Here is a 72,089-nt window from a genome sequence, read left to right on the forward strand (position 1 = left end):
GACCACCAACCAGGCAGCATACACCAGCTGATATGAGGCTTCCAACACACATAGAGCAGAGGGTCTGGGTTCAATCAGGGATGATGCACCTAACCCTCAAGAGACTAGAGGCCCCAGGAAGTTTAGAGGTCAGGGGGGTAGGGGGATTGGGGGGCTGGAAGTAAGTTATTTAATTTTTGTCTCAGTTTATCAGGCTATATTTTAAAGCCCAAATTCAAATAATTTGTTAAATACCTGTCCTGTTCATTTGTCACTGTAGCCATTCTTGAATGACGTTTATCTATTTTTAGCTACTTTATGACATGTCTTTTCATCTTGTGTCACAAACAAAAATCTATCATCCCAATAACAACATGATCTTTGTTCTTCAGAATCTCAGTTTTGGGACAAAAGTCTCATGAGTTAAATGCTGGTCCCACTGGTAAGAAAAGAATAAAAAAGGAGTGAGATAAAACCAAAATAAGTAATAACTGAAAAGATAGTGATAATGTGGGGCTGGGCAGATTGCTCAGTAGGTAAAGTGCTTGCCATGCAAGCATAAGATTTGAGCTGACATTCTCAGCATTCATGTAAAATTCTAGGCATGCCTGTAAACTCAGTGCTGGAGCAGGGTAAGAAAGGCAGATCCCAGGGGCTAGCTGCTCTGCCAGTCTAGCTAGCCTGTGAACTCTAGGTTTAGTGAAATACCTTATATTAGAATTAATAAGGCAGAGTAAGACACTTGATGGTCTCCTATGGCCTCTAAAAGTTCATTCATGAGTGTGTGCAGTAGACAGGCACATACTGACACACAGACACAGACACAGATACACACACACACACACACACACAGACGGGAAGAGGGAAGGAGGGAGGGAGAGAGAGGGGGATATTAATGTAGAATATTTCATGTCTAAACACATATGTTTGCTATGAGGGCTCTGTCCTTGAAGGAATATATGGAAGCTTAACCTTATAACACTGAGCATTTCAATATAGAAAGAATCTGAGCATCTTGGAATTTTAAAAGGTTATACATTTCTATTATGAATAAAACATTATATTTATGAAAATACATTTTTTTTCTGTGAAAGTTCAGTTGACTTTTCAATATCCTTCCAAACTTGCTTTTTTACTTCCTTATCTTGTGTGGGCATCCTTGTGTGGTCTTTTCCAGGACATATTTTCTTCACATATGTACTTGTCTCTAACCCCTCTGAACTTAGTAGAGTAACCTACTTTACAACCTGATTCTAACCTCCATATTGTGATATTTTTCCATTTGCTTGAGAGAAGAATTAGCCCTGTGGGGGAAAATGACTGGAAAAAGCTTTTCAACACTTGCTTCCTAAAATATGCTCAGAAAAAGTTCCAATTTTGTGACTGGTGGCTTTTCATCCATGAACTCCAGCAGAGAGCTAAACACAGGGGGAGTCAGTAAGATAGGATGATGCTCTACCATCAACCCTCAAATACGTCTTGATATTGAGGCAGGATGATTTGCCAATATACTAAATGGGACATGCAAGAGCTGTCTGTTCAGGGGGTTTGCTTAACAGCCATCAGTTTGCTGCAAAAGCATTGGTCACCTAAGACACTAACCTCTACACTTGAGGAAAGCTGTACTCCAATTAAGAGAAATATGCCTAGATTTACTTGTTCCAATGTCACATTATTTATCTTTTTAAATCACCAAACACTATGTTTATTAAGCTAAAGCCCTGACTTCATTATTTCTCAAAATTTACATTGGTACATAATATAAAGTTGTCTGTAATTTTCTGAAGCTTCCTTATGGACCATAGGTCAAATGCTTCTTTTGTTGTATGGATAGCATTCATCATCTTTTGAATTTTCAAGAGCTCTTACATTAGAACAGAAAACATGTGTGCCTGTGTGCTGGCTTCTGGTATATATTCCTGTAAAATTAGTTTGTACTGTTAAAAATAAAACCAAGAGACATAAAAGTAGAATTTATTGCCCTACTTTAATTGAAAAATTAAAAGCTATAGCATTGTTCTTTATGAAATGAGGGCTCTCTGCCTTTCGTCTTCATGATATTCATTTCTTATGAGTATTCCATGGTTAATAAAATTCCAATAAAATTAAGGGTCTGTATCTGCAAGTTTTCCCAATTGCTAACCTTGTTACAGAACCGAAGTCATCCATCATCATTGAGCAGTGCAACAGAATCTTCCCCTTTTCTGTATGAATCTCAGAATTGAAGATTAGCTGAATCCTAGTATTGACTGTTGTAGATCAGATGGTAGCTCAATTATTTAAGACATGTGTGTGCCTTCTTTCTAAGGTCAACATTAACTCCATCCTTGCTGGGAATCCTGTGGATTCTTCTTTTCATAGATAGTACATGAATCCTCTAGGTCATGGTACACATTCGAAAGTTTTCTTTGTAACAATTTCCTGGAGCCATTCTAAATGCAGAACTTCTGAGTGTTCATTGGAATCACTCCTGGAGAACTTGGAAGAAATGAATGTTTGAGAAGTTCTTGATTCTAGGTCTTGAGTCTTCTGAATATGGCCCCGGTGTTGGAGTTTCTGAAGTATTCTTTTAAATAGCTTTATCAAGGATCAAAGAAAGAACATTTTCTTAGTTCATTTTTTATCTGTCTTGTTCTCTTGCTAAAAATGGACAGGTAATTTATAAAGAATAGAGATTATATTTAATTTATAGTTCAAGATACTAGAAAATCTAAGATCATGGTGCCATCATCTGGCGAGGGCAATGTTGTAACATGTAACATGATGGAAGGTATCACATGGCAAGACAAAAAGATAAGGAAACTTGAGTTTCTCTTCCTTCTCTTAGTAAGACCTTAATGATGTCATTAGTCTCTAGTGAAGCAGAATTTTCTATTTCATACACACACACACACACACACACACACACACACAGAGAGAGAGAGAGAGAGAGAGAGAGAGAGAGAAGACAGACAGACAGACAGACAGACACAGATATATATATGGTGAGGGTGAATGGAGTTGGAGGCACATCCCAATCATGATTGCCGTGGAAATGAAATTTGGTTGGAAGAGTATGTAGCATGCAGGTGACCAATAGGTAGATCTTAAGAAAACATGCTTCATTAAATAGAAATCTGTCTGTTGGGGTCTGACTGGCTGGGTTAGATTGAAGATGTAGAAAAGAAACACTTGATTCTTGATACAAGAAACCAAGACTATGGCATTAAAAACAAACATCCAACTCTATCTTAGTGAGGACATATACTTGCTTGCTGTGTCATGGATTTTCTTTCAACAGCCACTAGATAAATTAAAAAAAAAATTTTTATTGTGATGAGTTCCTCAGATGTCCCACAGGGGGGAAATGGATTCAATCTAAGGAAATAAGCATCACAAACTTAAAAAAATCCCATTAGAACAAAATATAATCCTAGTTTTGATCTGCAATACAGAGAAAGAAAGAAATCTTAAAAGCGTTTTATAATGATCATATCAGCAAACAATTGTACTATGGCAGGTGAATGGCATAGCAGGGGTTTTATTTATTCATTCACAGGAATTTGGCTTCATTGCTTTGTATTTAAAGAATGCCGATCAAGAGGAACCAATTTCTCATCAGTTCTCCTGCTAATAAAGAATAATTAGGGACTGATTGCATAGAGGTATTTTCTCTTGTTTCTGACCTTTTTGTTCCAATACAGTGGCCATTTTCTGCCAATGACTAGAACGGGGCATATTTACATAGGGAGTACTTCTTTATACAGATGAAGTACTTTCCAGGACTCTTGAAATGCTTTTCCCATTTGCCAAACAAAATGGCTTTATGAGAGAAGCATTTGGAAATGAGAAACAGTATTTCTTTTCTTTCTTTCTTTTCTTTCTTTCTTTTTTTTTTTTTTAGAAGGAAAGGCTTTATTTTAGCTTATAGTTCCATGGCACAGTTCATCACTGAAGAAAGTCAAAGCAGGAACCTGGATGCAGGAGCTGATGAAGAGGTCATGGGAGATGCTTTCTGGCTTACTCCTCATGGTTTGCTCAGCTGGTCTTCTTATAGCACATGAAACCATTGGTCCCTGATAGAGAGCTGTGCTCTCCCACATGTATCAAGAAAATGCACCATAGACTTTGCCCACAGGTCAATCTGGTGGAAATACTTTCTCAATTGAGACTCCTGCTTGCCAAATAACTTTAGCCCCTATTGACTTAACATAAAAAAAAAATAGTAGATCCAGTGAGTATGGGGATCCACTTGTCTTCCATTCCCCAAAATTGGGATCATAAACACTCACCACCCTATTTGCCTTAAAGAAAAATAACAATAAAATACAAACAAAATATATGGATTCTGGGTACTAAGCTCATGTTGGCATGCTTGCAAGGCAAGTGTCTTTCTTTCGTTCGTTCGTTCTCTCTCTCTCTCTCTCTCTTTCTTTCTTTCTTTCTTTCTTTCTTTCTTTCTTTCTTTCTTTCTTTCTTAATTAGGTATTTTCCTCATTTACATTTCCAATGTTATCCCAAAAGTCCCCCATACCCCCCCCACTCCCCTACCTACCCACTCCCACTTTTTGGCCCTGGCATTCCCCTGTACTGGGGCATATAGTTTGCAAGTCCAATGGGCCTCTCTTTCCAGTGATGGCCGACTAGGCAGCTTTTAATAACATAATCAAACTGTCAATTGGCTGGAGTAATCACCACCTACACATGAATTTCTTTGGTCTCTAATTTACTTTCCTGTTGTAGCAATATTTAATACCAAATACGCTTTGAATGTCAGAACTGAAGTTTATGCTAAATCTGATCTGGCCAGCCTTTAGGCAGAAGATGATAATGATTGTGTGGTTTACCTGAAATCTGTACTGTTGGGCTTTTACTTTCATTGCAAGTTTTTGCTAGTTTTGAAAGTATATAATGAGATTTTGAAGAAGAGTGAATTTCCATTATACCAACACTAGATCTTATTTTAGATTGTTTTGCTAGGCTTAAGGATGAAAGGTCACAGTGTCATTGGGTGTTTAATGCTTTCCAGAAAGGATGTGTCTAGAAGGGGAAGACAGTAATGAGGACACAATTTGAAATGGAAGAGAAGAAATGTCTTGAGGCATAGTTTGACTTCACTCTTGACAGTTCTGCTTCCTAATTGCAATCAGTAGTTAACAGGCTAATTCTGACTTGTTGAAGATTTCCAGTATCCTTGCTGTAGTCTTGTGTTTACCCAATAAATAGTGCATGTGCTTCCTGTATGTATAGAGAGCTTAAAACTTTCATCCCAATGCTTTTAGTCAATTGTATGGATCTAAATGGATATTTGAAATTTAAGTGCCGTTTTGCTGTAATTTTCTTGCCAATTAAAGACATGTAATAATTGTATTTATTATTTAAAATTACAAATGTTTCATCTGAATATACTAAATAATACCAATAGTACAAACATATATAAAAGAAAAGTAAGTAACTTTGTAATGGGGAATCTGAGAAATGAGATTCATCTAGGAATTTTTATCCTAGGAATAAAGATGGACTACCTGCAAGAGCCTTGCTGGAAGAAGCAAGGGCTATCATCTAGAAGAAAGCTTGCCCACATGTGCATGTTTCCTGAATTTAAACGCATGCACACACACACACACACACACACACACACACACACACACACACACACACACACAAATATATGTTATGACACTATAATGACACTAGATGAGAGCAAACTGAGAAATTTATTTTCCTAGTTTTGGCCAACATTGGAATAAATCTAATTTTCCACTACTCTCTACATTATGCCATTTCTGTAATCACAGGCAAGAATTCAAACCCAGACCCATGCCATATGGTAAGGGCTTCAGTTGATAACTTCTCTACTCCTATCCCTATTCCCCTGCTTTGAAAGTAATCCATGTGGATGGTATGATGTGTGTATTTTTATACCCTTCTTAAAAGGGCCCAGAAGGGTACATATAGAGCAGAAATTGTTAATCACCTAACCACCATACAGTTTTTAAGGTCATTCTATAATATATTTTAGTAAATACCTGCATGTACATTAAGCCACTCAATATTTACCCAAAAGCACCAGGCTTTCTCAACTTTTACTATATCAGACTTGAAGCCTGGAAACACTAAATTATGGACAATCTTTTCAGTTCCAGAGCCCTGTGTTTATATGTTATGAAAAATATCTTTTGCATTGTAAGAGACTGGAACTTTGGCTGTACCTCACAAAGTTAATAATATACCTTAAGACCACCATCCAAGACTCCTGTTCTACTGTGTACATAGTCAGTTTGTTTAACTTGTCCTTAAAATAACAATGTATACAACTTTACTTGGTTTAGATTTTCCATGTAATCAACTCTTAGAACCTAAGGAGATTCACAGCTATAATTCTGCATTGTGTACTTTTCCATAGCCTTGACCCAGGAGTAATGAATGTGTGCGTGTATGTTATGATGATAAATGCTGGAAACAGCAAATATTGTGTAAGCAACTTTGTAAAATAAACATCCACCACAAATGTTTGCTAAACCATAGGTATGTGTTGATAAGTCTATAGTAATGTAACCAAGTTTCAGAAAGCCAGTCAGGCGTTTTAAGTGGGCTTGTAATTGGCTTGAGTGAGCAAGGGAAGGAGAACTTCTGATTTTATTATGGTATAGCGTTAAGTCTCCTTCAAACGAAGGAGTTTGGACTTCCTATCAGCTTGACCTTCTATGAAACAGGAGAGAGGTGAGGCATAAGACTCAGAGAAGCATTTATAGGAAACCATCAAAACATGGGCCTGGACTGTTACAAATATTTTCGTAAGTTTTGAAATTAAAACAGGAAAGAGTTTCTAAATTTAGTTTTTTTCAAAATTGTTTTGAAAATTGTTCTAGTCTTTTTATGCTAAATAAATGGATGTGGGGGGAGGGAAGAGAAGGGCATCAGTGAGTGTGATGGAGAATTTTTTTTTTGTGGGGGGCTCAGATGAACATAGCTAAGTGGGCTAGAATCCCAGACAGTAGGTAGCTACAAAAGTCACCCTGGACCAGTGGCTCATTGTTTCCCTGTTTTGTGAACATAAAGATGAATCTCCTGGGCTGTGAGTGGGAGGGTAGGTTTAAGAAAGGAACTGTATTGTACATAAGAGATAATTTAAGAGAAACAAAGGAAGCCAAGCTCCTTTAGAGTAGAAGTGGCTTTAACAAGAGGGCCCCATGAAACACCCAGTGGTAGGGGTTAATAAAGCTGCTTTGGTTGAGGCATGGGGGTGAGTAAAGTTAGTTGGTCCACCGAAGAGATGTCCTAGCGCCTCTCCACAGCAGGGCCAATGAAGTTCATGATTACTCATAGCTTCTGGGTTGTTCTGCTCATTCAAGTTGCTATGTAAGAGAAGAAGAAAGATACCAATGAGAAACCAGAACACAAACCAGAGTTCCCCACCAGGTTTCTGGCTTCTGGCCAAGACACAACTGCTGATAGGACCAATGATGGTTCCCACTTCTGGCCAAGATGGATCTGGTTGTCAGGTGTGTGCGCAAAGTAGGATTGCTGGCTTTCAAGGTCTCCATCTCTAACCTTCCCTGCTAGTTTTAATCTCCCATGATTTGATTGTGATATAAGAGTTTGCTTCCTAAATAAAGGCAGAAAATTGTACTGTACAATATAGTAGTAGAGATACTGTCCTTTCTTTAAGAACTAGGCAATTGATTTGTAAAACTGTCAGTGTTTAATATTTTTGCAAATTATCTTTATTAAATTTTTATTAATTGCCTTCCCAGTTTCTCCAGTGGCTTTTTTATTAATATTTTGTTCATGAATCATTATTGGAAAATTATGATTATATTAGATATTATCATTTATGTTTTAAAATTTATTATATAAATACATTGTATAACATTATTTCAGTTTTGAAAAATATGTCAAAGTATATTCATTTTGATGTTAAATTAGTGGTATACAGTAAGGGCTTAAGGCAATAAATATATAAGTATAAAATATTAAACATATTACTGTTACATGTTACTGAATACAGATCTCAAGATTTGCTTATAATATTCTTTTTTTAATTAGTTATTTTCTTCATTTACATTTCCAATGCTATCACAAAAGTCCCCCATACCCTCCCCGGACTCCCCTACCCACCCACTCCCACTTCTTGGCCCTGGGGTTCCCCTGTACTGAAGCATATAAAGTTTGCAAGACCAATGGGCCTCTCTTTCCAATGATGGCCGACTAGGCCATCTTCTGATACATATGCAGCTAGAAACACAAGCTCTGGGGGGGTACTGGTTAGTTCATATTGTTGTTCAACCTATAGGGTTGCAGACCCTCTAGCTCCTTAGGTACTTTCTCTAGCTCCTCCATTGGGGGCCCTGTGATCCATCCAATAGCTGATTGTGAGCATCCACTTCTGTATTTGCTAGGCCCCGGCACAGCCTCACAAGAGACAGCTATATCTGGGTCCTTTCAGCAAAATCTTGCTAGTGTATGCAATGATGTCAGCGTTTGGAGGCTGATTATGGGATGTATCCCCAAGTATAGCAGTCTCTAGATGGTCCATCCTTTCATCTCAGCTCCAAATTTTGTCTCTGTAACTCCTTCCATGGAGTTACATGTTTAACCCCATTAAAAAACAAAGAATTCTCACCTGAGGGATTGTAAATGGCTGAGAAGCACCTGAAAAAATGTTCAGCATCCTTAATCATCAGGGAAATACAAATCAAAGCAACCCTGAGATTCCTTCTCACACCAGTGAGAATGGCCAAGATCAAAAATTCTGGTCACAGCAGATGCTGGCAAGGATGTGGAGAAAGAGGAACACTCCTCCATGGTTGGTGGGATTGCAAGGTTGTACAACCACTCTGGAAATCAGTCTGGCAGTTCCTCAGAAAATTGGACATAGTACTACCAGAAGATCCAGCAATACCTCTCCTGGACATATATCCAGAAGATGTTCCAACTGGTAAGAAGGACACATGCTCCACTATGTTCATAGCAGCCTTATTTATAATAGCCAGAAGCTGAAAAGAACCCAGATGCCCCTCAACAGAGGAATGGATACAGAAAATGTGGTACATTTACACAATGGAGTACTACTCAGCTATTACAAAGAATGAATTTATGAAATTCCTATGCAAATGGATGGATCTGGAGGGCATCATCCTGAGTGAGGTAACCCAATCACAAAAGAACTCACACAATATGTACTCACTGATAAGTGGATATTAGCCCAGAAAGTTAGAATACCCGAGATACAAGATACAATTTGCAAAGCACATGAAACTCAAGAAGAATGAAGACCAAAATGTGCTTAAAATATTCTAACTTGGTCCTTTCAGCGAAATCTTGCTAGTGTATGCAATGGTGTCAGCATTTGGAAGCTGATTATGGGATGGATCCCTGCATATGGCAGTCACCAGATGGTCCATCCTTTCGTCACAGCTCCAAATTTTGTCTCTGTAACTCCTTCTATGCCGGGGCCTAGCAAACACAGAAGTGGATGATCACAGTCAGCTATTGGATGGGTCACACGGCCCCTAATGGAGGAGCTAGAGAAATTACCCAAGGAGCTAAAGGGAACTGCAACCCTATAGGTGGAACAACAATATGAACTAACCAGTACCCGGGAGCTCTTGTCTTTAGCTGCATATGTATCAAAAGATGGCCTAGTCGGCCATCACTGCAAAGAGAGGCCCATTGGACTTGCAAACTTTATATGCCCCAGTACAGGGGAATGCCAGGGCCAAAAAGGGGGAGTGGGTGGGTAGGGGATTGGGGGGTGGGTATGGGGGACCTTTGGGATAGTATTGAAAATGTAAATGAGGAAAATACCTAATTAAAAAAAACTGAAAAAAATATTCTAACTTACTTATTTATAGAATATTTTCTTAAGGATGGAACTTTGTTATCTTTCTTTGTTTCTTAATTTTCTTTCTACTAATCATCCCCAGTATTGTGTTGTAGAATAATTTAATCCCAATCCAGGGTTTCAACCCTGCCTTTGATCATTTAGTTCCCAGATGAAAGACACATACACAACCTTTATATTTACAATAAGCCTTAATCAGCACAAGAGAGGGTATTTATCTACCCTCTATGCTATCAAAATCTATTTCCTATCCATAACCCTTAGTTATTACTTACTGTGTTTTATCTGGGCTGCTCTTAATTCCAATTGACCAACCCTAAGGGCCATGCTTTCCTAACTCCTAACTCATGGCATCTTTCTACTCCTCCTTCAATTCCCTCTCCCTCTCCTTGTAGTCTTCTCTTAGCTTCAGGCTAGGAAGACCCAGCCTTGCCTATCTCAACTATAGGCATCTTTATTTAACAATCAGAAATAACTTGTGGACAAGGTCACATATTATAACTTGGGTCTACTTGTGGACTCTCTGGTCTCTGGGGCACCTAAGTCTTGGGACTGCACTTAGCATTACAGTACATGGCAACAGAACAAACTTCAACAGTATTGGTCTTTCATGAGACTCTCTTATATTTTAACTCATAGTGTAACTCATAACGTCAAGTTTTACTAATTTGAGCTATTATTTTCTCTACTTGCCTTTTATGGATTTTGTGCTTTGTTTTCTAATTTTTCAAATACTTATTTTCAAATATTTATTAAGTGATAGAAAAGCATTTATCTTGGTATCTCTGTCCCTGTCTAGAACGCTCTGTTTTTACCTGTTTCCTGGATGATTCACACTCTGTTTTGGCTGTCAGTTTGTTTAAGGGGAGTGTTAAGGGAAGTAAAAGGAAGCTTTCATGTTCTTCCTTCTGGCATTTCTTGATTGTCATGATTTTCTCTTTATATAATGGAAAATTGAATATTAAAAAATATTAAAAATATTGCATTTTGATCCTAGAAGCAGAAAACAAATGGAAAGTTTAAAAGATAAATTTCAGAAGAATTCATAGTAGGAAAAAAGCAGAATAAAGCAAGAACTTAAAACACAGACGATCTTTGTTAACACCATTGTGCTATAATCAGGACCAAATAGTAAACCAATAGTACAATTTGTGGAGAGAAATATGCTTTTTTTTTAATTAGTTGCGTACTTTTATATTTCTTGATCAGGAATGCAGCATTTACATCTAAAATTATGAAGATATAGTACTCCTTCTTGTAAATACCAAGTACAAGATAAATTTTGTAAGTGTTTTATTAACATGGATAATTACATTATTGAATACAGAATTCCCCATATATATATATATATGTATATACACATACATACATATATATACATACATACATATATATACATACATACATATATATACATACATACACATATATACATATATATGCATATATATATACATACACACACACACATGCCTCTTTCCCTACTTTCTTAGAACCACATATAAAAGTTTACCAAATTTGTCATTGTAAATTTGTTCTTGGAACCTTTGAGAGCTCAATCTTATGCCAATATTTTTCTAGTTTTCCAATGTAGAAATATTTTTCTCCAGAGTCTGGTAGTCACTCCTTTGAAATGTACCCATTGATGATCTCAGCACAGGTGTCTTCTGGTCTTTGTGCAGGGTACAATGCTAAACTAGATAAGTGTCAGTTAGCACACATGAAAGGCTCAATCACCTTAACTAGCTGCCTTGTCTTCAGAATTTTCTTCTGTCCAGTCACCACCTTGGTACTTTTCTTTTTTAGAATTAGATTTCACTCCACTATTCCAGCAAGTTTGAGTAATGACCTTATTGCCATCATAACAAGTGTCATGAGACTAATGAGTTTAAAATTCAGCTAGAAAGGTAGCTTTTTGCTGTACTCGGGAATTTGAAGGTAGAGGATAAAGAGATGATTGAACAACACTCGATATGAGGCTGTGGAAAATTACAAGAGTAATCAGTATTCTCATATTTGTAGGAAGCATGTTTTGGAGCACAGGATAAAGTATATACATAGACAATATGTATGAGTGTTGCTGTTATGGACAGTAAAAAATAATCTGTTCCTCATATAATGATACAAAAACTTTACATCCCATGATAATAACCCCATGAAATCTTTTTTGGCTATAAAGGTTGGCAATTTAGCTTATGGCTTCTGCTCACCATAATAGGCTAGCAGGAGACAGTAGGATTTGGGATTTGGAAAGGAGATGAAGTCTTTATCTTCTATAGGAAGCTAGAGGGGGCTCATAAAATAATTGCTTTGTGAACTTCAGTCATTGTACAGCAGATATCAATATATGTATAAGCGTTTGTGTTTTTGTATTTTCTTAACTCTGCTGTAACAGGATCACATGTTTTATGCTCTTAATATTTTGAACCTCACTTTGAGAGTTAACTGCACCATCAAGCACATGCTACAAAGATTAGACTGCGGAATTTAAATACATACTGTGCGTGGATAGTGAATAAGTGAGCATCCTTATATAACTATTGCAAGCCCCAGTAACCTTCTCCCTGGTCCACTTGTCTCTGCTCCTAAGCTTTTCCTCTAAACCAGAAGCCCGGGACATTTTATTGAAATACAAATTCAACCTTTACTTTTCAGAAGTGTACATGGTTTCAGAAGTGAAAATGATTATTTTCAATTTATGTATATGTGTGCTTTGCCTATATGAATTTCTCTGCAACATATGCACGCAGTGCTTTTGGAAGTCAGAAGAGAACATGGGATAGCCTAGAACTGGAGATACAGGAAATTGCTAGTAGTTATGTGGATGCAGGGTACTAAATCTGGGTTACCTTAAAGAGTAACAAGTGCTCCTTACCGCCAAACCATCTCTTTAGCCACGAACAAACTTTCCCCTACTCTTCTATGCCTTGCTCTTTGATGTTCTGTATTTCTATTTTTAGCTCATATGAGGTTTTCTTTAATTACAACTCACTTTGTGCTTGGAAACATATTTCTCATTAGTCTTTGCTGCATCACTGTACTTAATGAACTAAAGCATTCATAACTCGCCCTGATCTTTGGGGTTGGAATGTTCTTTCTTTCCTATTTTTATTTTCCTTGAGTGTTTTTCTTATAAATGTGATATGGGTAAACCTCTGTTTTAGGTTCAATCAAAAGGATTGCATTGAGGAGAACTCCCTTGAACCACAGCCCACTGAAATTTCAATGTCGTTGCCATTGCAGCGTCAACGTCACTGCCATTGCAGCGTCAACGTCACTGCTATCACAGGGTTTACATCTCTCTTCTAGACTTGTTTTCCTCCTCAGCACTTACTTATCACCAATATTTATTAACTATTGATTTTTTCTCTTGTTTTTCTTTTTCAGTACAAACTATTCGAAAGTATAATTGTTCTGGTCCAATACTGTTTTCTGAGTACCTGGAAACAATGCATATTGTACATTGGATATCAATACATGTTTGACGAATGAATGAATGAATGAATGTTCTGATAAGTGGTGTGGCAGCCAAATCTATAATAATGACAGTACCTGAAAACTTGGTAGACACATAAATGGTTAGCTTTTATGTATTCTTACTGAGTCGGAAATCACAGGGTGATACCCAGAAATCTGTCTTAACAAGACCTTCACGTGACTTGATTGTGTATTCAAATTTAAGAACCACTACTCTAAACTCCTACCTTATTTACACTTCCTTTGGTACTAATAGCAGTGTTACTTTTCTATATGAACTGTGCTAATGGTTTTCTGCAGCTAAATATTTAATCTGCCTTTTAGAATTTTTTTTTGTATCTGTGTTTGAGTATGTATATAGTTGCACATGTGGTGTATGCACAATGTACATGTGTATGTGTGTTTGTGTGTCTGCCTGTGTGTGCATAGAGGCAAGGAGAGGATTCTGAGTATTCGGCTATATCACTCTGCGTCTTACTTCCTTGATGTAGTCTCTCACTGAACTTTAAAATAGGCAGGTAGCACAAGCCACAGTGGTCCTCCTATCTCCATCCCCTGTCCACCAGTAATAAGGTTACAAGTGCATTTGTGGCCACACCTCCTTTGGATTTTGAACACAAGCCCTCATACTTGGCAACAAACACTCTTACTTATTAAGCCATTCTGTAAACTGGTTTTGAAATGTGAATGTTTGTTTCTTGGCTAAATCATTTATCAAATTTTGATAAGCAATTTAGAATCTAATCATTATTTATTGTTGGGCCAACTCAATAAATGCATTATATCTAGAAAGGAAACAGAAGAAATTAAATAATGGTGAGAGGGATGATAGCTGCTATTATTAGGAAACTCTCAGTTTGGATAAACATGTCCAGAAAAGACATTTTTCAAATTTATCTCTTTTCAACTAAATAGTTTTAAAAACAAAGGGATTGTTATAATAAAATGAAAATGAATTTTAAAAAATTGACTGACATCTTAAACGCCTATGTTATCTCACAAATAGGATGTTATATTATTTTATTGTGATTTAGAACTGCTAAGCAGTGGTTTCTTTGCTATTTGGTTTTTAGATAGGATATACATTATTGAACAATAAGTTGGCAAAACAAACCCAGATTTAGAGCAGCAGAGACTTTTTTCAAAAGGATTATTACAACAGGGAGAAGGAGCATTGCACAGGGGTAGATGGGGCGATTCTGACTGAGAGAGTTACAGCAGCCTAAGGTTTGGGCAGAAGGGATCTTCCTTAATAAGAAGGAGTAAGCAAAGCTAGAAAAAAGAGGTTTCCAGTGTGGGATGTCGATGATGGGAGATAGCAATGACTTGATAAGACAGGAGGTCAGAGAATGTGCTGTGAGGACACCATACTCTGAAGGGGTCAGACTTCCAGGAACCAAGGGAGTAGAGAAGCAAATTTTAGTTAAAAAGCATTTGTTTTGACTGATCAGTAGAAACAAAACTAGTAAATCATTTATGAGAAAAAGCATGAAAATCTGCAGGGCTTTTCTGCAGGCAAACAAAAGGGACATAGATAAGCCTTAGCTAAATTTTATGATGGGAAGTCATTGTTTGTAATAATCTATTTTCTGGGACACAAAAGAATCTAGGGATTTCTTAATCATTGCCCTTTCCTAGAACACAAAAGAGCATTCAGAATTCAGCATGTTACTTTAATAGCAAAGTATGACTTTTTTGGTATTAGCAATTAGTAGATGATGATGCAATATAAGAAATGTAATCCTGAAGTATTTTTCCATCTCATACAATGAACTTAAGATATCTTAAAACTATATTTTAAAACATCAGTGAAATGACATATAATTTACATGGATTGAGAAATTTATTTAAAACTCATCCTGCCAATCCAGAAAACCTTTCCACGTAGATTGAAGAAAAACAAAATCATTTTTCTTTAGAAAACAAAATCATTTTTTTAGAATACATTCAATTAAGCTAGAATGTGATGGTAACTCTTTCACAAAATACTACACTAAGACAAGCTGGGTGGTGGTGGTGCACATCTTTTAATTCCAGCACTCTAGAGGGAGAGGAAGGCACATGTCTGTGAGTTCAATGCCAGCCTAGTCTTAAAATGAGTTCTAGGACAACTAGGGTCACACACACACACACACACACACACACACACAGAGAGAGAGAGAGAGAGAGAGAGAGAGAGAGAGAGAGAGAGAGAGAGAATACAACTAAAATATTGCTAAGCAAACCCATACTTCTATATAGTCAAAACAAGTAGAATACACTACATAAATATTCATCTTTCCCATTTTTATTAGGTATTTAGCTTATTTACATTTTCAATGCTATACCAAAAGTCCCCCATACCCACCTCCCACTCCCCTACCTACCCACTCCCCCTTTTTGGCCCTGGCGTTCCCCTGTACTGGGGCATATAAAGTTTGCAAGTCCAATGGGCCTCTCTTTGCAGTGATGGCCGACTAGGCCATCTTTTGATACATATGCAGCTAGAGACAAGAGCTCCGGGGTACTGCTTAGTTCATATTGTTCTTCCACCTATAGGGTTGCAGTTCCCTTTAGTTCCGTGGGTGCTTTCTCTAGTTCCTCCATTGGGAGCCCTGTGGTCCATTCAATAGCTGACTGTGAGCATTCACTTCTGTGTTTGCTAGGCCCTGGTATAGTCTCACAAGAGACAGCTATATCTGGGTCCTTTCAGCAAAATCTTGCTAGTATATGCAATGGTGTCAGCGTTTGGAAGCTGATCATGGGATGGATCTCTGGATATGGCAATCACTATATGGTCCATCCTTTTGTCACACTTACAAATTTTGTCTCTATAAATCCTTCCATGGGTGTTTTGTTTCCTATTCTACGAAGGTCCACACGTTGGTCTTCGTTCTCTTGAGTTTCATGTGTTTAGAAAATTGTATCTTATATCTTGGGTATCCTAAGTTTCTGGGCTAATATCCACTTATCAGTGAGTACATATTGTGAGAGTTCCTTTGTGATTGGGTTACCTCACTCAGGATGATGCCCTCCAGGTCCATCCATTTGCCTAGGAATTTCATAAATTCATTCTTTTTAATAGCTGAGTAGTACTCCATTGTGTAAATGTACCACATTTTCTGTATCCATTCCTCTGTTGAGGGGCATCTGGGTTCTTTCCAGCTTCTGGCTATTATAAATCAGGCTGCTATGAACATAGTGGAGCATGTGTCTTTCTTACCATTTGGGGCATCTTCTGGATATATGCCCAGAAGAGGTATTGCTGGATCTTCCAGTAGTACTATGTCTAATTTTCTGAGGAACAATTAAAGCATTTCTAAGAGGAAAACTCATAGCTCTGGGTGCCTCCAAAAAGAAACTAGAGAGAGCATACATTAGCAGCTTGACAACACACCTAAAAGCTCTAAAACAAAAGGAAGCAAATGCACCCAAGAGTAGTAGATGGCAGGAAATAATCAAACTCAGGGGCGAAATCAACCAAGTGGAAACAAGAAGAACTATTCAGAGAATCAACCAATCGAGGAGCTGGTTCTTTGAGAAAATCAACAAGATAGACAAACCCTTAGCCAGACTCACTAGAGGGCACAGGGAAAGCATTCTAATTAACAAAATCAGAAATGAAAAGGGAGACATAACAACAGATCCTGAAGAAATACAAAACACCATCAGATCCTTTTACAAAAGGCTATACTCAATAAAACTGGAGAACCTGGATGAAATGGAGAAGTTTCTAGACAGATACCAGGTAAAAAAGTTGAATCAAGATCAGGTTAATGATCTAAACAGCCCGATATCCTCCAAAGAAATAGAAGCAGTCATTAATAGTCTCCCAACCAATAAAAGCCCAGGACCAGATGGGTTTAGTGCAGAGTTCTATCAGACCTTCAAAGAAGATCTAATCCCAGTTCTTCACAAACTATTCCACAAAATAGAAACAGAAGGTACTCTACCCAACTCATTCTATGAATCCACAATTACTGATTCCTCAACCACAAAAAGACCCTACAAAGATAGAGAACTTCAGACCAATATTCCTTATGAATATTGATGCAAAAATCCTCAATAAAGTTCTTGCTAACCGAATCCAAGAACACATCAAAACAATCATCCATCCTGACCAAGTAGGTTTCATCCCAGGGATGCAGGGATGGTTCAATATACGGAAATCCATCAACGTAATCCAGTATATAAACAAACTCAAAGACAAAAACCACATGATCATCTTGTTAGATGCTGAGAAAGCATTTGACACAATCCAACACCCATTCATGATAAAAGTCTTGGAAAGATCAGGAATTCAAGGCCCATACCTAAACATGATAAAAGCAATCTACAGCAAATCAGTAGCCAGCATCAAAGTACATGGTGAGAAGCTTGAAGCAATCCCACTAAAATCAGGGACTAGACAAGGCTGTCCACTCTCTCCCTACCTATTCAACATTGTACTTGAAGTCCTAGCCAGAGCAATTAGACAACAAAAGGAGATCAAGGGGATACAAATTGGAAAGGAAGAAGTCAAAATATCACTTTTTGCAGATGACATGATAGTATATATACGTGATCCTAAAAATTCCACCAGAGAACTCCTAAGCCTGATAAACAGCTTCAGTGAAGTAGCTGGATATAAAATTAACTCAAATAAGTCAATGGCCTTTCTCAACACAAAGGACAAACAGGCTGAGAAAGAAATTAGGGAAACAACACCCTTCTCAATAGCCACAAATAATATAAAATACCTAGGTGTGACTCTAACTAAGGAAGTGAAAGATCTGTATGACAAGAACTTCAAGTCTCTGAAGAAAGAAATTAAAGAAGATCTCAGAAGATGGAAACATCTCCCATGCTCATGGATTGTCAGGATCAATATAGTAAAAGTGGCTGTCTTGCCAAAAGCAATCTACAGATTCAATGCAATCCCCATCAAAATTCCAACTCAATTCTTCAACGAATTAGAAAGGGCAATCGGCAGATTCATCTGGAATAACAAAAAACCTAGGATAGCAAAAACTCTTCTCAAGGATAAAAGAACCTCTGGTGGAATCACCATGCCCGACCTAAAGATGGACTACAGAGCAATTGTGATAAAAACTGCATGGTACTGGTATAGCGACAGACAAGTAGACCAATGGAACAGAATTGAAGACCCAGAGATGAACCCACACACCTATGGTCACTTGATCTTTGACAAGGGAGCTAAAACCATCCAGTGGAAAAAAGACAGCATTTTCAACAAATGGTGCTGGCACAACTGGCTGTTATCATGTAGAAGATTTCGAATTGATCCATTACTATCTCCTTGTACTAAGGTCAAATCTAAGTGGATTAAGGAACTCCACAGAAAACCAGAGACACTGAAACTTATAGAGGAGAAAGTAGGGAAAAGCCTCGAAGATATGGGTACAGGGGAAAATTCCTGAATAGAACAGCAATGGTTTGTGCTGTAAGATCGAGAATCGATAAATTGGACCTCATAAAATTGCAAAGCTTCTGCAAGGCAAAAGACACCGTCAATAAGACAAAAAGACCACCAACAGATTGGAAAAGGATCTTTACCTATCCAAAATCGGACAGGGAACTAATATCCAATATATATAAAGAACTCAAGAAGGTAGACTCCATAAAATCAAATAACCCCATTAAAAAATGGGGCTCAGAACTGAACAAAGATTTCTCACTCGAGGAATACCGAATGGCAGAGAAGCACTGAAAAAATGTTCAACATCCTTAATCATCAGGGAAATGCAAATAAATGTTCATTTTTAAAAATTAATTTATTCTTTCATATAATACATCCTGAGTGCAGTTTCTCCTTCCTCCCTCTATGTCTCAACTTCATCAGTATCCTCAACTTCTTTTTCCCCATCCATTCCTCTTCTGTTTACCTTCAGAAAAGTGTAGGTTTCCTAGAAATCTCAATGAAACATGGCATATCAAGTTGCAATAATATTAGGCATTTCCCTTCATATTAATGTTGAGCAAGGTAACCCAGTAGGAAGACCAGGGTCCCAAAGGCAGGCAAGCTCCCTTACCCTCTGTTAGGAGTTCCACAAAATCACAAACTAAACAACTATAACATATATGCAGAGGACCCAAGTTAGACTCATGCAGGACTCCTAATTGTCAGTCCAGTTTCAGTGAGCCCCTATGAGTCAAGGGTAGTTGGTTATGTGGGTTTTCTTGATGTTTCCTTGACCCCTCTGGCTACTACAATCCTTCCTTCCCTTCTTCTGTGATCAGGTGGGAAGAGGATAGAGGGAGAAAGTACTGGGAGAGATAACTTGAGTTAGGGGGGCAATTCAGGGCAAAGTACATAAATGTTCTTAATAACTAGCCCCTGGGTGAAAAGACTTGACAGCATCATTGTTCAAAAACAGTCCAGTGGAGTCCATGTTTTGGGGGAGGGAGGTCATCTTTACTTGCAAAACAGAATAACCAATGGAAAGAGTAACTTTTCATGTCATGATAACAGGTAGTAGATTTGCAAGTTAGAGATGATTTCTCTGCAGAACTAAGGTCACATTCTCCTACAGAAACAGGAGACAAGAACCGTCTAGTCTTTCATGAATGTGATATACAGACACATTTACTGTCCCACAGTTCTCAGTATTTCACGTCTGAGACTGCACATGTGGGGATTTCCCCTATGGCAGGAAATGCTGTCCTCTACAGACACCAGCTATAATTAATTCTGATCATAATAGAGTTGGAACTTGTGCAGGACACATAGGTAGAGACACTATCTGCTTAGAGGTAGCACATACCCTGCAAGTCTATGGTTCTACTGTAGATGGCATTTGCAAATGAGGAGCTGTCAGGCTATCTATAACATTTTTTAGACATTTTATAACATTTTTATAACATTTATTGGTTACCAATAGAAGTTACCATGATCCTCTTCAGATTTGATAACTTGTTGGAAAAGCTCACAGATCTCAGGGAAACTTATCTTTCTCTCTTCTTCCTCCTTCTTCTTTACTGATGGTTTGAATATTGACCTATAAACCCAGCCATTTTATAAAAAATATTTTGAGGTGGTATTTTGAGCTCTAGGCTGTTATCTAGGCTGATCTTGAGCTTACTTTATAATCCTCCTGCTTCAACTTCCCAAATACCTGGGATTTTAGGCTTGTGCCACCAAGACTGGCTGAGAAACATTTTTATTTATTTCATGAATAATCACTAACACTTATTTTATAATATTCTGGTAAAGAATTTTTAGAAAAGTTATATAGAGTAAATTCTGGGATGATTGTTAAGTCCAGGAGCGCCTGCTACTGTAGACTTGAAGAGTGTCTCCTCCTAGCACATTGATGTGTTCACTAATCCAGAAATGCACGGAACTCCATCTGTTTCAGTCTTTGTAGAAGATTCATTATATTGTATGGTTGATTACCTCACTCGTCATTAGTGACCAACCCTGCTTTCATCCCTCTCTCATTTCTGGAGGTCACCAAATAGGACTGAAAGCTCCAACCTCTAATCACTGGGTTGGTTGTCCTGGCAACCAGTCCAAATTTGGAAGCACTCAGGCATCAGACAGCTCATTGATGGGCAGTAAGACTTCATTATGGAGGTTCCACGAGTTTTAGGAGCTTTGTGCCAGGAAACATGGACAGAAGCTCAAATATATATTATTTATTATACATCTATAGCACAATTACACTTTGAAGAAATATTTCTCATGTCTCTTAGAAAGATATTTCCCAGTCCTAAGGATATTAAACATTTAATTAACTTTTAAAAGAGAAGGGGGATACTAGAGAGGTGAGGTGGGAGTGAGTGAGTGGGTGGGGCAGCACCCTCTTGAAGGCAAAAGGGAGGCAGATGGGGGGGGGGAGATTCATGGAGGGGAGTCTGACCAGAAAAGGGGATAATCTTTGAAATGTAGACAACATGATCAATAGTAAAAAAAAAAAAAAAATACCTATCTTTTCACATAAACAGAGAAGAATTTAATGGTTATCTAAAGTAAATTATTTTGGGTGGAGGAAAAATTTTCTGCCCTCATTTTCAACAGAGTTGAAATTCATATTCTAAGTTTGTATTTGTCCCTGTATATGAGATTATCCCTGTAGTTATATCAACAAACTCATATTTTGAACATTTCTAAAATATTCTGCAGGGAATTTGCTGTACAAAATAAGCCTACAAACTTGTAGGGAGTTCTTAAGAATTACATCCTCAGTAAATTATAATATTATAAATAATAGTAACAATGACAAGTAAATAAAATAATCCTACCTCTAGAATTACTAACAAAGATAGTGGTGATTATTGCTGTCATTTTTGCTTACTTTATGAGGTGGCAAGTATTGAGTGAAATTCTTTACAGAATTCTTCGATAAGGGAGGAACTACTATTACACTTATCCAGTAGCTGTACAATAGGAATAGGTGAGCAGGAAACAATGACTAAGTGTGAAAGCAAGGTCAAGGCCTTCTGAACCCTGGAGTTAACTTTCATAACAGTGACTTGTTCTGGGTCTTAGAGATAGCATGTGCTCGAAAGGTAAAAGTAACCATGAAGGTTGTAGATTTATTTTTTACCTTGTGTGTATGTATGTGACTTGTATATGCTTTTTTGCATGTGTGTGTGTATACATGTGTGTGTTTGACAACATGGAAGTGGAGGCCACAAAATAACTTTGGTGTCAGTTTCCCTCTTCCATCTTGTTTGAGTCAGGGTCTCTTTTGTGTCAGGCATTTATATGGGTCTCCGAGAGTCAACTTTAGGTCCACATGTTTGCTCAGCGCTTGCTTTATCTGCTGAACCATCTCCTCAGGCCAGGTCATTGGATTTTGATAAAAGCTCATGAACCTAGGACAGCCAGAAGCATCAGTGGATGAAGGTTCTTGTCACCAAGTCTAATGTCTTGAGTCCAATTACCTGCTCTTTGCTTTATGTGTGCATACTCATATGATTGCACACACACACACACACACACACACACACACACACACACAAATAAATGAATAAAAGTATTGAAAATTTCAATAACTATAGATCTCACAAATACATTTTGGCTGCTGTAGTGGTTTCAATAAAAATGGCTTCCATAGGTTCATGGACTTGAATGCTTTTTCGTTAGGGAGTTGACAAGGATTAGGAGGTGTGGCTTGTTGGGGTAGGTGTGGCCTTGTTAGGGAAAGGGTGGAGCTAGGGGGGTGAGCTTCATGGTTTTAAATGTTCAAGCCAGGCCACGTCTCACTTTCCTTCAGTTGCCTGCAGATGTAGACCTCTCAGCTGCTTCAGAAGTACCTCATCTGCCTGTGTGTCACCAAGCTTCCTGCCATGATGACAATGGACACATCTGAACTGTAAGCAAGCTCTAATTAAATGCTTTCATTATAAGAGTTTATGTAGTTATGATGTCTCCTCACAACAATAGAACACTAATACAGTTGCCCATGGATGATAACAGTGGAATTTGATGCCTTGGATTAGTAAGTGGCCAAGTTCTAAGCCAAGATATAGTCTTTGTGGCAATAGTAAAGGGTCAAGGATATCATGGTCTGAAAAGCATTAGGAATACTTGCTTCCGACAGTTTAAATCTATGAATATCAAAGGTCAGAGTCTGTATAACAAAACTCTGTCTCAGAAAACAGACAAAGAACAACAAACATAAAATCAAACAAACAGCAACTATGTGTATATGTTTTATGAATTTAAGTAACATTTTTTAGCTGACTCTTAATGCTACACAGCTTTTTCTTAGATGCCTAGGCTAGAAAATGGACTATGGAATAGATGTCTTGGGATTTACTAATAAGATTGCTGTGCTTGCCTCTAGTCCTGTGGGTTAAAGCTCCCAGTTAAATCAAATTGGAAAAGAAAGGCAGAAATAAAGATCCTTATTGCTGGTGACCAAATGCCTACTGATAGTGACAAACTGCTGGGGAGGGTAGCTCATGGCTCCTTCTTCTGGCAATATGCTAAGTTCCTAATAAATAATATTAAAGACAGCATTTTTAACCAAGTGCTATCCTACAAGAGTGTTCTAGGTTTCTGAGTAAGTTTCTTTCCTCCCTTAGCAGCAATGTGTTTATGGGCCCAGAGACTAAAGAGATTCATTAGCATTTCCTACCGCAATCCTGACAAAGGATGCCATATTTAGGAAGTTCACACTCTTAAGTTTCTACTGGAGAAATAGGCATTTACAAGTTTAGCAGAGATAAAAAAAAAGTTCTCTGCTCTTTTGAGAAATCATCTGATCGTTATTTAAAATTTTAAATATTGAGAAGCATTTAGGAAGAAGTTCCCTAGGGTTTCAACTGAATTCTTACACTCATCTCAAATACCCAGCAATCATTCCCAAATTTTCCATTCTTCCTTTAGAACCTTATAGACTTTCTTTTAAATATGAATTGATTTGGAGAAAGAGTCACACATTTTTCCTGCCTAGAACATGTCAGACCTTACTCCATGGTGGGATTAAAAATGGTAGAGCAGATTGCTGGGCTTTGGGGCATCATTCTCTTCTACTGTAGGGGAATATCCCTTCATACTAGTATTGCTTCAAGTTGACTAGTAGGACCCTTTTGAGCACATGCCAAGTCCACAGTAAAACAGCATATATATGTGTACATGGATAATGTATATTCATTTTTTAAATTTCATTTTCATTGCTTTATATGAGTTCAGTGGGACCTTGGGTTCAGTAATATCATTATTATCTATGCTTCTTTGAAAGTGGAGTTTCTACGTGACTTAGACTGACTTGGATACTTAGTAGCAATGTTGATAGATGACTGTACCCAATGTTGATATGTAGATGACTGCGTTCACTGACTCCTTGGATCCTTTCTTTCTTTCTTTCCTCTCTTCTTCAGAGTCCCTTAGGCCAATGGAGCTTTGAATGGTTCTCTTACCCATGGCTATAAACTTTTTCTAACTTCTCCTAGGACTGAGGACATACAATGCCTTTAATTCCCACTCAGCCATAGCAATGCACATCCCTAGATTTGATGACAACAGACCAAAACAGGAGATAGAGCCTCAGCAATACATACATAGTACATTTCAGCCTCTTCTGTTTTTACCGTTGCCATCCCATTAATGGATTTGCAGGCCTGGCTTAATGTTCCATCCTTCACTGGTAGAGTTACTTGCTGTGTCTTAACTGGAGTCTCTTGAATTCTCTCTGGTATTTTGGTAGGTGCATGTGGGTAGAGGGTTCATTGTTATCTGTTCTTTTTTTCTTCCTGCCCTGCCCTTCACACATGTCTCTTAAAGAGCCCTTCCAGCTCTACTGAGTCACTTGAGCAGTGATGATGCCTGTGTGGTCTTCTGATTACCACTTTCCAGCAGTGGGTACTCACATCCAGACCAAGGGCAAGTTCTCCTGTACAGCTAAAGCCACTGCTTCTGACTCAACTTGCTCTAAAACCTGTTTTCTTAGAGTCTGTATATTTAAGTCCAGTCTTTAAATCTAAACGACTTGGAGAATGAAAGATACTAAAAATGTCAATGGTTGTTATGTTCTATGCCTAGGCACATACTCATTGCACGATTAGACGTTAAATTGTATCTTTAGATAATTATAATTATCATACTCTTAACTCTGGAAAAGAGAATTGGTGACCTTTTGTTGTGATATTGGCACAAAAACATCATGTGACACTATAGCTGAAGAGGAGAGCTCAAATATTCCCACTACAAAAAAAAAGATAAATATTTGAGCTGAAAGATATATTAACTGACCTGATTTAGTCAACTCTACAACACAAACATGTTTACTGGTATCCCATATTGTTTCATAAAATTTTAAATGACTTTCCAACAATAATAAAATTTAGAAAAATTCTATTGACATGAAATGTTTCAAAAAGCACAGTTGACTCAGTTAAGCATCAGCAAATAATTTGTTAACACAAAGATAACCTGTTTTGTTTTATAACAATAATACTATATATGATGAACGATGAAATATTTAATCACAGTAATTGTGATTAAAACCAGCACTCATACATCCTGGATAAGTGTATCATCAACTGAACGACGTTACTGACTACTCTATAGTCACTAAAGTATGATTTTTATACAGTAGTATGAATGATCTCACAAACCTTGGTATATGAGAATTCAGTTTGCCATTACTTAGAATTTATTGTAACTTTGAAATCTTATCTTGACAGGCAATATGGGCAATTTAATCTTAACATTTTAGGGGAAACTTGTGGATTGTGCCTTCCCAGCAGTTTATGTGGTAATTAGAGCAAATGTCTCCAGTTTCTTGCTCTCTAAAGATACTGCTGCCATTATTCTACAAACCCATCTAATCACTGACAAGAAGATGAATCTGTTATTTTGATGCAAGATAGGAATATTAAGCCTTTATAAGCTTTGGTCCCTCAAAGCTGATCCCTATGGATGCTTCCTACATTCTTCCTGTTAGGGTCTGGTCACTTCTCTAAAGATTCACCCTGCAATAGCAACGGACTTCCTCTGCTCTTACACCCCTAAGTCATCCATATTTCAAATCTGACACAGACCCCTCTGTAGCACTTCTATTTCCAAGCCTTTGTTCCATCAAAGCTATATTTCCTCTGTTCTCTTTCTGAATCCTATCACTGAGATCAGACACACACAGATCCAAGTCAGAATGGGAGGTAGATTTTTATAGCTCTGAGAAGAAGGTAAGGCTCATTCTAGTCCTGAAATGTGAATATGGACAGAACAAAACTAAGGCTGAGAGATAGTCCAATAGTAAAATTCTTGCTTCAGAAGTATGAGGCTATGAGTTTTTAGTACCCATGTTAGAAAGTCAAACATGATAGTGCTCAGCCTCGGGGAAGTAGAACCAGAGAATCCCTGGACTCACTGGCCAGTTAGTGTTGTTGAATTGGTGAGTTCCAGGTTCACTGAGTGATCCCATCTCAAACAGAAAGCAAGGAGTAAATGAGAAAAACACTCAGTGTTGATCCGTGGCCTCCACGTGCAAGAATGCACATAAACAAATTATCATGCATACACATGCATATAGCTCCTTTTCTATGTATCTGTCACACATACAAACACTGATTTTTATTGTGGTCTTCCTTAAGACATGGTCTTCATTAACACAGAAAAGATACCCACATACATAATATCATAAATGACTTCTTCAGATAAAATATATTTGTATCATAGAAATGGCCTGTGATGTTTCTCTGCTGATTTTTCATGGATGCTCTAACCAAGAAAGAAAATAAAATGTATCTGTGTTGGTTTTGCTGATGAGCCAAAACTTTCTCTGTTAGCTTTCCATTTCCCAAATCCTGGCTACAGAGAGGATCTGTGGTTCAGTCAGTTAGAAGAATCAGTTAAAAGAAGAAAGTATGGTAGCACTAATCCATTCAATATATCCTCTCTTTCTGGGCTCTGGCGCTTTAAGTTGGTTCTCTTCCAGAAAATACTAGCAAAAAAGGAGACCAGACTCCTTGTGACTCCTTCATATACTGTAGAAAAATAATCTGGATCTTGCTAGGGTTGCCAGCAAAATAAATACTTGAAATGGCCTGGTACATGGCCTCTAAATATTAACAGGATAAGTAAGGACAATCAGGTGTCTTTAACTGACTTCATCAAAAATGAAAATCAGATCTTGTTAACCAAGATAGATGAGGGCAAATGTGGGAACAGCTTTGTAACTGCTTCAAGTTTTGGGCCAAGTCAGTACTGAAACCATCCAGGCATTGGCAGAATAATCACACAATGAGTTGTGAAGCCTTTTATTTGAAAATTATTTCAAAAATGCAACCCAGCATATAGAACTGGGGGTGCCCTTCCTGTAGTTACCACATTGTCCGAATTTCTGTGCCTTTGTTGCTTGACCAAGATCCTGTTTCCTTTTTCTCTGTATATAACTTTTCTCAAACATAAGACTGAGGTGCAGACATTGCATCCTTTATTCTTACTGCTTCAGCATTCATGTTTATGAACAAGGACACTAGCCTACATAATTACAATGCAAATGGCAGCAGCAAGACATTTAATGCTGATAGATGGTTAATATTTGCAGCCTTTATTTGGTTGTAGGTCATTGGATATGTTACTGAAATCAGGACAATTTTTAAAATTGAAGGACTGCTACTGACTGATAGTTAAGCAAGGACAACAGCTAGGAGCTGAGTGGGTGCCCAAAAGGAAAAGGCGGACTGATGGTCATTTGGGGATTGATTGAATTGGCTAGAGAACTCAGAGTTGGTTCTTAGTAGAGGGAAATTAGCAGAAAGGGGCTATAGGAATGTATTTTGGAAAACATTGAGGCTGGCATAACTCACAGTGGTCAGACAGGTTCAGTGTCAAGTCTGGCTATAAAGAGTTCCTTCTGAGAGTGCAATAAGCATTTGGAATGATAGAGCAGCATTCAGCATCCTGCTCTAGCAGAGTGAATGACACCCAGAGAGAAGAGAGTGAGTGAGGTCTAGGCAAACAGCCTCAAGCAGTTTTGCATTTTGCATCTCAGCCCTCTTTGCCTCTAGACAAAGGGAGGTCTCTTAGGGGATGGGGGGGAGGTAGTGAGAGAAAGGGATTAAGTGAGAGTTTGAGCTTCTTCTGTTCCTCAAGTAAGAATGTGAAATTAGGCTAGGGAAGGAAAAAGCTTTATTAAGAGGGGGATTCAAGTTTTGAATTATATTATAGAAAAACTTTGAGAAAATTGAAAACAAAATCGTTCAAATACTTTAGGGTGGGTGTTGGGTAAAATGCTAAGATATGCCCTAAATATTACTAAAGTCCAGAAAGGAAAATCCAGTGAGTCATATCTAAAGGTATCGTTAGAAGGGAAATGTTATAATTTGCTTTTATTACATATCAACCCCAGAGTGTTCAGTAAGCTGGCTGCACAAATTAAGAAACAACTAACCTTTAACATAATCCAAGTTCTACTTCTCTTGCTCAGTGCTCTGGAAAGCTGTGGGTTACTGGGTAAGAATGCTCACTGTACAGGCACAAGGAGCCCAGACCCATGTAGAACGCTGGGTGTAATCACATACATATTTGTAACACCAGCGCTTCAGGAACAGAAACAGGAAGGTTGCTAGTACTTGTGATCCACCAGCCAAGCTGAGTTCTCCAGGATCATTGAGAGGCCTTGAAAGGATTAAGACAGAGATGGATAAAGCAGGGCCTCTGATGTCTTTCTCTGGCTTCTGCATATATCCCTCTACACACTGGGCATTCACCATGTAGGTACACCATTCACAAAAATTGAAAATATATTTTATTGCTATAGTTTTACTTTTTATGTTTTTAGGAAAAATAGCTTATTACAAAGATCGCAAGAGGGCAGAAACTGCCTAAGTCCATAACTTTTCTCTTGTAAAATATCATTTTTGCACATATTCATTAAAGTACATACACATCCATAGTGATTTTTTTACCCTTTTTTTTGCATCTATGAATTCAATCAAACATGGGTAGACAATAATTGAGAAAAAATGAAAGAAACATTTGATCTATATTAATATGTAATTTTCTGACTATTATTTCCAGAATAATATATAGTGTAACAACCATTTTCCTAGAATTTACATTATGCTAGATATTTTAAGTGTTTGGGAGCTCATGAAACTCATGAGCTTAAATGCACCTCATCTGCCATATTATGTAAGAGCAATGGGCATTAATGGCTTTCAGTGTTTGGTTTCATACATCAGTAAGCAATTGGGGTATATATTTCACTCAAAGCAGACCTGGCCTCCAGGTTCTCCCAGCTTCCCTACCTGGCATACTCTGTCCCTAACTTTCCAGACCAGGGACTGGGCTCTCCTTCCCCCAGAGGCTCCTCCCTATATAACCCAGACAATTTTAGTCTTCTCCCTCTCTTCTCCTTCTCTTCTCTCTCTGCATATGCACACTTTATCGTCTTCCCTTTCCCCTGCCCTCCTTCTCTCTCCCCATGGTGCTTCACTGGCCTTGGTCCTTGGAGCCAATAAACTTGCCTGAGAGCAGCTTCCCAATAAACCTGCATTTAATATATTCAAATCTGGCTTGAGTTGGCTCAACTGGTGGAGTTATAACCTATCACTTGGTATCTACAATAGACTTAGAACCCCATGCCCCATGGAAAAGTATTAACTGTATATATATATGATGTGTGTATGTGAATGCACATATCCAGTTTTAAATGATGCTTCATTTATAACCTTAAATTATAAAGTAGGCATCTTATAATCTATCATAAAATATACCTTATGGTAAGTAAACCCAATGGGTTGTGGTTTACTTAACTAATTTACGACTAATGATAATGTTTCAACTGTTAGGAACAATAAATGATGTAGAAAGTAATTATTTCAAGACAAACTATTAAAAACAGAATCATGTTCAGAGCACACAGATATATCTGATCACACTTATCATTCCAATGGAATTAGAAATAAAACTGCATCATAATTCCATAGCCCAGAGTGGACTTGTGATGATTCTAATTCTCATTTTTCAACTCTCAGTAGGAATTCAAATTTAAAATCTGGGAATTAATGAGAGAAGCAAATAAAATAATTTGAAAGTACTATCAGTGTTGAATATATGTGAAACTTTCTGAAATTTAATAGCTGGATCAGAAATTGTTTTTTCATGAGCACAGTTTCATTTCTGATAGATCATGTGAATTCCTGCAGAACCCACCTCCACTGTTGACTGGTTACTGTCAGAGACATCTGTCTGAGTGGGATGCGTAAACTGCCGAGTTATGCTCCATAGAACTATTAGGTTTATGCTTCATTAGATATTACCCCAATTCTCCCATTTTTTATGTCACCTCTAAAGACAGAACATTAATAACAATAGGGTTAGGATAGTAAAAATATGGTCCTTCACGTGGTTGAGCCTTTCATAATATCTGAGATATCCACTTTGCTTACGTGGGAATCACCTTCACTCATTAGACTATGTAGTCTACAAATAGCACTTTTCTTATTTAATCCTAAAAAAAAAAAAAAACCCAACCATCTGTAAGTTCGCAAGAAGTGCCTAGAGTAGCAAGGAAACAGGTGGCTGTGTAGGACAACAAAGAGTGACCTCCTGCCTTCAAATGGCCCCAGTGAATCTTATTTATAGCCCCAAAGAAGCCAAATGATCAGGTTTTGATTTGCTTTAAATCTATGTACTTATGATCATCCATTTAGCGCATCAAAGACATTACTCTCACTAAATAAAATAGTGCTTTTCTGCAATTTAACTTTTGGTAAAGAGTAATAATTCTTTATCCTCAGGCCATGATTTCTCAAAGCTATATTTATGTGCCTTCTTGACCATCTCTAGGAAGTTTAAACAAATCTGTACAAGAGTGAGTTTTGTGGCAAATCTTTTATGACAGAAGCAATGTATGAAGTACAACACATGGGCTCTCACCTTTTGATAAATTTTAGGTATTCTAAGTCTAAAGTGAAAATTTAAAGGTTGTAACCGGTAGCCAGAAGACTCACACGGCCATGTGGTGTTTCACTTGCCTACCACAGGAGTCATAGACTAAATGTTTGTGCCTGCTAACCTTCCTGTTTATCTGCTCAAATTCTAAGTTTTCAATGTCATAGTAAAAGATGGAGCCTTTGTGAAACAATTTAGGTCAAGAAGATAGGGATCTGGGGAAAGGGGTGAGTATTATTTTGAAATGGTCCCCAGAAGCTCTCCCATCCTCTTTCCAACACAATAGGAATTCAGCCACCAGCAAATGGAAAAATCCTCATGAAAATTTTCCCATGCTGACACTTTGAACTGATAAGCATCTTCCAGAACAGGAAAAAAATACATTTTTATTAATGGTAGACCCATCGGACAGGGCCCAGTTGTTACAGTAGCCCAAAGAAAGAAAATGTAGGGGTTTTGATAATATTGATAGTTGGCATTTTAAAATCTGGATTTAAAGTTTTATAAAACTTTAGAGATTATGTGCTACTAGTGTGAAATCTCTACACAGTAATAATTCACAGAGCAGAGAGTTATGGGCCCTTTGGACAGAACAGGGCTCCATTCAATTATGTCATTATTTTACCTCCTGTACATCCTAAGATTTGGTATACTGTAGGAAAGGCATAATATCATTTATAGAGTATAGAAAAAAGAATTCTATAATCTAAATCAATCTATTGCCTTTTGTTTGAAGGTGTGCATTTCCATTGAGTAAATGGTTATATACTCCACATCTCTACACTCTCCAACTTTTTTTGAAAGTTTGTTTTAGTCCCCACAATCTCCTTTGTCTTATAGAAGATTTGGGTTAAAACTGTCCTCTGAATGGTACTGTGATTTCATTGCATGTTGGTCCTTGGAGACTTGTTTTATGAATGAATGAATACTTCAATAGGTGGTCCATTTGGACTATTCAGGAGGAAACACTTTTCTTAGCTAAAGAGGATAAAGATGGCAGAGATAGATTTTTTTTTCTGTCATCATTTGGTAGTTTGTAGGGTATTCACTTTGCATCATACAGAATTGTAGGACAATTTAGTTTAAGCCTATGCTATATATTAGAACAATACTGGAGTAGCCTTATTTTTCTCTGAGTACTGAAAATAACAATTCTTATTTGAGCATCCTATTAAAATTACAACAAAGCCCAACAAAAGCTCATTGTTCCCGTCAGGTTTTTAATCATTACCTGACAGAAAAAAAGAAGCCGAACTCATCCAAAAATATAATTCCTTTCTTCCTTTGGAGAAATAGCATGCTTGGTTTTTCTATCATAATTTCGGTTCTTTTTTTAGTTAGCACGCTACAAAAAGGATAGCAAAATCTTCCTAATCTCACCTTTGTCAAGAATTGAAATTCAAAATGTTTAATGTTTTAGAATAGCTTTGATATGTTTCTCATTTAAATTAGGATCATACAAGCTGGAAGATGCTATAGTCACTTAATCATACAGTAAATATTTTAGTGGTTATGATGAAAGGGAAGCTGTTGAACAAATGGTGTCCAAGGATGGTTACTCTAATTGGAAGTGTTGCGTAAGAAAAGCAAAAGCAATTCCCTCTATTGGAGAAGGCAAAGCTGATTTAATTCAGGCTTATTAAGGGCAAGTCTATTGTGAATGAGCTTTTAATCTTTTATCACAAACCAGAAGTTACTTTTAGATTTGTTTCTCTCCCAGAGACTATGAGATTGCAACCATTCTTATCACACATAGTTATCAGTTATTTTGCATTGAAATATTTCAGGAGAGGTACGTTTAAATCACAGAATTACATAGATTGCATTTAATTTTGTATGTGTTTTCATTTTAAAAATAAGAAGCAGATTAACTTCTACTGGGAAAAATCATTCCCAAATCAATTAGACCTTTCTTTATTTTACAGAGGAAATGTTTAATAAAATATCTAGAAATGAGAAACTCTGAGATTTAATCTGATAGTAGTACCTATCTTAAGCATATCAATGTGCTCATCAAACAGGACTGTGCCTGGAGGGATAGCAATGTCTGACTGTAACTCATTTTTAATTGCATATAAAATACAGTAACAACATATTTTATGCAGTATATTAAATAATAAAAAGGCTGCAAATTTGCTATTTAATTGTATTTACAAATCCATTTCAATTCAATATCCTTAAACTAAAATAAGTGTATTTAAACACAGAACTTATTTAATGTTTTCTGAACATGGACAGCTACATTTTCCCTACAGATGTAGTCCCTGATAAGGAATTATCTTCTCTCCAGATGTCTGAAATTTCTTCTTCCAGATATCTGAAATTTCTTGTTCCTTTCAGAATAGGAGCATCTCCACATATAACAAAATGACGTTTCCTTGTGGAACTGTGTAGCAATTACTGAATCTACAGAATAGCAGTTTTTTTCAATAAAAATACAGTTTTATGTTTATTTAACGAAGACTTCAAAAATACTGAACAAAGAGAAAGCCTGCCAAGGTAATCTTCTTAGGCAAATTTGTGTTTGATGCACAACAAAAGATAAGAAAAAAAACCTAATGTGCAACATAACCCTGCTGGGATGCTCTGCCCAGGATTGGAGTTCTCCTCAAAGACATTCTGCCTATGTCTGGTTATTCTACTCTAAGATTTACAGTGAGAGAGAAAGTGTGTGGGGTCCATCTGGTAGGTTGGGGTTATGACATCTTGTGGGACCATGAAAGGCCGCCCGTCTTCTGGTTGAGCTAGGTTTAAACCCTGGAAACACAGCAGGTGTTCCTACAGGACAGGGAAGGCATTTTCCACACCCCCCAGACACTAGGCCCCTCATATGAGGCCTCTGCTCTCCATAATTCTGTGGCCCTCAGTCAGGTAGGGCAATGCCCCAAGCCCCCCTCCACAGGTAGAGGATGTAACTACAGATCACTTAGCCTCAAGACAGATCTCCATTTTAATGAGGCACCTAAAGGCCTGAAGGGCTTAGCTAATTGAGCTCCCCTTCCCAGAAACTCCTCCCTGCAAAAGGTATTTAACCTCAGGCCCACCCTGAGAAAGTCAGGTACAGTTTTACTCATCATAACACTCTGCCGTGACAACAAACACCTTAAAACCATGGGCTGCCTCTTCTCATCGGGATCTGCAGTGCTGGAGCAATGGTCTTCCTCTAAAGAGCAGCCTAATCTCCTGCATGAGGCGTCCCTGCACTCTCACTACCAAGCCAAGCTGCCTGCCTGAACAAGTCAAGGACACTCTTGTCCCCACAAGAACCAGCCAGAGCTCTTCTTCTACCCCTTTTCCTTTGGCCCCGGGCTAGAGCCAGATCGTGGGCCTACTCTCCATTCTCAGCTCTTCTGTAGCATCCAGAGGTACCAAGCCCGACTCTGGCAGTTCCACGTGGGAACCTCAGACTGTGCTACCCCACCCTCGGAGCAGGGTCCTGCGGCTTCTCATAGCCCATTGTCTGCCAGTGGCTGCATGGGGTGCACACAGTCGAACTTCCTGCATCCCACCTTGCCCAGTGGCCCAAGCCCTGGCCAGACAAGGTACACTTTTTTTAGCCCACAACATCTGACCCATGACTATGAGGTCAAGTAAAAGAAACTGTAGAGGGGGTTGTCTAAGAATCTTGGATCCTCTTCTATCTCCCATGGGAGATACTTCTCCCATATCAGAAGACTGAACTTGAAAAAATTTCTCTTCCTCTTGAGATTTTCATGTGTTCCCCTTGGATAAGGGTGGTAGAACTTAGTATTGGGCAGTACTAAGGGATAAAAGGCCACTCCTGTGCAGGTTTCAGGGCACTGTCCTGGAACCTGGTTTTTCATTCATTAAGCTTTACCTGGGAAGTTCAATGTGTTTGTTATATACAGTTGAACAGGAAGGCAGTCTTATTGCATACAGATAAATAAAAAATCTCTGTGGGAGCAGTCTACGTAGAGGAAAAGGCTTTCGCCTATAAACATGTTGGGAAAGAAATCTACAGTGGACATTCTCCTGCACGATCTCTCAATATTAATGCATTGCTATCCCTCTATGCTTCACATGGGGACAGCTTTGCCACTTCCATGGGTTTGAAGCACAAGGGTCTTTGATGTATCTGTGCTCAGTCAATAACACACATTCTCTGAGGACTTCATTAGCTCCCTACAGTAGACCCTGCTCCCATGTTTCATATCTTGACCACACATGATCTGACTGGGCTGCACACATCTTCAACTGCATCATCACTCTTTCTTTCCTTCAAGCTTCATTCTCTCCCTTTCTCTTCCTCTTTATACCTCTAGTCAGCTGTGACTTCTTCAAGATAGGTTTCTCTGATTCTTCAGACCCCATCAAGCATTTTTCTATGCTTTCTTGCATTATATAAATCTTCATGGCACATGTTACAACAACTCATTTATACTTATTCTGAATATATGTCTAAATGTCTCTTCTACAGTGCTCCATGTTTCACTAGAATGTATTTGTTTATTAATTTTGTGATCTTTATCATATATATATAGAATTAAAAAGTATTTGTTCAAAAATAGGTAAGCCTAATAAATATTTTTAGAATAAATTTCTAATGAAAGACCAAAACCATGGTTTAAGCCTATTTCAAAGCTTGTTATTTCTCCTACAATCCACATTACATAGGCTGTTCTATTGATATTGGTCTTCTCCAGACTCTTAAACTTTTCTTTTCCTAAAAGAAAAGACTGAAAAAAAAAAAGAGGCAGAGTCTCTCATGCTTTACCATCTTAACCATTTTGAAGTAACTGGCTTTTTTCATTTGCTTTCTTTCCCTACAGGTTTCATGTTAGCAAGTATTTCTGTGACAGGACTTTCCTCCTTTCCCCCCTGAAATGTTGCAAGCCACAAAAATAGGAGCACTGTCAAACAAATAGCTGGGAGAGGAAGGGGAAGGTTGCCAAGAGACAGATGAAGGTGTTTGTGGGTATTCAAACTACTCTGCCACAAGTAGGTTGATAAAGAATGATATTTCAAATGGATTCTGCTTGCTTGTATTAGCCAGTATTAGTACTGAGGCTCTATAATCTTAAATCTTATTTTAGATCCTAAATTGCCCTCAGGGACCTTTCCCAGAATGTTTCTCAGTATGCTATCTCTGCCCTGGATCCTTACATGCTGACTTTGCCACATAGGCTTCAGATCAAGAGGAAAATAGCTTTTCCTAAGGACTGCTGCTTTCGGTCACACCCTTACGCTCCTCCTTATGAACAGAATTCTTGCTTACTATGCATATATATATATATATATATATATATATATATATATATATTAGGTCTGTCAGCTGGCTGATGGTGGAACATGTCTGATTTTCATTTCTGTTGCATTATCAAGAGTGATGAGCAGGATATAAAATCTAGTGCATTGGTCTCACTTGAATAAATAAACAACTGCTGTCTCAGGGCAACTTGGACCTCACACTAACTGAGTCAGAGTTTATGCTCTATTTATGTGACATTAAATTTCCTTAAAGTAGAAATGTGCATACATTGTGCATTTTGTTATAAGTCTCCACTTTCAACATGGCCCATCCAAAATAAATGTCATATGCTCCCTGCAATTTGTGTTTCCTCATGAATAATGGCCCTTCTTTACTTTGCTCTTAAAATAGTTTGCCAAAATTCCTAAGGGAGTCATAGACATCTTGTGTTACAGTACTTTGTGAAAGAATCATATATATTCAATTTGATCTTAAACTCTTTAAGATCACAGGCCATTGTGTACCTGTCTATCCTGTAATTTCCTCCATAGCATTTTGCATATAATACTCTTTCAAATAATATTTGATCATTATTCTTAAAATAGCTGAATACTAGTTAACAAGTTTTTTTTTCTGGTCATATAAGTTTGTTAATCTATATATTTAGCTCTCTTTATTTTAAAATATTATTTTATTTTAGAATTATTTTTAAAATTTTACATTATTTATGTTTATTTTGTGTATGTTTTGCTTGCATGTGTGCCTGTGTAACATATGCATGCAGCAGTCGTGGAGCATCCAGAGAGGCAGTGGATGCTCTTAGGGCTGGAGCTACAGACACTTGCTAGCTGCCATGCGGGCGCTAGGTATTGAGCCTGGCTCCTCTTTAAGAGCAGCCTGTACTCTTAACCACTAAGCCATCTCTCTACCATCTATTTTGGAGTTTTAATAATACTTTTTATTTTTTATATACTTTGTCATGTGATTTTTAAGAAATATCTTGAATTTAGTTCATTAAGAATTTCTAAGTAAATAAAAACATTCCAAGACTTAGTTATGAATATCCTAAATCATAGACTAATAATAGAGCTGCTTTTCCTTTATAAAAATAGGACTGAATCAAAACACTAATCCTAAAGCCAGCATGATTGGACTTTATTCAAGAATTATTAGAATTTAGCTGCACACACACAGTAAGCAAATTAAAAAGTCAACATGGTCTCAAGCCTTTTCAATTTCCAAATTACACAGAGCAAGCCATATTTAAAGATGAACAATATGAGTTGAAAAAGAAGCTGAAGAACATAGCTATTAAAATATCATTGGAGAAGTCTTTAGGCTAAAAACTGAAGGATTCCTATTTATTATTGAATAAATAGGCATTATTTATTCCATACAATGTCTTAATGGTCTCTATAGATATATTAGCATGGAAAAACGTATGTAAAATTCTAGAAATACGTTTATTTTTCCCTAGTTATATTTTCAACAAAAGCTAGTCCTTGATTTAGAGCCACTATTCAGTTAAGAAAAAAAATAACAACCCAATAAAAGTTTGTGTCAGCCGGGTGTGGTGGTGCACGCCTTTAATCCCAGCACTTGGGAGGCAGAGGCAGGCAGATTTCTGAGTTCGAGGCCAGCCTGGTCTACAAAGTGAGTTCCAGGACAACCAGAGCTACACAGAGAAACCCTGTCTCAAAAAAACCAAAAAAAAAAAAAAAAAAAAAAAGTTTGTGTCAAGTGCATTATCTTTATGATTTAAGAGTCAGTGTAGAAAGTTATGAATACATTCTACAGTTTATCACCTTTCCCTGGATCACCAACTTCAGTGGTGATTTGTTATGGCTTAAAAGCAAAGAGCTTAGATAGTATGTAAGTCTGTTTTTAACAAAGCATTACTTTCCTCATTAGAGGATCAAGAATATTATGATACCTATTTTATAGGGTTTATATGAAGATTATGGAGCAAACTCAACATATAGTACTAGTTTAAAATATTCCTGTCAAGAAAACTCATACACTGTTAGTGTAGTTAGGACAGCCATTATAAAGAATACTGTGCAGAAGATGTTCCAACCGGTAAGAAGGACACATGCTCCACTATGTTCATAGCAGCCTTATTTATAATATCCAGAAGATGGAAAGAACTCAGATGTCCCTCAACAGAGGAATGGATACAGAAAATGTGGTACATTTACACAATGGAGTACTACTCAGCTATTAAAAAGAATGAATTTATGAAATTCCTAGGCAAATGGTTGGACCTGGAGGGCATCATCCTGAGTGAGGTAACCAAATCACAAAAGAACTCACACGATATGTACTCACTGATAAGTGGATATTAGCCCAGAAACTTAGACTACCCAAGATACAAGATACAATTTGCTAAACACACGAAACTCAAGAAGAATGAAGACCAAAGTGTGGACACTTTTCCCCTTCTTCGAATTGGGAACAAAACACCCATGGATGGAGTTACAGAGACACAGTTTGGAGCTGAGACAAAAGGATGGACCATCTAGAGACTGCCATATCTGGGGATCCAGCCCATAATCAGTCTCCAAACGCTGACACCATTGCATACACTAGCAAGATTTTGCTGAAAGGACCCAGATATAGCTGTCTCTTGTGAGACTATGCTAGGGCCTAGCAAACACAGAAGTGGATGCTCACAGTCAGCTAGTGGATGGATCACAGGGCCCCCAATGTAGGAGCTAGAGAAAGTACCCAAGGAACTAAAGGGATCTGCAACCCTATAGGTGGAACAACAATATGAACTATCCAGTACCCCCCCCCCCCAGAGCTTGTGTCTCTAGCTGCATATGTATCAGAAGATGGCCTAGTTGGCCATCAGTGGAAAGAGAAGCCCATTGGTTGTGCAAACTTTATCTGCCTCAGTATAGGGGAACACCAGGGCCAAGAAGTGGGAATGGGTGGAGGAGTGGGTGGGGGACTTTTGGGATAGCATTGGAAATGTAAATGAAATAAATACCTAATAAAAAAAAGAAAATAAATAAAAAAATCATACTGTGACACTTCGTCAAAAAACTAAAGTTAGTAGTATCTCATTATCTAGCAATTCTTGTATGGGATATATATCTAAAGAATATAACTATACTGCAAAGGTATCTGCACTCATATGCATTGAAATATTTTCAAAATGGCTAAGGAATCAAATCCACATAGGGACCCATCAATACTAGACTAGATAGAGGGTTGTCTTGTATTTTCTCAGTAGAATATTATTTGATCACAAGATCTGAAATCTTGTAGATTCATGTCTTACATGGATTACAACCAGATGAAACATCACAAATTTTTCTTGCTCCTTTGTGAAAATGAATAGACCAATGTTGGTAGAAAAATGGAAGGAATAATGATTGATAGTAACTGACAAAGTAGAGGGGTTAAGGAAGAAGACAAGAAGTTGAATAGGAACACCAAGTCATAGAGCAGAGGAATTACTTCTGATATTTCTTTAGCATAGTTGGATAATTATTGGTTCAAATGACTGACAATATATTTCAACATGACTAGCAGAGTATGAAATTCCTAGTGCATGGAAACATTAATGTCTGAAAAGGTGTTGCTTGGGACCCTGATTGAGGTCTTACTCTGTATGTACTTGTTGAATAACTATAATGCATCCCATGAAAATACACAAGCTCAATTAATATACATCCCTCAATTAAATTATACCACAAAATAAAACAAGAATGTTCTTTTCTATATGCCTCAATCTAGTTAATAAGAAACCAACCAACCAAAAAAAAAAAAAAAAAAAAAACTAATGCAAGGCTCACAGAAGGACACTGAGTTGGCTGCAGGTTGTGCTAATTGTTATGATGAAGCAAGAAGTGGTTAGAAGAGTCCACCTCGGGCATTTGAGCATCTGCATTTCATAGGGAAGTTGCTAAGTGTCTCTGAACCTATGGTTGTTCAACTGCAAAGTGAAGCTCTCAAGAAAAACAGTTACCTCAACAAAGAGGTCTTATGTCGTGACAATGGAAAAGATATCCCATCTATTTGAATTCCAGAATCATAAACTGTGATTTGATCATGAAATGTCTATTTTGTTCTCAATTTTTCAAAATTTATGTTAAAATCAAGTTGTGAAGAAAGGTGTAGTGCTTGTTTTTGTTTCTTGAATATTGTAAATGCATAACCAATATTAGCTTTGTTAACAGGAATATCCTGGATTGCCACAGAATAACCAATAATAATGATTTGGGTATTTTTCTTAAGGGTTTCTAATTTTGCAGATTTCTTTAGAATAGTTTTTCATCATCACCACTTTTTCCTTGACAGGTGATTGGCTTCTAAGATTGTACTAATTAAACTATAAACAAGAAAATAAATGTTAAAAACTCATAGCTAAGAATAAGATAAAAATGATCATCTCTCCAATTTATAGAATAATATTCATGTATGGAGTCAGTTAGCCATGAATCAGAAATGTTCACAGAGATTTTTTCCTGTTATTTCCTAAACAGTGCAGCATGGTAATTTCCACATCATGCTCACATTGTTTTCTTGCTGTTTCGCTTTTGAGTTCCTTGTGTAATGTAGGCTTTAATTCTCTGTCACACATCCAGCAGGTGAAGTTTCCTCCTGTTCTATAGATTCTTCAGCTGATTAACAGTTTCTTTTGTAGTACAGAGCTTTTTAATTTCATGAAGTCCACCCTGTTTATTTTTGGTCTTATTTCCTGGGGAGCCATAATCCTATTCACAAAGTTCCTACTTGAGCTGTATGTTGAAGTGAAACCACTGCTCTTTCTTCTTGACATTTTAGTCTGAGTTCTAATACTGAAATTTTTGATCAGTTTGGAACTGATTTGTGAGCAGTATGAGAAAGAAATAATAAGTTTCAATCCTCTATGAACACAGAACCAGTCTTTTCCACTAGCACCGGTTGTTAATGATGCTATCTTTATTCTAATACATCTTCTTGGCACCTTTAGCAAAAATCAGGTGGCTGTAGGTGGATGGACTTGTATCTGAATCCTAGAGTTTGTTCTATTGATTAATGTGTCTTTGTGTGTGTGTGTGTTGCTGTACTATGTTGTTTTTGTCACTTGAACTCTGCAGAATAACTTACAACCAGGTGAATTTTCCATCATAGCCACTTTTCCCTTCCCCAAAAATTTCCTTAACATTTTCTTTACAGCAGTCATTTTTATGAGTTAGCTTTCTATTCCTACAATTGCTAATATATTGAACATCTTTAATATACTTGACTGTAAATTGTATTTCTATTTTAAAAAGATGTACATTGCTTTGGTTAATTATATTTGTGACAATTTTAACAGCCGCTAAAGCACTAACTTGGCTAAAATATATGTTGTATTTTAAAAGAACATGCATAGCATAAAAATTAGATTTAGAAATCATTTATTTGACTAGCTTTGGAAAAACTAAATTTGTATCCTTTTGATTTCTTTGCTGGCTTCAAGATCATCTTAAAAGATGCCAAGTTAATGAATATAAGTTTAAATATATCTTCAATATTTTAATCTGTTAGTAATTTTTGTGAAGTTTTGGGTCTTTTCTAGGCTTGGACTGCTTTCTGTGAGTCTGTTCAATGATTCAGCTTTGAGGTTCCCTGGGTCACAACACAGCTCTCTGACTATTTTCATTCTGGAATGGACATAGTGTTATAGGTGCTTATGAGTATTTTCTACCCTCTTCCTCTCAGATAATTCATAATAAGCAAGTTTGCTTCCATGACCTGCAGCATAGAGGCCCAATTCAGAGAAATTCAGTTATTCTGCTTTATCCCACATTTTATTTTGTATATAATTCATCCAGTAATTTCAATGAATATTTCAAATTGTAACTAAGTCAGGGTATTTGAAACCATTATGTTAATTATTAACATGATTTAATTTACAAATCTTAGAAATTCACATTTCTTACAGGAAAAATCACATCCAAGTGAAGTACGCTTATAATTACTGAGAGTAATGATATAAGTAAGTGTTGCTGGGAATTCAAAGATAATTTTCTACTTTAGAAACTGGAGGTTTCATGTCCTTCTTTTATACAATGATCTGTCCCCTTGTTCTAAGTGGAGGTGCTGCAGTTAGATAGAAGACTGAATTTCTACCTTTAGTCTCAGGATTTGCTGTAATCCAGGCAGGTAGAAATACTAAGGGAAGAAAGGATCATTTCTTTTGATGTGCTCAATAAGGAAACTTGCTTTGAGGTTAAACATTCTGTTGAGTTGTATTTTCCATCACATGTATACTTGGCTGAGATGCCGTAGCTGCTCCTCCTCTCTATAAGACAGGTAGAAATAATGCTCATCAGATTTGACTAGCTTTGGAAAAACTAAATTTGTATCCTTTTGATTTCTTTGCTGGCTTCAAGATGTAGGATGTGGTTCTTACTACTTTTAAGGGAATTATTAAATGACCAGCTAATGAGCATTTATTTTTCTTTTTTCTTACTATAACAAACATGTTATTTTGTAGATATATTCTATACAGATATTAGTCATGAGATTACTCTATTTCTTGGTATTTTCACCTTCATGCCCAGCTGAGCTTAGTGCAGTCTTTGTACTTATCATTTAATATATCTTAGAATCTACTCAAATACAGTAATCATGGAAGTATGAATACTGTATAAATCTTCCTTCTTTTTACTCTTTAATATTTATTTTGACCCAATAAGGAAAGACTTTCATTTGTATGTGACTGCTGGAACTCTAGGAATCTCTTACATTGTTATAGATTTCTTTTGTCTCCTGGAAAACTAACATGGTCATTCACTTTCTTCCCTTTTCCAACTCCTGGCTGTAATTGGATAAACACTAATCGGGGCTCAGCTGGCTATATTTATTTCTTTCACAAAATACACATGTGTCTTTTCTGAGAGCAAGAATTACAGAACAGAAGGAAGCAAGGCCAAGTGGCCTCTTGCCCTGGAAAGCAACTCACAGGCCCCATGGACTTCACACTGCTGTTCAGACTCACAGCCTAGCTCTAAAATCCTCTTTACTGTGAGATTATAGGCAGATCTGTAGGTGCCTCAAATCTTTTCATCTGGAAGACTTGCCTTACTCCATCATGAATCTGTCTATAAGGATAGTCCACATGCATCACGCCATGGAGAAATCTTCTGAGACCTGAGGTAGCCAGGTTATTGGATAGAATTTTTTATCTATATAAAACTCCATGTTTCTACAGTTAATGGTTTACCAGGTAAAGGAGAGTCTGCAGAGTGGTTGAGGTTCTGAAAAGGGATGGTAATTTCATAGACTAGCTAGGAAGCTTTGTGTTTCCCTTTGCAGAAAAGTTTGAGTTAAGAAGGGAGAGAGCATCTGCTCTCTCCTCTGTTTCCCATGCGTCTCTTATTCCTACTTCTTTTTGCTCAGTTTTCTACTCCACATATTAAAGAGTTGAGTATTTAAAACTATAAAACTGTGTATCAAACTATAAAACTAAATGATTGGCCCATACATTTGGTTATACTTGAATATCATAGTGAAAAAAATCACCACTGAAAAAGAGTTTATGCTATCTTCTCTCTTTGCTTTCTCCTTTATACATCTCTCTTTACGGTATTCTTCAATGTTGCCTCCTCCTCCTATTAGCACATAAAATATTTAAAGAATGTGTTTGTTATTTAAACTCACTAGTATTCTCTTAAAGACTAGGCCAAACATCTCCCACCATTATTTGATTACTGTTAATTCCATAAAATGTGTACCTATGAGTTCATTTTGTATATATTGTTATAAGAAAATAATCTCTATTGTATGTCCTTAGGGTTCAATATTTACAGCAATTTACACGTATTCTATTGGCTTCATCTGCTGATAAACACACTGAAGAATATGGTACAGGTGGGAGTAATGATGCAAGTCTTTAATTCCAACATGGGAGGAAGAGGCAGGCTGATCTCTGTGACTTTCAGGATAACCCGATCTTCATAGAGAAACTGTATCTAAAATAACATGATGCAGATGAGTAAACCATTGAACTAAAATCAGCTATATTTCCCCCATTTATTGTAATCATTTGACTAATTTTCTTAAATATTAAATTTTCAATTCAATATTTGAAAATATGGAAGCTCTATTTTTATTTACTAAAATTTCAGATATATAAGAATTAAAAAACCCTCAATTTTATTTTGATAATTCTACTCTTGTCAACTGTATAATTATAATCCAATCCACTATTATGTCCCATTCTGATCCAGTCACCATTCTTTAAACAAGAGAAAATACCAAGTGTCACACATAAGTGACACACATAATTGCATCAAAATTTTTTATCATGCTCTGTTTGAATTTCTTCACTGTTGGTTTCTCAGATCAATAGGGAACTACTATAAATTTGAAACTTCGCAATTCCCTGTTTTCTATTTAGAGTTTCTATTGCTGTCATCAAAACAGCATGTAAGGGAGGAGCTACTTGGCCTACCCTTCCATATTGTAGTTCATCATCTAAGGAAGTCAGGATAGATACCCAAACAGGACAGGAAGTCAAAGGATGGGAACCTGAAGGCAGGAGCTGATGCAGAGGCGATGGAGGGGTCCTGCTTCTTGGCTTGCTCCCCATAGCTTGCTTAGCCTGCTTTTTGTGGATCTTAGGACCACCAGCTGAGGGGTTGCCTTATGCACAATGGGCTGGCATTTCCCCATCAATTATTAATTAATAAAATGCCTTACAGCCAGATTTTTATGGAGGCATTTTCTCAATATAGGTTCCCTCCTTTCAGAAAACTCTAGTTTGTGTATAAAATTGATATAAAACTAGCCATATATTTATTAAATTTGTAGATGCTGTATTTATATTTTAGAGAAAAAAGTTGGAATCCTGAAATTGTATTTTAGATGGGGTTGCATACATATTTTTACATGTGTTTGGTGGAAAGACAATGAAGTCTGATTGTAATTTCTTATTTTACTAGAGTCTTTTCTGTAGTGATTCCCTTGGGAATGTATGACTAGAAGTACTGAGACTCTATTTGTTTAAATTGCATTTCTGTTTTATTATATGCAGAAGCACTCTCAGTGCCAGGGAGATGGTTCTGTCAGTAAAGTGCTTGCTGTGTAAATATGAAGATTTGATTTCAGATCTCCAGCACCCACATGAAAAGTCAGGCATGGAAGTACGTGTCTGCAATCAAGTACACGTCTGTGTAATAGAGTAGGACAAGACACGGGGCAATCCATAGAACTTGTTAGCTTCCTGGTTTAATCAGTGAACTAGCTAGTTTCAGAGAAATAGAGGAAACTACCTACATTGAAAATCTAGTCTTCAAACACATTCATGACATGTACCTGTGCATTTGTATGGAGGCAGCCATATAATGTTCACTTGTATGCATAACATACACACAAATACATGCATATTACTACATACAAGTAATTTCACAACATTCAAATGAATTCTGAACATTCAAGCGATGATACCCATCAGCTCCCAGCTCCATCTCTTTCCCTTGGCACAGCTTACTTTCAATTAACCCTCACTGCCCATTTTAGAGATGAAAGCAGATTAGCAATAAAGGCCAAAAATTTTTACTTCAAAGATTCACAGTAGTATTTAGTGTCTGGATGAATTTCCTAATGTTTATTTATGTACCTAATGAGAAAAACTATATATGCTAGTTGCCTTGGTCATGGTGGTTGGTAAGAGTGTAAATCCAAGACTTATAATTGCTTTCATGATTAAAGCTTTTGTGTGATGTCTGATTTTTGCTTCTTACCAATGCAAGCTTATAATTTTCAGCAGATGCTTGAATTATTCAATTAGAATTTTAGCCTGAGCAAGCCAGCCAAGACTATAGAAAAATAACAAGTCACATAAAATAAATTGTCTTTTTACTGGAACACCATCAAGAATGTAAATGCAGTTCTGGAGGCATTTGGCCAAGGATGAGCTAGAACTAGGGAATTTCTGATCAAAATCCTGTTTCTCTTTTACACTTCACAGCAAATCGCATCACCTTTAGTTGTGCTTCCTTGAGAAGCTGGAACAATTCTTCAGGGCTTATTTTGTTCAGATACAGATACATTGACCACCACTGTCTCCTCTGGGGGCTCCTTCTTAGGCAGTTTCCCTTCTACAAGCATCTTTTAAATGAGGCTAGATTCAAACATAAGTGGCTTGAGAATTACCAAAATTATAATTGTGAAAATGAAGTAAGGCCAAGGATAATATCCTTCCTTAGCAATGAGTACAAATGCAGATAGTTTCAGCCCAGACATACTCACTTTGGGTCACTTCTCTGAAGAATTCAGCAAAGAATTGTCATTGGATATGGCTACTCTCTATTCATTTTATACATTTTTCACAATTCCTGTAGTTTGTTACAATTTCACACATGTACACTTTGCATACTGACCACTCTCACCTCCCACTTCACACCCACCCTTGTCCACACCTCTTACCCCTACAAATCTCTTTCTCACACTCGAATCTGTTTCCTTTGTTTTGTAACCCACCAAGACTGACCAGCTCCATCTGTGTGGCCACTGGTTTGTAGTCCACTGGAGTCCAAGAGGGTCAGTTCGGGGCATACAACTAAAGATAATGACTCTACATTCCCAGAATCTATCAATAGACAGGAATCTCTTCCCATCTTCATAGGTTTGTTCAGTGAAGATACATACAGTTGATGTGAAATGATTGTAATAATTGTACTGTGAAATGGAAATATAAGGGTTCTTTGGAAAGTCAGTTGTGTTGGATGGTGTTTTGCTGGAACAAACATGTAAGGGAGTGTTTTCCTGAGGTGGACACAAGTGAAAGGATGTTTTGCTAAAGCAAACACATGAAAGAATACATGATGAAGGATCTTAACTAACGACACACATGTATTGGTCCGCCTTACATTGCACAATTGCGCTCCACTTGCCAAGACTCCATAGAGAGAATCACAGCAAAAAACTTCTGGTGGTGTGCTGACAGCTTCTTGTGGTTTCCCCAGACTCTGGCTAATTGACAGAGTGGCAGCTGATGCAAATTCACATGGAGTTTTGCTAAGACAGACTCATGTGCTGAGTCAAGATGCATCGTGATGCAAGATCCGTGGACGACACATGATGTTTGGAGGAAGTATAAATAGAACTCAATAGACTCTGAGTGGAACTTGCTTATAGAGCTATGTTTTCAATGCTTCTTAGTCTCTCATCTTCGCTGGTATTCATTTCCTTGAGAGAGGCACAGCTGAGAACTTCTCCTGGTATCTCTGGTGGTTCTAATCCTCCTGTTGACTTGTGCCTATTCAGCTGAGGCCTGGTTCAGTCCTAGCCACTGCTAGAACTTGCTACCACTGCTGTCCCAATATGACATTACTGGACTGCTGGTATATCAGTGAAGTGTTTCAAGAGTGGATCAAGCTACCTGTTGCTGACCTGTGAACTGAACTTGTGATTTTCTGACAACACAGATGGGATTTGCTCCAAAGAATCATTTCAATACATGTTCCCCTCCCATGTATCCTAATAACCTTTCTTTTCCACTACCTCTGATGGGTGATGGGCTAGAAGGTACATTAAAGTATTTAAGAACTGTTATTAATATTAGGGTTGAGAAAAAAATAAGCCTATACTATTGAGTCTAGGGAATGGCTTTTCTTTGCTCTTTACTCACTCTTCTGGCTCTTACATAATTTCTACCTCCTATTGTATATGTTTCCTGAGCCTTAGAGGGGATGGAACCTTGACATGACTGTTTTACTTGGATAACTGTCCTTCAGCATGGCTCTATGGCATGGTACCCCTCATGAATACCAGTGAAATGTGGAAGTTTATGTGTCTGTGTTGAAAAAAATCTATCTCTGGTAAGAGGAAAGGAGGAATCTTGTAAGAACTGTCAGAAACAAGGAGCAGAGGCAAGGAGAGAGAAGAAAGGAGAGAGAGAGAGAGAGAGAGAGAGAGAGAGAGAGAGAGAGAGAGAGAGGGAGATTGAGAACTCTGTGCCTATGCTCAGTGGCTAATTTTGTTTGAAAGAATCAAACCACAAAAAAAGAGGGCAGAAAAAATGAAAACATAAATACACAAAGCATCAAATTCCAAGTATTCCAAATGGAATTTGGCTATTAGTGTGAGGATATTTAATATCATTTGAAAGTCACTACATTCTTTCCAGATAGCTTTGTTTTTATGTCTTAATCTATTATCATTTGAGTAGAATACTCACTGGGTTTGAGTCAATTAACATGAAGATTATGCCTGATATTTCTGTTGATAAATTAACCTTCTAAGGAATATATCTGAAGCATAAATATTTTATTTAGAAAAAGATCAAATAAAAAAGAGGAGTACATTGCCTCTTTATAACCTTTTATGAATTTTTAATAATAAAATATGTATTTCTTCCTAATTTTAATATTTCCTTATACTGTGGTGATTACTATTATTTCAGGGTTTTGTTGAATATTGTAACTTCAAGGAAGAAACACAGACATTTGAAATTATATTAGAAATGAGAAGACATTCCAGAAAGTCAAAAGACATATCTTCAGATATGGTTTAAATTATATCTTATTTGACAATGTCCTTGATTCTTAATATACAATCTTAATGTTTCTTTTTAAAGACCAAAACATGTTTATTAATCTTTGAGTGACACTACCTAAAACTAAAGCACAGATGTTATGCTGTCATGCTGTGTAAAAATGTTTTGTTTTCATTTCTTTAAGACACAAAACAGTGACTACTATCTATAAAGAAAGATGTGCCATGTTTACTTTGGGTCTCAGTTGCCTGAAATTTCCTGGAAAGTGACTTTATAAACATGAAAAGTTGAGAACAGAATCACTTGTCTTGTCCCTCTAATTTATTATGCTTAAGTTTGTTCTTACTTTCAAAAATTATCCAGAACACGATAACATGAACACATTGTTAAAATAAAGACATCCTTATATTTATTTTGTTATTAGCCATGTTGATCTGAAATAGAAAGTTAAAATAGTGCAAATTGGGTAGTATAAAGTAAACAGCATCAATAAAAATGTCTTTAACTTTTGATTAAAGACAAGATTTTAAGAAATGGGAGAGAGGAAGTCTTCTACTGGCTATACTTTTTTGTACTGAGAGCCATACCTTTTCTTTAGCCATAAATGGGAAATTATAGATCACCTGTGAGTAAGGTTATGCATCTCCTTAGGAGTTTACTCATCTGTAGCTATGGGCACATGCCCTTTCCATGTTACTCATCGGTAGCTATGGCACACACTCTTTCCATGTTAAGCTGGATGCACTGTGCTGGCTGAACTCCACGTTTTCTTGTGTTCTTCAGACAAGGAAACTAGTCAGATATATTTTCTTGGTAATATCTCAAACACAAGTCTGTTCCTTTTAGCTTATTTTAAATTTGCATTTGCCAAGAGAAGTAATATGACAATGCCTCCCATCAAAACATGGGACAATAATTCTGGATTTTATTAGGCCCTTTAAAAAACTATTCAGGCTGGGCAGCGGTAGCATACACCTTTAATGTCAGGAGCTGGAAGCCAGAAGCAGGCAGATCTCTATAAGTTCAGAGTCAGTCTTGTCTACAGAGTGAGTTCCAGGAAATTCAGGGCTACATTGAGAATCCATTCCTTGAAAAATTAAAAAAAAATCAGATCTTCCAAATTAATGATAGTAAAATGCATCAGTAAAGGAGGAAAGAACTGGGCCAGTGATTTACTCTTACCCAAAAGCTTTTGATATAGTTCAGACCAGGGGCTTGGGGTCAGGCAGCATGCAGCTAAGGTCATCTAAATGAGAACTATATGTGTATTTTGAAGAAAGAGTCAGTGAGTCTTTCTAAGACATGAATAGGAGTTAAGAATAAATCCAAGGATTTTGGATTGAGCAACTGAATGGATAAGACCATGGTGGGTGTGGGAAAGCATTGTAGGTGGGACAACTGGAGGGAAATAACCAGAATTCAGTGTTGAATCTCAGGAGTCTACATGGTAGAAGCCACTCAGTTGGAGATAAACACAGAAGCTGAGGCTGGGTTACTTAGAGCCAAAGCTGTTGTTTTTCTTTGTCATGGCATGGTGGGGAATGTGGGTTCTACTTAGTCTGTAATCTGTAGCAACTGTTTAGGATCTGTTTGTTTTAGATAGAAATCTTCCCTTGGCCAACACTACCTCCTGGAGGCTCATTAATAAACAGTCATTCTGTGTAGGAAGGAACCTGGGTTTTAGGAGAATTCCACGGGCTGCAAATATACATTTTGGAATGTGTCATGCACATGATGTTTAGATGAAATCAGTATCTGATCATATAAGAAGAGGAGGAGGACTGAGGGCATTTTCTGATTGAGAAACTGTGATAAACATGAGAAATAGGCAGAAGGCGCTGAGAACATATGCCTGAGAGGAAGAATAAAACCCAGCAGTGAACTAAAGCCAAACATGAAGTTATGTAAATAAAACATCCCAGAGAGAAGAGAAGATTGAGCTGAAGAAATCCAATTTGAAGGCAGGTAAGGATGAAAAGCGTTAGAACTTGGTGTGGACTTAGTGGGTGCCCTTACCAATGACATTTTTATAGGACTGTACCTTAATGAGATGCTATGTTTGGGTTTTGTGGAGCCCCTTGAATCTGAAGATGGGATCTGCAAGAAATGCCGATGCATTTTAATATTCTAATTCCTTTACATATTATCTATTTCAGTTCCCAGAATTATTTTGATTGGTTGCCTGTGGAACCTAATTTTAGAAGTTTATTATGTCATATCCTTTTATTCTCCTTGTGTCTAATTCTTTTAGGAAGTATTCATCGTTTACCTGGAGAACATTCATATTTCATACAGTATGTTCAAATTTTGAGGAGACAATACACAGTAGCCACAACACTAGCTTGGCTGCATTGTGATGATTAGGCTTAACTAGTTGCTCATCATGGACAGCTGGATTTTAATCACATCATTGACAGAGGGCTGAAAGCCTGTATTTGTCTATAGGTAAAGGTGGTTAGGTTTGATGTGCACTTTCCTAGCCCTATGAAAACATAGCCATTATATACACTGTAAAATCCACAGGCTGTAAACATCACCACTAGCACGGAACATCATTGGCACAGGATCCATCACATGAGGTCTAAGGTAATGCACCTGAGTTTTCTTTTTTAGGTACAATTCTCATCCAAAGGGTTTCCTTTCCTTCTCAGTCACTTCAAAGATGGAGCCAGTGCAGTACCACTTCAGGATCTCCTGTGTGGAGACTACCCGGTGTTCTCTGAGATTCCTTAATGGGGCAAAACAGGCAGCATTCTCCACAGCTGGATGGGTCAAGCCATAGAATAACACTCTGGTCTAACATGAGGCACACTATACAAAGCCACAGGACTAACCTCTTGAAATTAAAAGGTTTTCTTTTCTTTAATTAAGTAAATTAAGAGATTTTAAAATGCCTAAACATTGGTGAGATTGAGCAGAGAGATTCTGAAAGGTTGAGGGTGCGGCCACATGTCTGAATGTTTACCCACGTGTTTAATAGTCTTTCTGTTGCCTCTCACATGGACTTCAGTACACTGCTGTCTTGCTACCACTTGGTTTCTTATGGATTGCCTGTTTAAAGCTGAGTCAGGCAGGTGATTGTCATGAAAGCCTATCTTACAGCCTGGAAGGGCCTTCTGAGACTGGCAGCAGTGCACTCACTACTGGAACGCATAAGGCAATGCTTCACAACGGGGCTTGGGGTGACACCCATCATCTTTCATTTACCCATCATGGTTCCAAAGAACCATCATTTTTATTTCTTGCACTTTTTTATCTATCTTGTGGGCATTGAAACCAATGATAATCTGTTGACTTGCTGCTGCAGCAGTCAATGAATACATTTAAGAACCACTGAACACCAGATGGGGAGTATCCTGATGGTTTTCACCATGGTATGGTGAGGCAGACATGTCATGTATTGCCAAGGCTCTAGAAGTCACTGAATTTAAAACCTGGTCTTCAGAAAGTCCCAAGACACCTTCTTCCAACTGGATGCCTCAAGCACTGGTAATCTATTTCCCCACATAAAGGGCTGCTGGAATGAGTAGCTTGAAAGAACCATCTTTTTTCTTGTGTACACTGTTGCCCTTGGCAGCATCTTGAAGCCGACTGGTATCTGGAGTCTCTTGTCCCATGTGCTCATTCAACTGGGAGCATGCTGGCTGGTCCTGTCAATGTGACCGAATAAATGACATTTTCAGAAGAGGCTCTTCAAGGCAATCTAAAGTTGAAGTCCAATTTTTTTTTTGTTTTGTTTTGGTTTGGTTTGGTTTTTCTCTCTACTGTAAACACAGTGATGCCGATATATAAAGGTCTCTTTCTCTGATCAGCATTGTGGTTCATGAGTGGTTCAAGCTCTGTACTCAAACAACCGATAACATCTCTGGACAATTCAGTGAGGTGGAGACAGGTGTGAGAAGAAAAGGGCAACACACCAAGCTCATCTGTCACTTCTACATCATTCTGCTTGCAGTGTTTCACAGTTGTTTCCTGACCTGGCTTCCATTCTGTGCCCATGTGGAAGCTCACACCTGCCAGCAATGAGGAACAGTCCTAAGAGTACCATCTCAGGCCTTGTCATATGCTGAACAATGGTCATCTGAGGAGGGTTCTCCATTCACAGACACCAAAAACATGTGTTGTGCCTGGTTATTAGGCATGGCACATTTGTCTTCATCAGCCTGAGCATCATTAGTAAGCAATGCCCTGACTATGTTTCCATGGAAGCTATTATATTCCATGGTAAGCTCTGAATGCTTTGGGTCTAAAGACATTTGTGAGTTGATTTTTCTCCTTCCATATTAAGGAGGCAGGGTCTCTCTTGTTTCCCCTGCTGTTCTGTGTACTCCAAACTAGCTGAACTGCACACTTTCAAGAGTCTCCTTACCTGCAATGTCAGTGTAGGGGTGCTGTGATTACAGATGGCTACTACTCCTTCTCACTTTCTATCTGGGTGTTATCAGAATGTGCAGCTAATGTTTTTAAAATACTGGGCCATCTCCTTGGTCCAGATTGTATTATGTGTTATTTGCTTAAAACCTGTTGCCATGGAGGATGCTTTGATTGACCCAGAATACAGTGGGTTCAGGATCTCATTTGCCAAGGGTACTGAAATTTATGACTATGATTTATGGAAGATCTTTCGCATTCATCTTTGTTGATAAATGATCATCTGCATGAATACCATTGAGGTTTGGAATCAAGAGATCTCTTTAGGAGCTGTTCTCTAGTTGTTTTATGTTTCTGTTAGTCAGTGGACTTGGGAAGGGAAATTTTCCCTGAAAGAGGAACCAGTAAATTCTACAGCTATTTGGAGTGTGAGTAGGTTGTCAATCCTTTGCTTTGAGTGTCTAAATATAGCCCTCCCAAACTCTTCCTCCAGGCTTCTTGAAGATTTCTGACTTAGTACAACCTACAATTCATATCTGAGTAGAATGTTGATGTGGGTTCAAATTAATGTAGCTATAGAATCTGTTCGGTTATGTTGGTAATGAGCTCCCTTAATTGCTTTATTTAAGGAGTGTTGATGACTGCCTGACAAAGACAAGCTCAAGAAGAATAAACAACAGATGCTTAAACAGTTATTCGTGTCACCATGAGGTTTAGGGTCACACTTAGCACTGATGCTTTGCAGCACAGATTTGCCTAATTTTCAATTTATTATTTTTATTGTTACCGTTATCATCTTCTTCTTCTTCTTCTTCTTCTTCTTCTTCTTCTTCTTCTTCTTCTTCTTCTTCTTCTTCTTCTTCTTCTTCTTTTTCTTCTTCTTCTTCTTCCCCTTCTTCCCCTTCTTCTTCTTCTTTTTCTTCTTCTTCTTCTTCTTCCCCTTCTTCCCCTTCTTCCCCTTCTTCCCCTTTTCCCCCTTCTTCCCCTTCTTCCCCTTCTTCCCCTCCCCTCCCCCTCATTATTATTATTAATTATTATTATTTCAATGTTGCAGGATCAAAGCCAGTGCCTTGTATATGCTAGACAAGGCTATGCTATTGACCTAATTCCTCAACTCCAGAATTCTTATTTTCTTGAAAGTATACAGTTATTTGTAACCATTTTAAGATGATGGTCTTCTTGAGTATATGTGGTGAGTATCACATATACTCATTTGAGTATCTATCCATTGAGCATCATTTTAAAGCATTTCATTCTGCTTTTCTGTCCATGGGCAGCTCTGTGAGTTCAGAAGATTTTCTTGTCATACTCCAAATCTCTTCTAATAAAAATTTGATTTGCACATCTATCATGGTAAACATCCCAGTTTACCATGGATTGCAGTTCTTATCATCACAGATTCTGATTTGGTAGAAATGGACAGATTTCAGGACTGCAGATTTTGAACTATTTAACATCCTATTTCTTAAGTGGCCTATATCCTGATTAACAGCACAGAGCAGGCAAAAGATGGATTTACAAGGAGACGTACAACTTAAGAGCAACACTTAACAAATTGTTCTTAATTTTGCAAAAAGTTTAAGAAGGCTCCCCTCCAATAATTTAAACTCATGGTGTTTGAGGCCTTATTCCTGTTTGTCATGTGGCCAAAAGTTTTAAAATATATGTTGACAAAGAAAGTACATGGCAGGACTCATGACACTAGCTGCATATGTAGCAGAGTAAGGCTCTATTGGACCTCAATGAGAGGAGAGGCCCTTGGTCCTGTGAAGGCTCTATGCCCTAGAATAGGGGAATGCCAGGGCCAGGAAGCAGAATGGATGAGTTGGTGAGTAGGGATTGGGGGAAGGTATAGGGAGTTTTCGGCGGGGCGGGGGGGGGGGGGGGACTAGCTAGGAAAGGGATAAAATTTGCAATGCAAATACAGTAAGTATCTAATAAAAAGGTATATATATATATATATACATACACACACACACACACACACACACACACACACACATTGAATACTCCATCTCTTAGGAAAAATAACTTCTTACTCTCTGCCTGGTTTTCTTGGACCTCAATTGACCTGTCCCCTAGGTAGAAGGCCATTGGCTTTACTGCTGTCCTGATGCTTGGTTTTTTTGGTTCCCATTTCGATCTTAGCTGTTGTTCTTCTTCATTTCTGTGCTTGATTCCATATTTCACTGAGACATAATAGAGAAAGATCACAGTTAGGATAATGAGCCTGAAGAATTAATTATTTCCTATAATATGCTTTCTTTCTTATTGGTGCTATTTAGTGAGTCTGTGTGGGAAGTGAAGCTACTAGAAAGGCCGTGAAGGGCTCCCTCATTTCTCAAATATTGGATGGAGGGTGAAATTTTAAACCATCTAAAATAATTATTGAAACTACTATGTAACCATTGCTTTTTAATCAGTGACGTATCCATAACACACCTGTAAAGACTTTATTTATGTTCTCTCAACATAGAAAATAGTTACAATACTATGAGAAAAATATACTTCTTCCTCCTTCCCTTACTTCTCCTCCTCTTTTTTTTCTTCTTTAATGGTTTTATGTATTTAATCTTTGTATAAGTCATGGTTATTAGTACTATGATAAAACACCATGGTGAAAAGCAAGTTGAGGAGGAAAGGGTTTATTCAGTTATACTTCCACATTATTGGTCACCAAAAAAAGGAAATCAGGAGAGGAACTCAAGTAAGGCAGGAACCTGGAGGCAAGAGTTGATACAGAGGCTATAGACAGGGTACTTCTTACTGGCTTGCACTGACATGGCTTGCTAAGTCTTTTTTTCTAATACAACCCAGGAAAAACATCCCAGAGTAGGCACCAGCTACTATGAGCTGCACCCTATCCCATTTATCACTAACTAATAATATGCCCTAAATGTAATGGTACATGCTACTAATCCCAGCACTCAAGAGGCAGAGAAAGATGGATCTCTGTGCATTCAAGTCCAGTCTTTCTTTTCTACATAGTAATTTCTAGCACAAGAGAGTTTCCTGGTGATACCCTGTCTCAACACACACACACACACACACACACACACACACACACACACACACACACACACAAACACACACACACACACACACCTGTCTCAACACACAGGCACACACATACACCTGTCTCAATACACACACACACACACACACACACACACACACACACACACACACACACACACTTTCCCCAAAACTGTCCCTTAGGTTTCCACACAGTCTCATCTTATGGAAGCATTTTCTTAACTGAGACTCCCTTCTCCCACACGACATTTGCTGGTGTCATGTTGGCATAAAACTATCCAGCACAGTGCTGTACTTTTTTAGAGAGAGGATATCTACTGTCATAAAAAAGTGAGGGGGACAGGTTGCCTGGAAACAGCAAGGATGTAAGATGTGCTTACATAGCTATAGTCACAATTGTTTTAGATCTGTGCTGACAAGTACATGACAATCAGCAGCCACATGTAGTTATCATCATCATTATGTCAATAAAAGGATATAATAATTAATCATTAAAATTAGTTTTAACATAATTAAAAGTGTACAGCTTATTTATGAGTCACCGTGGACATACTTCACCCATAACTGGCTAGGCATCTCTCTAGATCCCTCGAAAAGTTTATTGGACAGTTGTGCACTTGAGTCTCTCAGCTTATTGGTTCCACATGGCCAGGGCAGAGCAAGTGCTTCTTTTTCTTCAATTTTGTTATTTTTAATTAGATATTTTATTTATATATATTTCAAATTTCAAATGCTATCCCTAAAGTTCCCCATACCCTACCCCCCCACACACTCCCCTACCCACCCACTCCCCCTTTTTGGCCCTGGCATTCCCCTGTACTGGGGATATAAAGTTTGCAAGTCCAATGTGCCTCTCTTTCCAGTGATGGCCAACTAGGCCATCTTTTGATACATATGCAGCTAGAGTCAAGAGCTCCGAGGTACTGGTTAGTTCATAATGTTGTTCCACCTATAGGGTTGCAGATCCCTTTAGCTCCTTGGGTACTTTCTCTAGCCCCTCCATTGGGAGCCCTGTGATCCATCCACTAGCTGACTGTGAGCATCCACTTCTGTGTTTGCTAGGCCACGGATTGCATAGTCTCACAAGAGACAGCTATATCAGGGTCTTTTCAGCAAAATCTTGCTAGTGTATGCAATGGTGTCAGCGTTTGGAAGCTGATTATGGGATGGATCCCCGGATATGGCAGTCTCTAGATGGTCCATCCTTTCATCTCAGCTCCAAACTTTGTCTCTGTAACCCCTTTCACCCTTTGGTCTTCGTTCTTAAGTTTCATGTGTTTTGCAAGTTGTATCTTGTATCTTGGGTATTCTAAGTTTCTGGGCTAATATCCACTTATCAGTGAGTATATATCATGTGAGTTCTTTTGTGTTTGGGTTACCTCACTCCGGATGATGCCCTCCAACTTCTTATGTAAACAGATGATATTCACTTCAGCTGACTTCCTGGGTTGAGGTGATCTTAAAAAAAGAAATGGTCTAGAAATGTCTACTTATGATTGTGTGACGAGTGACCATGGGTTTGTGATAAGATGTGTTTCTGAGCCGGGCGGTGGTGGTGCACGCCTTTAATCCCAGCACTTGAGAGCAGAGACAAGCAGATTTCTGAGTTCAAGGCCAGCATGGTCTACAAAGTGAGTTCCAGGACAGCCAGGGCTATACAGAGAAACCCTGTCTAAAAAAAAAAAAAAAAAAAAGTGTTTCTGAAGTATGAAACTGTATTTAACCTAAGATTGACCAGTACTTTTTATTCTATTAGAGCCCATAGAAGTCTCGGTGGTGCCTGAGCATTGTCTTATTATTTTTATTCGAAGCATTAGCGACTTAAAACTGGGTTTACAACAAATTACCACGTATTTTCTGCTTAAGGAAATATATAAAAACATGAATTTCCATAGTTTGAACAATCATTGTTTCCTTTATAGTAAACAAAAATTACTTTCAGTTTCATTTTGTAATACATAGTAAAAGAAATTGCTAAAATGAAAAGATTCCTTAATACTATTAAAATTCAGCCAGAGAAATGTTTGTTAGTGCTTTCAGATTTTTTTCTAAGAATATTCATTCAAATCCCATATGACTTCCAAAGCATATATAGATCCGACCTTCCACTGGTAGCTTATGCATTTGCTTTCCAGGTCCGTACCCGAGACTTCCCTCCATATGTTTTTAAAGTACAACTTATAAAATGTATGATTAAAGAAAGTCAGTTTATGGAGAACTGTGTTTAAATCTCTATGTCCTGAAAGAGGATAATACGGCAAGTAGGTGTTCAATGGGCATGGCTATTGGGATTCCAGTGGCCAGCTATGTTTCATTAATGATCCTGATGTTTAGCAAAACAGAAACTGGAGGAACAGATTGCTGACAATAGGACTCATGGGTCAAGCAAAGATTTAGGAAGATAGTTCTGGGTTACAGCTACATAGTTTTTAAGTCATGAGAGTTTCATTGGTCTAGAACTAGAAACACAAATTCTTCAAAAGATCAAGTACTCCTCTGGCTCTGCAACAGGCTTGAGACCAAATCCAACTAAGAAAAGGCTCTATATGCTTTGCCCAGACTATTTTTCACCTGCTGCAGGCTTTCATTTGTTGAAATAACAAGTGAACCACAGTGATACTAATGAGTAAATAAATGTGTTTGTATTTAGAAAATTCAAACACAGTAAAGAAGAGTGTTCCCCAACATTATGAACTAACCAGTACCCCAGAGCTCTTGACTCTAGCTGCATATGTATCAAAAGATCGCCTAGTCAGCCATCACTGGAAAGAGAGGCCCATTGGACTTGCAAACTTTATATGCCCCAGTACAGGGGAACGCCAGGGCCAAAAAGGGGGAGTGGGTGGGTAGGGGATTGGGGGGTGGGTATGGGGGACTTTTGGGATAGCATTGGAAATGTAAATGAGGAAAATACCTAATTAAAAAATGCAAAAAAAAAAAAAAGAAGAAGAAGAAGAGTGTTCCCTTAGTCTGTTTTGTGCGGTTATAATAGAATTTCTAAAGAACAGAGGTTTGTGCATTTTGATTTTAGAAGCTGTGAAGTTCAAGGTCATGAATGCTTCATATGGTGCGAACCTTTTTATTTAGTGTTATGATAGAAGGCAGAAAGCAAGAGTGGACCTTCTAGAATTGAATTTGCTTTCATTAACAAAAGCATAGATAAAAAATAATAACAATGCATTCCCATGATTGCAAAACCATGGTAATGGAGGATTATGACACTAAATTTTTCATTAATGGTGGAGTCCTCATGGCTTAAACATGGTCTATAGACTCAAGGTCTAGCAATATTGCCTGGGGCATTAATTTTCCAATATAGTAACTATAATAGATGTCAAAAAATAAGGAATGGTGACATACTGTGATACTAAAATATTAGTAATAGGAGTTTGGAATATGGGTAGAAGTCCATAACAATCGGTTTTGCTATGATTATGTTTATGAACACAGGACATATAGATGATCAGAGCCATAAATATACAACTTGAAAGTCACGTGAAGGAACAAAAAGATCAGAATTTTATTACAACGTATCATTTGGTATTTTATCTCCCATTCTGCCTTTTTCCCCCTCTGTTTATGATGTAATTTTTTGAGAGTTATTTTACTTTTTAATTATATGTATACATTTGTATCTGTTTGTATCATATTCTCATGAATGCCTGTGCTTACAGAGACCAGAGGCTTCAGATCTGCCTGCGTATGGAATTATAGGTAATTGTGAACTGCCTGAAGAAGATACTGGGACCCTAAGCTGGGACCCTGGAAGGGAAGTACATACTCTTAAATGCTGATCATTTTACAAGCCCACATGATCTAGTTTCTGATCTGTCTTTATAACTTATATGTGTCCCTATTTTATTCCATATGTTAAAATTTGGGAAACATGCACACATACACAAACTACACGTATACACATGCATGTGGACAATCCTTAATATTTACATAACATTTGGTAATAACATTTGATAATATGTCTGTGAACACTGAATCAGTTTAGACATTTGTCTCATAAGGAACTAGTGTCCTCAGCGGCACTGGTTACAATATTATTAACTTATCAATGTATAGCCTGTTTCATGAAAGGTTCATTTGAAGACAGAATAGATATTGCAAGTTATTGCTCCATTCTCTGGCAAATACTAGAACTCTTGGTCTGAGCAAAACATCTTTAGAATATATATTTTCTTTTTTCTTTTTCTTCTTTTTTTTAGTTTATTTTTTTAATTAGGTGTTTTCTTCATTTACATTTCAAATGCTACCTGTTTAGCAGTGTTCTCCTGTATTTCTTTAAGTGAGTTATTAAAGTCCTTCTTGATGTCCTCTACCATCACCATGAGATATGCTTTTAAATCAGGGACTATCTTTTCGGGTGTGTTAGGGTGTCCAGGACTATGTGCGGTGGGAGTGCTGAGTTCTGATGATGGTGAGTGGTCTTGGTTTCTGTTAGTAAGATTCTTACATTTGCCTTTTGCCATCTGGTAATCTCTGGAGTTAGTTGTAGTTGTCTCTGGATAGAGCTCGTTCCTCAGGTGATTATGTTAGCCTCTATCAGCAGACCTGGGAGTTTTTTCCTGAGTTTCAGTGCTCAAAGTACTCTCTGCAGGCAAGCTCTCCTTTTGCAGGGAAGGTGCGCAGATATCTGGTGTTCAAACCTGCCTCCTGGCAGAAGTTGTAATTCACTCACAGAGGTCTTAAGATCCCGTGGAGGGTCCTGTGGGTAGCTTTCGGGTGTCTTCAGACTCCGCACCCAGGCTACCCTGGTGCTGGCGTGGACCGGAAGGGACTTGTGCCCTATATCAGGCCTGGTTTTCTGCTTCCCTAATTAATGCAGTCTCAGGTCCCACGAGATTGGATTGGAGCAGAAGCTGTGTTCCACTCACCAGAGGTCTTAAGATCCTGTGGAGGGTCCTGTGGGTACCTTGCAGGTGTCTGCAGACTCCGCGCCTAAGCTACCCCAGTGCTGGTCGCATGATTTTTGTAATGTGTTGAATTTTGACTTTGAGTATTTATTAATAAATTTTACATTCATTAAGAGAATTGGTCTATAGTTTCATGGTTTTGTTGTTCTTTCAATTTCTTTGTTGAGCTTCTTGTTGTATTGTTATTTTACATGAATGATTTTCATGTCTCTGTCTTGAACTGGTTTATTTACTCATTTTTTGCCTCTGCTGATTAACTATTTGTAGATAGCAATGTCTTTAGAAGCATACCTTTGAACATTCTCTCAAGGATTTCAAGGGTATCAGTATCTTTGTAGTGAGTAATTGAGTTACCATGATGCTTTTCTGATTTTTTTTTTGGTGGGTGTTTATTTTTTACTTTGTAAATCCATTGAGTTAAGTATCTTTCCCAGTTTTATTTGGGACCGTCTTAGTAATCATTCTAGTCTTGAAGTCTCAGTCCACAGTACCTAACACTCAGAAAAACAAAACAAAACAAAACAAAACAACAACAACAACAAAAACAGACACTACTGAACCACCACCATCAAATAGAATATGGCATAGAAATACATTTAAAATCAGTTAAAATCAACCAATAGAGTACCAATGACCATAGAACTGAAAGTGCAAAGAAAATAATGTATAGTGCTTTCTGAAGTAATAAATTAGGATAAATACAGAAATAGAAATTGAAGGAAATAAAAAGTGTTGGGGAAAGAGGAAAAAAAAATCCAAGATTAAAAAAAAAATAAGCATGTAGTCTATGTTTGTTGTCCTTGGTTACTTTTTATGGGTAGAAATTAAATCTTTATTACAGAAAATACCGTGCACTTCAGAAACAGGCCTCAGAGGCCCCTAAGCTAGAACTGAACTGAATGTCTCCAACCAGAGTACTAGCTTTCACGCCATCAGAATGCAGTGGGGAAGCTTCCAAAGGGAGGCAACGAACTAACAGTCCTACTGAGCTATGATACCTATGAACCACAACAATGGAGAGGATGGCAAAATAACCCTAAGGATGTGTGCTATCTCCAGTGGTAGAAAATCCTTTTCTGACTTCCTGTTGGCTTCATTTATTCTAATCCAATTTACTTGTGATACCTATCAATATCTCTAACTTTTCTCTTTCTGAACATTGAGGAATCTTTTATAAATCCATGGCCATTTGAAGTTAAGCCAGACTCATAATTTCTTTGACTAACAATCTGTGGTACAAGGGAAAAACAGGCCAAACTTCAAGGCCAAAGCACATCTCTCTATTCTTTCCACTTTAGTGAAGCCCAAATCACCATTGTGAGGTAGGGGTGAGCTAATACTAAAGCCCCTTAGGCTACTGTGCTACCACAGTTAGAAGACTTTTTCAAATATAGAAGTGGATGCTCACAGTCATCTATAGGATGGAACACAGGACCCCCAATGGAGGAGCTAGGGAAAGTACTCAAGGAGCTGAAGGGGTCTGCAACCCTATAGGTGGAACAACAATATGAACTAACCAGTACCCCCAGAGCTCGTGTCTCTAGCTGCATATGTAGCAGAAGATGGCCTAGTCAGCCATCATTGGGAAGAGAAGTCCCTTGGTCTTGCAAACTTTATATGCCCCAGTACAGGAGAATGCCAGGGCCAAGAAGTGGGAGTGAGTGGGTAGGGGAGCAGGGAAGGGGGAGGGTATAGGGAATTTTTGGGATATCATTTGAAATGGAAATAAAGAAAATATCTAATAAAAAAGAAAGAAGATGTTTTCAGATAACATCTAGACCCATAGATGCCTTTGCATAGGCTGAATTCCATTGTGCTTGGTGTGACATAGCTTTGCTAACATCATGTCTGTTCTTGTGTGATCAGCTCTGTTGTGCTTTGGGATTATACCTGTTTTCCACTTTTATTAAATTTTCTCATACAGTATATTTTGAGCATGTTCTCTACTTCCAACTTCTCTCAGATCCTTCCCACTTCTCTATATACCTGACGTCATGTCTTTTCTCTACCTGTCTCACTTTCTCAAAACAAAGAAGCAAACAAAACAAAGTATAAAACACATAAACAGTAAAAATAAAAAGACATAATAAAAATAACACACAACACAACACACACACACACACACACACACACACACACACACACACACACACACACATTGGGTTCATTTTGTTTTGGCCATACACCTGAGTGTAGAGCCTGCCTTGGAGTTTCGTTGATAAAACTAGTAATATTTCATTGGGGGAAACTAATTTTACTTTTGCAAGCTGATATAAACTGTTTGTTTGTTTGGGTTTTTGTTGTTGTTTGTTTGTTTTGTTTTTTCGAGACACGGTTTCTCTGTATAGCCCTGGCTGTCCTGGAACTCAATTTGTAGACCAGGCCGGCCTCAAACTCAGATATCCGCCTGCCTCTGCCTCCCGAGTGCTGGGATTAAAAGCATGTGCCACCATGCCCATCTCAGATATAAACTGTTAATAGCTTCTTTGTTAAGGGTAGGATCCCATATCCAGTTCTAGGATTAGCCTTCTTGGCTTTGGGATTCCACCTAGCTTGTACCTATCTATACAAGTGTAGCATGCTGTTACAGTTTCTGTGAGGTCATATGTGAAACCTGTAGTGTGTGCAAAATACTGTTTCCTTGGAGTTACCCCCCCCCCCACCTCAGCTTCTTGTAATCACCTCTTATTCTACATGGATCACTGAGTCATCAGGAGAGGTAGAGATGAAGACATCTGATTTAGGATCTCGTGATCCAAACTCTCTTTCTCTCTGCATAGCGTGCCGTTGTGGAGCTCTGAATTAATTCCCATCTTCTTCAATAGTTTCTGATGAGGGTTGAGCAAGGGACTGATCTACCTTTATTGTAATATGTCCTAAGTACTTATTTTATTGCCAGGTTTCTTTAGTTGAATAATAATAGTAGATCTTCTAGGTCCGTAAGCCCTACTTAACCTCAGGTTCTTGGTCATACTATATTGCTGAAGGTAAGATTTACTTATGTCATTGAACCTAGAGCAATTTAGTTGAGGCACAACTAGAAGCTTCACCCCTACTGCCTAGCATTTATGGCATTGGAAGGCACTTTGTACACTCAAGGAGAAAGGAATTATCAATGTCACTCAGCTACAAGAGCCACCTGTCTGAGAGATGTACAGGTGCATTAGTGAACAAATGTTATAGATTATTCTGACATTTACACAATACCATAAGATCAAGAATTAGACTTGCTTTCCCTAAACAGCATCCTCAACACCAAGAGGAAAGTTAACACCTAGTCCACACTGACTGTTTGCATAGCACATAATCGTGGTCTGTGTATGTTGGGGGGCAAAATCTGTGATTGTCATACTTATGCAAATATGCCTTTGCAATATATGTGGTCACATTAAAACATTAGGGATGAAAATAAATATCTGTGCTTCCATGAGCCACCTTAAGAGGAAGAAGATCTGGATGCCTTGAAAGTGATCTTGATCTTCGAAAGAGTGTACTACAGTGCTCCTCCAGGCAGCATCTACCATGAAGTTTCCACATTAACCACAATTATCTGCATTCTCGGATTTTGTCACATATTCATATACCAGTTACTTGGTTAGAAAATCTTTTGAAATGAGTGGCAGTATTGCTGTTCTTAAGGACTTAGGGAAATACTGATTGACAAATGCAGTTGTCATGCAGCACACTATTTTTGTGTATCAAAGTATGAATAATGACATTATGTTTATACTTTTTCTATGAATAAATAATTAAGTTATTTTGAAAACTTTAAATTTATTTCATCTGATTGATTAGTACCAAGCCTGAAAATTGTCTAGTAATTGCCACCTAATGCAAAAAAAAAATCTTGAATAAATCAGAAATAGAATTGTTGATATATGCAGTATATATACCTTCAACTGACTTCCTTAAGGAGAATCTCTTTCCAAATGTTGTACCACCAATACTTTATAACAGTTTTATAAACTATTATAAAGCTACTGTTGGTTATTTAGCATGCCATTGTGATTCTACTGTCTAATTTCATGATACCTAATGAGATAAAATACTTTTTAATAATGGGGGAACATTAAAGTCTTCTAGCTGCATTCAGTGTAGACAGCCCCAATTTTATTGGCAAAATCCAAATTATCATAATCAAAATTTTCTCCATCAAGCCTCATCAAGCTGTTGGCCTTAACCACAGCTGTGTCACAGAGTATCTTTCCAGCCTATTTGAGCTGGTGCTTCGTGGGCATTGTCATTCAGAAAGAACATGGTGTATTGTTCTGTCTTCTTCAGTGTCAGGGCTTGATGTTGGCTCCCCTGGGTACACTTTTCTGGGGGGTGTGGGGATGGGTGTATTTGCGTATTTGAGCTGCCTCTGCAAGCATGTGGTTTCTTCTGCAGAATATGGGTGGCACATGGATCACATTCTTACTGTGGTCATCGGTGCCTTCAGATTTTGCTTTGGCTCTAGAGGGATAGAAGGTTCCTTCTTGCTTTACCCACAGTCTTAAGGAATAAAAGGTGTATTGTTCATTTGTGCACTGGCCAATTGCATTTGCTCTGCATGTCAAGTGCATGTTCACATAACTTCCTCACATTTTTACTTTTGTAGTCTGTCTTTGTTCGATGAACTTATGAGATTTGCTTTCATATTCTGTAGCTTAACTCCTCTTATTCATGTGTCTTGCTAAGTTTGTCTCCATTCTCAACCATCACTTTTTATTCCCTTTGTAGCATTTTTAATGAAAAACAGTTTAATATAAAACGATGATTGCCTTTATGCCATGGTTTACTGAAACATTCATTCATGTCCTGAATTCCTTATGATATTGTTATTCTTTCTTTTAAAATCCTTAACATTCATATTTCTTATGTGGTTCTGGTTCTTACCTATTGTGTGTGCTTGGAGACAGTGTACAGAAATGTCCATAAGCATTCTAGTACCTTCATAGCATTGCGACACTGATCCACAATGATATCTCTGCAAAGTATTCAATTCCATTTTGTGTTTGAGTGATTTTCTAAAATACTTGCTTTATTGGTTCTATATTACTCTTTTTCAATTTAGTGTGATTTTTGTTTTCTTATTTGACAGAAAGTCTTCTCTGTCTGTCATGTTGGTGAAAAAAATAGAAAAATTCTTTACAAATACAACCTAAATATATAGACACTAAAAAATTCTGTCAAAAATGTGTCCTATATCATGGCAGACTGAATTATCCTAGTCAGAATGATATGATAAGTAGAATAAACTTGATTTCAAATATGATATAAGGAATATGAAGATCAAATTGTATTTATATTCTGGTGGCCAGAAGGATTCAGAAGTCAAGGACTGTTGCTCAGTCTTTGAAGTTGACAGCAGTATTAGCCAAGCGTAAATAAGTTATTTAAATTGAACACATGCCACTCTATGCTCATTATGGTTACAGTGTTTTCAATAAACATATATAAGGGAGAAACAAAGCAAGGGCTAATCTAAAGGTGTCATGATAATATAAGGCCTGTCTTGCTCTGCAATGGAATGAAAATCAAAGGGGGAGTTTGTAGTCAGTTTGTTCGGTAAAAAGAATATCGATTTTTTTATTTTTTATTTTATTTTATTATTATTATTTTTTAGTAAAAGAGATACTTCAGAAGCTGTGAGCAAAAGAAAGAAAATTCTAAATATTAGAGAAATACAGTAAATACAGTATCATCAATTCTAGATTTGAGTGACTTTGGATTAATACAATAGACGTTTCCTTTATTTTTAGAATTTTGTGACATTGCCTGACTACAACTGCTAAAAGTCAAGACATCCAACACTAACCCAGTTTCTTTCCTGGGAGACAACTCTTTCAGCCTTCTGCCCCTACCTGCACCATGCTTTCACGAGACTATTCTCTCCACCACCTTTGAAACATTGAGTGATGTTTTAGATGCTTAGAGTGATCCAACTGAAGACACAGACCATGTGAGACTTTTCATCTTTTCTTTTCAGTGTCTTTTAGAGTGAATGACTGAAATGGGCAACATCCTTTAAATTCTGTCTGTCTGTCTGTCTGTGTCTCTCTATCTCTCTCTCTATCTCTCTCTATCTCTATCTATCTATCTATCTATCTATCTATCTATCTATCTATCTATCTATCTATCTCTGTGTGTGTCTGTCTGTCTCTCCATCTGTCTCTGTCTTTTTATCTCTGTGTATGTATCTCTGTATCTCTCTGTCTCTATGTTTCTCTGTATGTGGTGCTGTCTGTCTGCCTCTGCTTCTTTCTGTCTCTCTTTCTCTGTGTTCCAGTTTGTCTGTCTCTGTGTCTATGTCTCTCTGTTTCTGTGTCTCACTGTCTCTCTCTATGTCTGTCTCTCTCTCTCTCTCTGTCTCTCTGTCCCTGTGTGTCTGTATGTATATCTGTCTCTGCCTCTGTCTCTCTATGTCTCTCTCTTTCTGTCTCATTAACTCCCAGATCCCTTTTTCTAAGCCTAAAGCACTTTTAGTTTCTCTCCACATAGTACTCATCTTTCACCTTTGAGTAACTTGGATTACTGTGAGTCACTTCACTAACTTGCTAAGACTAACTTCTCTAAAAACCAAGCTCCCACTTAGGCCTCCTGTAATACATACTGCTAGTTACTATCAGTCAGCAAAGTAATGTATTATTTTCAAAACTCTTTCATTACTTTTTCATCTTTTTCTAATAACATGAACCACCTTATACAGTGTTAATGAAGTTAACCTATGACATTCAGTTAATTAAAACCAATCTGGGACTAAACCACAACCAAAACTTGCTTTTTTTTTTGTGATTGATGAAATTAGTACTGTGGCAAAAAAAAAAAAAAAAAAACCCTCAAGAAAACTCATAGCTGGATACTATATAGAATGCCTGAACACTAACCTTGTATCAGATACCTTATACAACTGAACTATCCAGACAGATGATATCAACGTACAGTTTGGTTGTTTACCTGTCATTGGGCAACCATTTCCATAATAAATACATGACACATAGCAATAGGATGACTGAATAATTTCAGAACACTAAATGAATACTGTCTGTATTTCAATCCTTCAGGGCACTTACTTCAATGACCACTTGGCATTTGCTTGTGATATGTTCCAAGCCTAGAATGTGTTCTTGTTTTACTGATTTTCTTGGCCCCATATGAACTTTAAGGTACTGTAAACATCACTGTTCCCATGCAACACTCCTTATATCTTCAGCTCCAACCAGTTTTCTTCCTCCATTTCCATTGCATTTGAACTTGCCAACACTGGCATTTCTTTATTCAATGCTTTCTTGTTGAAACATATTCTGTACCCATAGTTTGGATAAAAGTTTCCAAATGGTAGAATCCAGGTGCTTTGCCACATTAGGTTAGAAACATGATACAGGCTTAATAAATATTCATTACTTCAGTACCAGTGTGGAAGCAGAACAGCTAATGGACTATCTGTGAGAGGCAAGGATAAGGAGAAGCACATATATACATATTGGAATTGTGGAGTTTTTTTTAAATGTACAGATATTTTTATTAGATATTTTCTTTATTTACATTTCAAATGTTATCCCCTTTCTGAGTTTCTCCTCCAAAATCCCGTATCCCCTACCCCATCCTCCTGCTCCCCAACCCACCCACTCCCATTCCTGATCCTGGCATTCCCCTATACTGGGGCATAGAACCTTCACAGGATGAAGGGCCTCTCCTCAAATTTCAGGGACTTTATGTCCCTCATTTGAGTTCTAGCAAAGCTGAGTGTTTCAATCTAAAAATGTACATAATAATAATACTTTCATTAGGGATATTATAAGTACTAAGGCTATATTCTTTCAAATGTCTTAGCACAATTCATGGAACATTCTGTAGCACATAGGAGTTGTTATCATCACCATCTAATTAACTTTGATGAGAAAGAAAAAATTATATACAATGCTTTCTATAACAGTACTCATATTGTACACTAAATCAGAAGGAACACACTATCACCAACAGCTGTATAATGCTACAGTGTACATTAGATGCATGGGTGTATGAGATTGTTAGCAGACTTAAAATATCTAAAATAAAATTTGCCTTATCATGAACTCTTCATCATTGAATTTTATCCTATTTCCTTCTTTGTTTCAAAGAAAGAAACCAAGTGTTTTAGTTAGACTTACTATTGCTACGAAGTGACACCGTGAGCACAACAACTTATTTAAAGAAATATATTTAATTGGGGGTGATCTACAAGTTTAGAGGTGCAAGAAGCATGGCAGCACTCAGACATACATGGTGCAGGAGAAGGAGCTGAGAGATCTACATCTGGATCATCAGGAAGAGAGAAAGACACTAGACCTAGCTTGAGCATTTGCGAAGTCAAAACCTACCAGTGACACATTTCCTCCAACAAGGCTACACCTAATCCAACAAGACCACCCTTCCCAATAGTGCCACTCTATATGAGCCTATGGGTACCATTTCTATTCAAGCCATCACACCAAGGATTATTGTGTAGCCCAAGTGACTAAAGTCCATAAGAATACATAGAGGATACTTTCCTCTTACCTTGCCCTTGGCCAAGACACATAAATTATCTGGTCTCAATCCCCTATTTATAAGTTGTCTATTATGATGGCTAAGTTATTACATATAATGTAGTCATTTTTGTTCTTGACCCGTAAATATCTTTGGAGATATGAAGTTATGCTCACTATTACCATCAATATCTATAAAATAAGGCTCTTCCCTGTAGTGTAGGAGCAGGGAAGATGGATCAAGAGGTGACTCCTGATACAACTCTCTTCTAGTAAAAAACTATTGAGGCACATCATCATAGTAGATTCACAGATACACTTTATTATCACAGTTTGCTTTTCTTTGTCATTATTCATTATCATAAATATGTCACAAGCCATCAGTTTTGCTATGAACCTGGTAGAATTGAAGATACAAAAAATTAAACCCTGAATGAAAGTTGTTACTAAAGAATACAGTGAGGGTATAGGCTGAAGACAAATGTCAAATTTCTTGCCTTTGCATCTAGAAAGAAGAATAATCATAAATGAATAAGGGATCTCACAAAATGCCACATTTGAAATGGGTAAGTGTGAGAAGGCCTAACTCACATTTAGTTCATAATGTCAACTGGCTTCTTTTATTGTAACTCCAGTACCGCATGAACACTCAGGAAAACCCATATGAAAAACCTTTCCATTTAGTGGTAAAATAATAAGAGAATGACAATATTCATAAAGTTATGAAAATATAAAACCCTAACATTGTAAATACCATCCCAATTGATAATAACCTGACAATGTTGCAGTCTTATAGCTAGAACTGTATATTAGCACCCCAAGCTTCACCTGGTCCTCTATGGATTCATTGTCCTCCTATGTTCATTTTCCACTCAGCTGTGTAAAGACCCGACTCTAACTTTCCATTCCTCACTATGTATTTAATGGCAAACAGACTGGCTCACTTACTACAGGTAAGATCACAGGGGCTCTCTACCAAGGTTTTCATGTACACATCCACATATACTCCCTCATATAATCTACCTTTATTCTTGGCATATTATTCATTGTAAGCTCACATACTTGTTACAACATCTTTGTAACTAAAAATTGATATATGTGGCTTGTTCCTAGTCATTTAGAGAAACAAGAATGCAAAGGCTTTGAGAACTCTGGGGGGTCCCAAGACACACATTGTAAGCAGAGATGGAGTACAGGTATACATGCTATCTTTTTACTTCAGTTTTTATACTGTAATACATTCCTTTCCATAGTATATTTAATGCAACATTTTTCATATTTTTATGCTTTTATTTTTGCTGGAGTTTTTGCTGTTTAAAATGGTTCAAAAATGTATTTTTCAAGTGCTACCTAGTGTTCCCAGTCACAAAAACAAAAACAAAAACAAAAACAAAAACAAAAACAAAACCTTATGACAAATCTTGTGAAGAAAATACATATTCTCTTTGAGGTCGGCACCAGCACCGGGTTACCTAGGACGCAGAGTCAGTGAACACTTCCATAGTCCCTAGAGGAATCTCCATGCGATCTTAGGATCACTGGTGAGCAGAACACAACATCAGTTTCAATCTAATCATGCAGTACCTGAGACAGCAGTAGGGAAGCAGAAAACCAGCCTGACCAGGGGCACAAGTCTCTTCAGGTCTGTACCAGCACAGGGTCAGGGTCACCTTGGGCTCTGAGTCAGCAGACACCCCCACAGTCACTAGAGGACTCTCCAAGCGATCTTAGGATCACTGATGAGTGGAACACAACATCAGTTCCAATCCAATTGTGACGGGCCTGTGACAACAGGAACAAGGACACTGGAGCCCTTCCTGACCAGAGGCTCAGGTTCCTTTTGACCAGTACTGATTTACCTTGGTTTTGAACAGACTAGACAGCTCCATGGTCCTCAAAGGAGACACTACTTCCAGGCACTGTAACACACCAAGGATTGTAGGATAACAGGATCCCAGGGTAACAGGAGCTGGGTCACACTAGTATTTCAGGATCTCAGAGGAAGCTTGACTGCCAAGAACTCTGACATACCCAGAATCTCAGGTACACAGGGGCCCACAATCAAAGGATCACAGAGAAAGCTGGACTCTGAGGAGTCCTGAATCAACTGGGATTATAAGAAGGACACGCTCTAATCAGATATATTGAGGGCAGCAAGCACTTGAGATAATCAGATGGCAGGAGGCAAGCCTAAGAAGAGAAGCAAAAGAAACCAAGGTTACTTGGCATCATCAGAACCAAACTCTCAAACCATAGCAAGTCCTGGATACACCATCACACCAGAAAATCAAAACATGGAACTAAAGTCACTTCTCATGATGATGATGATGATGATGATGATGATGATGATGACGACGACAAGGACAATGACGATGACTATGAAGATGGAGGACTTTAAGAAGGAATACAGGAAAACACTTGTAAACAGCTAGAAGCCCTTAAAGAGGAAAGACAAAAATCCCTTAGAGAGCTATAGGAAAACACTATCAAACAGATGATGTAATTGAACAAAACCATCCAGGAACTAAAACTGGAAGGAGAAACAATAAAGAAATAACCAAGGTAGACAACTCTGGAGATAGAAATCCTAGAAAAGAAATCAGGAACCATACATGTGAGAATCAGCAACAGAATACAAGAGATGGAAGAGAGAATCTCAGGTGCAGAAGACTCCATGGAAAACATGGGCACAACAATCAAAGAAAATGGAAAATGCAAAAAGATCCTAACTCAAAACATTCAGGAAATCCAGGCCCAAATGAAAAAACCAAACCTACGATAATAGGTATAGATGAGAAGGAAGATTTTCAATGTAAAGGGCCAGTGAATATCTTCAACAAAATTATAGAAGAAAACTTCCCAAACCTAAAGAAAGAAATGACGATGAACATACAAGAAGCCTACAGAACTCCAAATAGACTGGACTAGAAAAGAAATTCCTCCCGACACATAATAATCAGACAA

General features: G+C 37.7%; 1 annotated feature.

Annotated features, from left to right (window-relative positions):
* Positions 19,836 to 21,833: an enhancer, noted in NCBI's record as "VISTA enhancer mm5". NCBI's record gives its function as "enhancer in: forebrain[6/8]" and the evidence as "EXISTENCE:transgenic organism evidence [ECO:0001131][PMID:17130149]".

The sequence above is a fragment of the Mus musculus genome, chromosome 13, assembly GCF_000001635.26.
Source record: "Mus musculus strain C57BL/6J chromosome 13, GRCm38.p6 C57BL/6J".
NCBI classification, from domain to species: domain Eukaryota; kingdom Metazoa; phylum Chordata; class Mammalia; order Rodentia; family Muridae; genus Mus; species Mus musculus.